General features: G+C 39.7%; 1 protein-coding gene across 4 annotated transcripts; it reads right to left on the reverse strand.

The window, feature by feature from the left end:
* Positions 1 to 452: 452 nt before the first annotated feature.
* Positions 453 to 31,174, reverse strand: GRAMD2B (GRAM domain containing 2B). Of its 4 annotated transcripts, none has more exons than XM_071424351.1 (14): positions 31,042 to 31,174; positions 17,676 to 17,798; positions 15,602 to 15,683; positions 15,223 to 15,289; positions 14,184 to 14,287; positions 10,676 to 10,771; positions 9,918 to 9,989; positions 9,721 to 9,801; positions 8,976 to 9,087; positions 7,207 to 7,329; positions 6,931 to 7,018; positions 6,350 to 6,451; positions 4,726 to 4,819; positions 453 to 1,709 (listed from the first exon to the last, which is right to left on the reverse strand). In XM_071424351.1, exons 2-14 carry the CDS (start codon positions 17,714 to 17,716, stop codon positions 1,668 to 1,670), a joined length of 1,104 nt encoding a protein of 367 aa, XP_071280452.1. In that variant the 5' UTR covers positions 17,717 to 17,798; positions 31,042 to 31,174; the 3' UTR covers positions 453 to 1,667. The 4 variants fall into 4 exon arrangements, with proteins under 4 accessions (XP_071280452.1, XP_071280450.1, XP_071280447.1 ...); XM_071424349.1 differs by having other exon boundaries at positions 453 to 1,703; positions 30,928 to 31,151; XM_071424346.1 differs by having other exon boundaries at positions 30,928 to 31,149.
* Between the last annotated feature and the right edge of the window lie 40,915 nt (positions 31,175 to 72,089).

Below are 72,089 nucleotides of genomic sequence, written 5' to 3' on the forward strand. Positions count from 1 at the left end.
AGAACAGTCAAATCTCAATTTCTTACATACTGTACTCATGTGGAATCTTGAGCCAGGCAGGCATGTTAGAGCCTGCAGAGCCCTCAAAGCTGCCTTGGCATTCTGATACCCATCCAATATCCTCCAAGGAGGAAACTTGAGAAACATGGGGAATTTGAGAAAACTATTAACATGTCCCCAAAACTCTGGGGGCCGAATTTGCTCTTACTGTTGTCACTGAGCTCCAGAAAGAAGTCACACACAATGGAGTCAGAGGAAGGACTGAAGCAGGATGCAGTTCCTAACCCAATGGAGTAAGAGGAAGGACTGAAGCAGGATGCAGTTCCTAACCCCTTGTGTTGAGTGCTGGGTTTTGCACAAACTGTACCATGAGGTATGAGCCTCATGAACATCACACTTGACTAAAACTGATGGATGGACTTGGGTTCATCCAAATTACAGTACTGAGTCACTGGTTTTAAAAAAGTTTATTTAAACAAAGTAGGTACATTTCACAGAAATGGTTATAAAATGCATAGCATATTATAAAGAGTACTATTACTTCACAGATAGTAGTTATTCTACTAAATATTGCTTTTTAAAAACTAATGAGCCTGCTTGGTGAATCAGAAAGCTAAAAATCCCCATCTTAGGCACTCTGGGAAAAAAACAGTATGTGATACAATGAAGCAGGTGTCCACTTTTTCATTCACTCTACTGATTGTTTGTATTGCTGCACCATTAATTTGCCAGTTCTCTTTATGTGGAAATATCCAGTCCCTGGAGTCACATACCAAGACCAGACTTCCATTTAATGGACTACAAATTGCACTTGCTCAGCCAACCAAAACCGCATGAACTCCAAGGAAAGCTGACTGAGGATCTTCACATTGACTAACCTAAAGGACAGAGACCACATGAGTGGACAGAAAACAACCAGTTTTTCTAAGTTGTGCAGGTGTGTCACACCCATATTGCTATTCATAAGCAACTTGATTGCAAATTGGCAAGTCCATACAGATTTCAGGCTTGACTTCAATGGAACCTGAATGCCCAGCAGAAACAGACCTTACCCTCAGTGGTGATACCATGTCACAAAAAGTGGACTTGAGCTTTTTTACAGTGCTGGAGAACTGAGCAGACCTCAAACATTTGTGACAGCATACCCAAACACAGAGGCATCTGTTTTCGTCAGGGTGCAGAGAAGTAAGTAAAAATGAAGAGCACAGCACCAATCTATAATCACAGCTAAAATGGATACCTGCTCATTCACACAACACTTCAGTACATGAATCATGACTGACATTCTTCACGTCTATACTTGTATGACAATAGGCATAAAGTAAATGTTGAGGTAAAAGGATATGCACAAGGTTTGCAGTGGTGAAAGCAACTCTAAAATCAAGCAAGCTGTAAAATCCATTAATTCACACACAACAGAGAAAGAAAAATCCCCACATTTTTAAAACATAGATACATGTAGACCAAACCATATATGTTTGCAAAATATATAGATACATGCTGAAGAATCAACTGACTTTTTTGCATTATGACATGAGCTTTACAGTAGTTTAAGCTTGGCTTGGACTGAAAATAAAGAAGCTTGAACTCCGGCCAGCAGAGCTCCTTTGGAACAGTTTGTCAAGACAGAAGAATGAGGTCTGAAGCAGTCCAAGAACATTGATGTTTCATTCACCATCTTCAAGTAGTTTTTGTAAGTTGTTCTGTATCTTAGAAAAAGAGAGGGAAAGAGTTGTGAGGCAAGAAGTGTTACACTGCATTTTAAATTAAAAAAAAAAAAAAAATCAAGACACACTCTTCAATATACTCTGTCTGCATGTTAATTCTGTCACACCTTTTCATACCTCTGGTATCCCTGTTAAATGCTTCCCTTATTGTAAGTGTAATTAAAGTGCATCAAATGTAACACCTAGACAATCAACCAGCAAGTTTCATATAATGAATATCCTCTGAAATTTTCTCCTATAGATTGTCTCCACCATTAGTCATAAGATAGAAATAAAAACCAGAGCTAGAAGCAATGGGACAAGAAAATGAATTATTTTCACCTTGATCAAAATCCAGTAAAAGCCTCAAACTTCCAAGTCATAGCTCTATGGCTAAATGGATAATTCAAATAGTTTTTTAACAGCTTCAGCCATGATATGTGCACAGTACAGTCTTGTAACCATTAGCAGACATGTCCCATTTAACAGATTCAGTGAACTGATTGTGGACTATTTTCCTTTAGCTGCAATGAAAGTAATGTCAGCCAGCTGCATCCTCCAGAATAATTTGAACAGATCTATTTTTACACAGCCTAATTATCCACTTTTCATCTCCTTGTCCTTAAAAGCAGAGAGGAGGGAATAGAGTGGGTCACATCCCCAGACACACACATTCTCAGTATCTCAGTATCTTAGTAACTTGCTGGTACTGGTTACAGATATAGTCACAGCTACTTTCAGGCTTTAATTTGAGGAGCCACTGTACTTCCTGTTCAAAGATACCACTTTTCAGTCCTATGTCATGATTTCCATCACAGATGCACACCTTTCTCAAGAAGGACATTTTGAGGAAAGGGAAACACTAAGAAGACCTAATTTTATGAGAGTTGCTTAACATGTAAACAGGAATTTCCTTTTAGCTTGGTAAGTTAGTGTAAGGGAATGAGTAATATTAGGCCACATTTTCCCTCCCACAATTTAATGCTTTATCCTTTAATAGACATGCTGCATTTTAACAAGCTGCTAAATGCAATTAAAAGCCAAGTTAGCAGAATTGTGCTAAACAATGGCAGTTCCTTGACTCCAAGTATGAAGGAGAACTTGTAAAAATCACAAGGTCACACTCAAAAAGTCATTGCTACATATTCGTGCATTAACCAATTTTTAACTGCAGAGTAATTTTTAGTTTTTAATCTTGATAATGTCAGTGCTCCAGTTTACAGTGATGTAGTCACAGGGAAAGTAAGGGAAGACATGACAAGTTATACTAGAACATGTATGCTACCTTTGCTGCTGCAGCCACTTTTCACTAAGGCATATGAAACTGGTAAACAACTGCAGCAACTTTGCTTAGAGAACAAAAAGCTGTTAGATTTCCAACCACTGCTCATCTAGATTAGAACAGGATGTGGCAATATGCAGGTACAGGCAATTCTGATTTGGCTTGTATGCAGAGCACCTCATCACCCTGAATATCTGGCAGATAAAGGTAAATCTTTAAGGCTCCAATCCTGTAAACACTAAACAAAGAAAGCAAGACACTAAGCAAAAAATGCACACCACTTAAGACTCTAATTCAGGACAGAGGGTCACTTCTCTGGGAACAGCTGAATGACCTAACCATCCAGCTGTCCATTACTGTCTCCAAGCAGAGACTATATAAGGGAGTGGGACAATGCCCAGCCTTGCTGCAGAGGGCTGGCCGGCTTCCCACTGAAATGAGGTCTCCTATGAACCATCTTGCCAGCCTGTCCCAGACAGCCAGAAAGCAGTAACCTCTTAAATGACCTAATTTGGCTGAAGACTGTATCTGATAACCATCTGGTTACCAGAGCATTTTTCCTTTGTATTCACACTGTTATTATCCAGAAAATACAGAGGGGTTAAGCCAGCATTACTCTATATTTCCATAGCCAAGAGGGTGACGATGTGGGGGAAGAAACCCATTTTTGGCACTATTTCTAAAACCTATGCCATACATGTAAACAGTGATATTTTATATTCTTAGCTTTATGCTATTTGAAAAATTTGGTTTGGGGGAAAAAAGGCATTGAAAGACTTTGGCACAGACTCGGGTTTAGAAACAGAGGCAAAAATATCCCATGTGACTTAAGCACAAAGGAATTCAAGTAACTTTTGGTTTTGTTCCACTAGTGCTTTTATCATGTTCTGCCTGTGTATGTGTACCCAACACACAGCATTTCACCCACCTGTACTGGGCGAATTTGTCAAGGTTTGGGGGCAGGTGGGGCAAGGTCTGCAGGGGCAGCAGCAGTGTGCCAGGGCCAGGGGCTGCCCTGTGCTGGACACAACTATTCCAACAGCATCCAGCTGACCCACCCCATGGCACAGCCACAAGAGCAGTGGAGTCTCTGGGGAAGTGTTTTAGAAAGGTGAAAAACACCAAATAAGGAAATAAGGTCTGCACACGCACTTGTTTTGCATAGGCTTCCAATTTAAGTCACCAAATATGTTTAGTTTTCCAATTACAGATGATAAAAAGCAAGGGTCAGGTATAGGGAACTGCACAACAGGTGCAGCAGCATTTGTGTTACTGGAATAAAACAAGCAGATCTCAGCCACTCTGAGTGAAGTAGCTGACTGCATATGTAAGCAAGCGCCACTTTTCTTAATCAAAACTCCAAAAAAGCCCCAAACAGGAAAAATTAATCAAATACCAATAAAGGTTGATTTTAAAATCCTTAGCCCTGATGGACTAAAAAAAAAAAAGAAAAAAAAAGTTGAGATCACTACATAATGCAATAATCACCCTGAAGTGTCTGCCTCAGGGACACTTGGCCTGGTTATAAGCTTCAGTTTAAGGCAAAGCTTTTACACATGCCAATGTTTATACTAGGGTTATTTTATAGTCTGAAAATTAGTCCTTTGTCTAGGAAAACATGCCACCTTTTGGTATCAAATTTGGGGTAACTTGACGCTTTTCAAGATACAGGATCATAGAAACACAGCAAGAACCTGATTGGTCTATCATCATTTGCATTATATCATACAATGTTACCTTTTCCAATTTTCTAAGATTAGCAGTTAACTCATCACAAAGGGCATCGGCATTAATTTGCAGGTGAGATCCCAAATCTTGGTGCACTTGATGCCTGTCAAATAGAATGAAAAAGTTAAGTATGACAGACTCAAAAAATAAGGAAAACAGAACTGGACACATATGTAGATGGCAACAGTGCCAAAATTGTAAACTGTACTAGTTTACAGAAATCTCATTCTCCAGAAGTTTGGATAGAACACTTTTGAGCTATTTCCCCTGGAAAGTTCTGTAAGTTCCACATCCTTGGAGGAAATTGGAAAGCCCAAGCCCTTGACACTGCAGAAGCGCACATTAGATCTTCCTTCCTGTATCTTGTACTGTTTGGGATCAGAGCAACAGAATCAGGACTTTCTTGTGTTAGTGTTTCTGAAGAGGGATACAGTATCCTGCTAATAAAAATATGCCAAAAGTGAGAAAAAAGGCTTTTGACATTGCTTAATATGTGGGACATGTTTACCCCACTTCTTGGATTATAAAATGGTAAAATATAAATGCAAGGCTGCATAGATAGAGCATCATTTCCTTCTATCCCTTTTTTAATGAAGAACCTGGCTCTGTCTTCTGACACATGCATACAAGTCCTACTGCTTTCCACACATGACAGCTGAGACCAGTTGGATCATAAACAGCACAGTCATTGTTTGATATGACCACAAGTGCAATGTCAGAGTGACCTGTTTTGTCATGGATGGGTAATCAAAGAAAGCTGAATTTAAAAGCACACTTATGTAAGAGCTTGCTAAATTTGAACCACTTTACAAACAGTTCCACCATGCCTGAGTCAGCTCTGTCTTGAATTTTATTTTTCCCTTCTCTTTTTTACGTGGTGCTTTTCCAGCTGTCATCACTTCCACTCATGTTGCATGTGGCTGCAGGTTTTGCACTGAGTTTATAAATGACTCTCAAAGCCATATTTTTCAGAGCAGTTCAGGGAAAAAAATCTGTTATAAGAAGGGGAGAAGAGTTAATGCAAAATCTAATACTCAATAAACTGATTAGTATTCTCAGCAGTATCCAGTTTAACTTCCAAAGACAAGAGCAGGGAGCCCATACAACTTATAGAGGGAAACTATTCTGGAAAAAAATCACATACCTCTGCACTGCTGCTCCATTTGATGTTTGCATATTCCCATTTATGCAACATGGAGACAAAAAAAAAAAAACCCAAAAAACCAAAAAACAAACAAACAAACAAAAAAAAACCTAACTGCAGGGGCAGATGACAGCCATGACTTCAGCTACAGAAAGGAATTATTTATGTAACTATGGTCCCTTTCCATATTTTCTCTTCAAATACACAGATACCTGTCCCTTGGTGTGTTTGGGTTTTGCTTTGGTTTGTTTTTCTAGTGTGGGGTTTTTTATTTCAGAAAGACAGGATATCAGTTTCTAAATGGTATATAGACAACACAAAGCTTTATACAAGCAAAACAGATGTATTAGCTCAAAGAGCATGAAGTATGTTTCGAATATACTAATCAAATTACACTAAGACTGAAGACAGAAGTTACACCTTTTTCATGGAATCATTGCTCTGGAAAAAGACTTTAAATCCCCAATACTTTTCCAGAGTTTATCTTACTCCTTAATATGTGAATCAAAGGCTGTCATGGACATAAGGCGTTCCTCCAGGACACTGATTTTATATCTCATGTAGAAGGTAGAAAGTATTAAAACACAAACACTGTAAGAGAGAAAAATAAAGTGTATCAGTTAAGGAAACTTTAGCAGCACCTGACAAATTCGTTGTAAAAAGCTATTTAAATTATTACTTGCACATGTTCAATAATAAAGGTATTGTTCTTAGAAACATTTCAGGAATAGCATCAATGGCATTCAGACAGTTATGAAAATCTCAAACCTGAGTATGTGTTTGCTAAGTGACATGCAAAAGGAACCTCTGGAAGTACTTAAACACTTTTAAAATTTTCTGAATCAAAAGACCCTTTGCTTTTAAAAGTAAATGGCCAGTTAAGTATAAGCCTGATGCAGCAGGCTTATATAGATATATGTACGTATGTATGTATGTATATACACATTTCTGGGAAGTATAAAGGCCACAATTCCCAATAATTTCCTTTTCTCAAGTAAAGCTTAGATTATATCAATCATGTAAATGTAAGAAAATCCTAGTTTTTGACAATCTTGTTATTGCTAACTTACAGAATTGCATAAAATACAAGTATGTGGTTCAGAGATAACAGCTTCTGGGACTTCACTTTGTGGAGGAATCTGAAGGCTTCAGAATGGCCTGCAAGGGAAAGAACCAAGTCTTACTTTAAGCAGAGCAGACCACAGAATATAAACAGTGTTTTGAAGAATGCAACAGATAATGTAGAAGGAGAAACAAGAAAGAGCTCTTCCATGTTCTGTGAACTGATGCACTTTGTAAACTTATCTCAAGTTATTCCAGCTGCAGATCTGTCCTTGATTTCTTACCATTTCGAGGACTGTTTCGGGCTTTTCCATCAGGCCCACGTTTACTATGTGGATCTGAACGAACAGACTTGGCCTCAGGCTTGGAAACTTTCAAATGAGTCTCTGTTTCAACAACATGATAATCTGTCAAAAGAAAGAATTTTAACAGAGGTGAAATTGTTGATAGCTTATTTTGGTCAAGAAATAGAAAAAGAGGAAAATTTTAAAAGCTGAATTTCTGTACTTTTGGGTGAGAAGCAGAAGTTGGTTCAAGTATCGTTGAAACAGTTTATGTACTAGTTCCACATCAACATAAAAAGAAAAGCACAAATAAAAAGAAGCACTTGGACTGAAAAAAGATAATATATGTTGCATTTATATTCCAGATGTTTTAAAAGATAGCAACCCATTAAAATCTTGAAAGCTACTATTGAATTTCCAGGCAGAAGATTATAGTCACAAAAGTAATCTCTCAAAAGGCCTGAATTTGCTAGAATGATTCCAAATTACTTTAATAGCAACACCAAATGAGGATAGTGCATTGTTACTTTAAAAAGGACATTAAAACTTCCTCTCCAGACTGTCTTTAAAAATGCCAGTGGTATCTTGAAAGAAATGGAACAGAAAAATCTAATCACACTCAGTTTTATGCTCTACTGGTTTACCCTGGACTTGCTCTAATGATGGACAAAAAACAACCATGAGTGAGAGACGTGCTACCTTTCACCCCTATTTTCAACTCCTTTTCCTAGGATGGTTCTTTGCCTGCATATTAGTTTTCATTTGTGGAAAAAGAAATGGCTTGAAGTAGTTACTAGCCATCAGGAAGTAAGACAGCAAGTTAAGAAATTATTTAGAAGCACTCTGTGGCATCTGATGACGCCACAATTTAATGAACAGCACCACACAATTAAAGACAGATGCACTGTAAATGTAAAATACCAATGAAAGCAAATAACTCCAAATTATTTGGCTGAACAAAAGACACAGAGAAAAAAGGAGTTAATAAAAAATAACATGACAGAGAACTGCTATAAAAAATGGCAATGTCTTTCAGCAGTTTCTTATACAAATTAGTCAAGATGGAACCCAGAGTACTAACAGCATAACAACACATTAATATCTTAATAGATATTAATTGTGTAAGAGAATACTCTAGGTTTTCATAACAACATTCAGCATGAGCTACACAAAACAAGTATTGCTGTACTCATGAAGTTATGAAGTATGAGTTATGAAGAACAGCTGCTAGTTAGGTGAAGAACTTGATACAAGAGATTACAAAGAGTGTGGTAAAGAAAGAACAACTTTGGATGGTATTTTCAAATACCTTAATAGCAGCAAAGAATAAAATGAGTGTTTAAAAATCCCCACAAAAAAAAAGTCAAAAATAACCTTGATGACCAAAAGTGACCATAGTACAAAGTGTTATTTGTATAGATCAGAAGTTGCACTGTGACTTGAACTACTTTAAAATGGGTTTTGATTGTTTGTTTTTCCTTCGTGTTTTAAAGCATGTGGCTCCTACATTCTATCTCTGTTCACATGGCTAAGCAACTGGAACAAGCAGCAACAATTTAGATCTACTGATGACAAAGTCATTGCCTGAGTCTCGACTTCAGAGGGCCATAGTAACAGAAATGCAGATACTGGGGCCTTGAGGAAGATCTGAAAATGCACATAATTCTCCAGGACCAAACAAATCTAGATTCCACATCAGAAGGGGATACAGAAGCAAAACTGAGAGCTAGTCCATTCTCCTTCTCTTGGGGCTCCATGATCCCACTCACCTTGGAAGCACTCCAGCTCTGGTGTCTGTGAGCCTGTGCTGCTGGACTCTTCCATCTCTTGTCTTCGCTGCTGCACTATTCCATCCAGATCAGAATAATCTTCATTGAAATCCTGATGGGGAGAAAAAAAATCACAAAAAGGCTTAGCCCTGTTCTAAATCAAAACAATCTAATTTCCTCTAGAATCTGGACCAAAGATCCAAGCTTTAGAACTGTTTAACCAGGAACAATCTCTGACATCAACATGTTGAGATCAAACTAAAAAATAAGGTCCATAAGAACACCAGAATTCAAGCTTCATCTCCTGCCTTGTCTATAAGAAAGACTGTTAAGTTAGACAAGCTGTGAAGTCTAGGGCAAGTCCATAGACTTAGACTCTGGTTATCACATGCAGCTTCAGAGTTCTTGCAGATGAGTAACTGTTTTACAGAGGAAGGTTTGCTACTAGAAACACTGCAAAAACTGCCCACGGCAGACTTTATGTCAGTACAGTGAAATCTGACTGCTAGACAGAGATATGGAGAACACACAGACCTTGAATAAATCCAAAGCCTATGCACGTATATAAACTGCACGTCACAGATAATTATGCTAATTATTCCAACTGTTTTCCAGCTTAAAGACTCATGGAAATTTTAGAAACAGATGTCATGATTCTCTTCAGTTTCCCTTCTTCAGGCATTATAAATAGTACTTGCAATGAAAGATGCCATGCAACAAAAGAACAAACTTCTAAGCCATTTACCAGGGGCAGAGTTCTAGGGCGATCAGCCCTGAAGCTGTTTTCTGCAGAAGAGGGATTTGGACTGTTGCCCATGCTTGTATCCTGAAAAAAAGTAGCACTGTCAACAAGGAACACAAGCAGAAAGTACCATTTCACAGCAAGATAGCAGTAATAATGAACACAAACTACATACCATCTTCATTGCCACTAGTACTTACGTCAAGATGTGTACAGATAGATTTTAATAGCTTGTAGGTGGTATCTCTGGAGAGTAGTGAGACAAACATGTACTGCAAAATAAAAGTTCCAAGAGTGTTTGCAGAAGACATACAGTTTTCCTCTTATCTAAATAAAACTTGACAGGTGATTTTGCTGGTGATCAAGTAACAAAGTATGGCAGCAAAAACCTGTAGTCCTTTCTAAGCCTTTGACTTGATGTTTATCACACAAACACAGAACAGGCACATGAAAGTTACCATGTTCTGCTGCAGGAACAAGAGCATAATCCAGATCTGTTCTTTCTTTTAAAACGCTTTTCATGCTATGTTTTACCTAACCCTTAAAAAAACTCCAAACAAACAAAACCTCAAACTTGCTTTTAGGTACTGTCTCCTGCACCCACAGAATATTTGTGCAATGAAAATTCACTGTTTCTGAAGCTGCTCATAGGATAATCATATTTTCTACTGATTGATGCAAGTACAATTCCTGAATATCACTGTAAGCAACAGGTTTTTGTGTGTCTAAAGTATGACTGGTTAGGTAAGAGATACAAATAAATGGAAGAACACTGACAGAGCTGCTAACAAAGAAGGTAACCCTCTGTGCATGCACCTCCTGACTCAGCTTTTCCAGTTCCTCTGGTGCTATGAGTTCTTGGAAAACAGGGAGTGAATGATTACAGAGACCATGTGGCAAACAGAGATTCTATTCTTTATTTTCTCACTGAAATACCTTGTCCTCTACCAGTACTTACCCTATCTGTCACTGTCGCTATGATCAGAGCATTTGGCACAAGAAGGGCAGTTTTGGTTTTCTTCAGAAGCGTCACTGACAGCACAGGTATACTAATCTGAAACAAGGTAAATGTAGCATTGGAATCCCAATACTCACATACAAATCTGCATCACACTCTCTCCTGAGGGGCCAGCCCAGCTACTGGGATAAGCCAGACCTTCATCACTCACCATTTAAAGATGTCTCCACTGCCCTTCTGATTACTATTATTTCATTTAAAATAAGAAATAGTAATAATCTGAAATCACACCTAACTACTTTTACTTCTCCTTTTATAATATGCTAATCCAGGCATTTGTTTGTGTCTTCCTTTCCTGATCCCTTCTGGCTCTCACAAGACTATGGGCTTAGCGCACTGCAGATCAGCAAAATGAACCAATCTTAAAGCTATGCTTCTTTGTCTAGAAACCAAAATTTCAGAACATATCAGACAAGAAAAGCTTGTTGAATAATGAGCACAAAAGTCTTCTCACCACTTACAGATCTGCAACAAGCAGGTGAGTAAACAGCTCGTCCTTCAGCAAGGTTGAAAGACCCAATACTGATACACCTGCTGACTTCAACTGATTCCTGTGTGTGCCAAGGAGGCAGTCTACATTTACACTGAAAAGTTCTCAATTTTCCTTCCTCCTTTATGTTTACATCCAACACCATTAGAGAAATGTCTGCTAAGTTTCAGAGTATTTTGCTTCAGATATTCTGCATGGGTTTTTTCTGTAAATCCCAATTTACAATGGTAAAAATCTGTTTGAAGACAGTGAGTTGAAAACCCTAGAGATTTAGTGAGTTAGGCAAATATAATAATCCTGGATATGTATATAATATAATAACACCCATGATTAAGAAATAGATCCTGTTAAAAATATTTTTGGCACAGGCTCTCAGATCTACCTGAGAAATTTGGAAACAAGGTTAGAAGTGTTCATAATTTGTTCAGTCTGCAATCACAACACTGAATTAAAATATGCCATTGGAGGAGAATGAATTTACTCTGTGCAGTTTCTTGTTAACTTTTGTTCAGACCAGTAACACAAAATCATGAAATGAAAAATTGTACCGGGTAAAAAAAAAAAAACTTTGTAAATAACAGTTTGGTTGCAAGACTGCCAAATACTGCTTGAACACAAATCCTACTACAAGAAAGCAGCTTACAATTTTTCTAGTTGGTTCAGTTCACAATTCACCTTAAAGAACTTTAAATCAGAGATGTAAACGGCATTCTACTGTGTGTAGTTTAGATGGACAACATCACTGTAATCAAAACTTATGTGTGCATTCAGCACTTGCTTACTGCACTGCTCCCACAGCATTAGATTGGAAGGGTGGAATCACTGTTTGATCACAAATACTTTTATCTGGAACAGTAATTGTTTCAGAATAAAAGATTTACCTGCAGGCAACATAGAAAGTAATTTAAAAGGGTAAAACAATGTCTAAATCCAAGAAAGACTCAAGGCCAACATATACAGCCAAATGAGTGCTACCTGGAAAAAAAGTTTTTCAATGCCTATTCAATCCTGCAGAAGCAATCTTTTACTTTTGAATATACACACTGTTTTTACTGCATACTCAAAACTCCTGAATTGCATAGCTGTTCCCTGCATGAAAGCTTTCAAAAAAAAAAAACCAAACCTGCAGCTAGAACTCCTATCAAAAATTAACTGGAATGTGTAGATCTGCTGTTTCTCACAATAAAACACTTTATCCCTAAGCTTATATGGTTTTAGAAGTTTTAAAAAACAGAAGCTTTGTGTCCTGAAAACTTTGTCAGTGTATCTGACTGCTAAGAATGCTCCTCTTCCTGTCCAGCTTGATTTCCTCCTTCCTTTCCCATGACATAATTTTTTACTGTATCCCTGATTCTCAAGCTTTTTTCTTGATGGTATTCCTAAAAGCAGAATGAAGCTGTAAATAAATGATAAGGACTATCTCCTTCACTCTTAATTTTCCCTGCAATGTTTTCTGAAAATAAGACCCAGAACTGCGTAATTTGCAATATTGCTATAATTACATTTCCAGTGTTTATTCTACCCTATCTTGTAAAATGTTTTCACTCTTCAGCATATATGTAAGCATGTATATATTCCTGAATTTAAAACCTTGTTGACAAATAATTTCCTAGTACTACATCATCATCATCATTCTGCATATTTTACCAGTTTTTCTGCTCAGTAAAGTTTTACCATATTCTTGTATACCTTTAGCTTAGTTGGCACTCCAAAGCTGTTCCACAGTTTGAAGTAGCTGTAATTGTTCACAGTGAACCAAAGACTGCTAGTACAGCAGCTTAAATGTTAAGAAATTGCAAAGATAGCTGTTACTAATATTGAATGACAGTAGTCAACCATTTGTTTTTTATTTTGTGTCATACAGCTTTCACCAAGATACACACCCATCCACATTAACATACTGTCTATGACTAGTAGAATCCATTAACTAGAAATCAACAATAGTCCTGGGACAAGTGGTGGAAGACAATAACCCATAAGGTCACTATGGACAATGCGCTGTCAATAATATTAAACAATCTCTAAACCTTTTATACTTTATAAAAAGCCCTTTTACAACAGATGGTACACCATCAAAACAGTTGACCCCAGAGAAATGAGATAATCTCAACCCCTAATCAACCCCTAGATCACTGGATCTAACCAGAAGCTTTGTTCAAGGATACACCTGAAAGGAAGAAGCCAAAGAAATCCTTGAAGCATTTTGATCTGTTTCCCCAGACGCAGTCAAAACCAAAGCAGTTTATGTAAAAAAAGCGCAGTCCAAAAGCTCCAAATCAACAGACCCAAGTCTTTGATTTTTCTGTATGCACATCATTCACCTCAGGGGTACTAAGCTTTAGGTGGATCACCAAGAAAGACTAATTTATGATCTTCCCAACAGTTCACATCGCAGTTCTGATCTGCACACTGGGCTCACAAACAAAAACCTTGCCAACTTGTTTTTCTTTTATCCTGTTCTTTGTTTATGCAAAATAGGACTGCTAGAAGAATCCTTCAGAGAGCTCTCAAGTCAGAAGCCAGTTTTAATTCTTGCTTTCTAAATCCCTTAATATGCTTGATCCTTCTCTCCAGTGCCCCAGCTACAGCCTTGAAGGCCTTAATATTTTTCAGCCTTCCTTCCTCCAGCTCCTCCTCCTCTTTTATGTACTTAACCCAAGGGAAACATTTTTGCAAATTGTGTTGCATGGTTTTGCCAATGCCCTCACTGCTGCTTGTCAGATCCTTTCCTCTCATCTGTTTCTTTCAGACATGAAGTCCTTAAACAAAAGATTCAATCTCTAATAATAATAGTGTTCAGTTCTAGACTGTATTTCAAACATCACTTATAAATAGTGATTGCATTCAATAAAACTTGGAAATATTACTATTCTAGCCTTGCACAGTAATTTGAACTTCTGGTGATGAACAAGTTTTTAAGAATAGCATTACTGTTCTATATACAAACATTTTACTAACCTTAGTGTCTTTACCAAAGACCTTGGAATGGAAGCAAATCCAGTTTTCAGAAAGGAATAACTTTCCTTGGTACAGAATTTCTTTCTGCAGAGCACATGTAAAGCCTGAAACAAATAGAATTCTATAATCTTGAATGTAAATCACAACCCAAGCCAAGCCAATCTGGCTTCTGGGTTTTTTTTTGTTCTTTTTACAAAGCTATGATATGTTTAGGTTTATGCCTTTTGATTAACATTATCAAACCTTAAAATTTTCAGTAAGTTTAACTAATACTGACAAGCTCAGATGATGTCACAGGCCTAAGTTTAGACTCAAAGTATTTGAAGGACAACAACTGAAATGAATAAAATGAACAGCAACATGCAAGTGGCCTCCAAAGGTCAAAAATCTTTTCTGAGAGAATGTGACCCATCTTCCTATGAACTTTTTACTAACTTCTAGGTAACTGTATTACTTAAATGTGAAGAATTTTAATGAAAGATTTTGTCTTTAAACTTCCAGCTCTACAGCTGTTGTCTAAAATGGATGTCCAACAGAGATACAACACATGTAAAGTAATACTGCTTTTACTTCACAGACATTGAGCAAACCAGTTCTTGCTCATGAACCACCTTCCCTGCATTCCTTTCAAGAAACATTTGCTATACATGTCTGTGTACAATTCTCTTCTTTTAAGTACTACATCATTAAAACATCATCAACAGCAAAAACTCCAGCTAATCACTTAATCAATGCTGTCTCAAGTAATGTCTTTATTAAGAAGGATTCAGTACCAAAACATACTGCATTAGATTAGGCTACTCTCCAGGAATGGCAAAGTGGGCTACAATTTCCAAATAGACCAAACACGTAGAGAATTAAGTTTTCCAAGACTATAATAAAATGCCCATTGCACGTGGATCAAGGCCCTGTAGCTCTAAGTAAGTGGAGTTAAAAGTTTTTTAAATTTAGGTAGCTTCTCTTGTACATCACCACATTGGTTGGGTAACAACATTATCTAGGATCCACAGACAACAACAACACAGGGATTAATACTTACTTTGTTTCAGCGGCTCATCAATGGGAACATCTAGAAACAGCTTATGAAAGTGTGCATTTGCCTTCAGCTAAAAAACAAAAAGCCCGACAACAAAACCACACACACTTTATTAGACAGTCTGACAACCAAGTGACCTGCTTCACTTCCTGTCCTCCACACACCTTCCCATTCTGCCTACTTGTTTTACAAGAAATCCTTTTTTTTTTAATGTGGTTATTAATACTATATTGTGCTTTACCCAGACTCAAATACACTGATGACAAAGGAATCTGTGTCCTTATACAACCATGAACTATAGTGTTGCTAAACAAAAGCCCTGTCATAGTAGTTGTGTTTACTTTTACTCTATATAGGCAAACAAATAGAGTCTCTGTCTTACCTGATTTGAGGCACGTTTTTTCCTTTCAATCTTGGAGTCACTCTTGCTTGTCAGGACTGGACTATCTGTGCTGCTCTTGGTCCTGAAGATTTAAAGCATTTGATGTAAGCCTGGCCCCAGTTCATTGGTCTTGGTAAGTTACCAACAGGATGTGCTTTTCCACGGAACATAATAATCCTTTAGATAACTTATCTAAATCATCAAGGATTATGCAGAGATAAAGAGGAGTCTATCTTTTCTTAAACTGCTGACTGTGACAGTCTGATGAAGGGCTCCTTTTAATTTAGAAGGGGTATTCTAAATAACCGACTATCTGGTAAGGAAATACAAAAAGTTCAAAACATTTTTCCAGCTTAATGAATTATCACATTGCTTAGCTTCACCTTCATTTCTGGGCAACATATGAAATACTAATACTAAGCAAACACACTCCTTACTAATTCAAGATAAAATGATAAAAAGCTTAGTAGTTGAGGCGGAAGGCAGTGTACAGAAAGCTATGGCCTTGTAACACAAGCTACGAGCTCATTTGAAAAGTGCAACAAAGAATAGGTGCACAAGTCAGAGGATGGCTATGAACTGTATAGTGTAGCGTAATGTAATGAAATCATTAAGATAACCAGCAACCCTACAGGAAATGAAATGGAATTCTGAGTGCCAGCTGTATAGGTAGCTGTACTTGTACAGCTCCAGCCATTTATACTGGGAATCCAGACAAAACCTCAAACAACTTTAAAAAAACAAGTACAGATCAAATTCTCTGTGGATGGCTGGGAAAAACAGTTTTGCTATTTTATACAGGAGGAATTAATGGCATGGATTCTTCAGAAAAACAAACAGAGAAGGGGACAACTGTTTCATAAATCAGAAAGAGGAGAGCACTCTCTGAGAGCACTCTCTCTGAGATCTATGTGGCACAGAATAAATGCATATTAACATACTATAAAAATCAGGTAGCTCTTTTTCAGAGGCCCTCAGGATGCAAACTGAACAGTAGAAGAAAAAACAATCACATGACTCATACTGAATGAACTGAAAAATATGTTGTGCTAAAGATATAGTAGGGAAATAAAGGTGCTACAAAAGTTTCCATTATTGCACCATATGAGTGAGAGGAAGAAAAACCCTAAGTGCTACGGAGACACAGTAGGAAAGAGATTTTATAGCAATCTGACTTAGCAGAGAAACCAGCTGCATATTTCAGGCAGTCCCTAAAAACTCAAAAATATGTGAGTACATGTATTTGTGTGCTTATATGAAGTACAGGTCAAACTGAAACAAATTGTGAACCTGACAAAAATCTTATATTTAGCCTTCACCAAAAGTACTCAATTATAGCATATGAGAGGTAAGACTGCAATGTTTGGAGGGAAAAAAAAGTGATAACATATTCCTTCAAATATCTTTTCCTCAAAGATGCTTAATGAAATTAAATTATGTTTTTTTAAAAATATTTGCCTTGTGACCAAAACAAGAGTGTCAGGCTCACCACTGACTTTTGCACTGACTGTTCAGTTGACAAAGTGAAAGGGATGCAAAGGTTCAAGCCATCCACGTGGGATTTTAGCTTTTAGAAAAACTTAAAATGCATTTCTGTTCTCAAACAAAAGAAGAATGAATATCTTTGTAGAGACATTAGAAAAATCTGATGCAATATATGGCAGAGAGTCCAAAATTAAAACTTATGTCATAGTTTTACCATGGACAATCAATATTCAGCATGAAAGTGTTCTGGAAACAGGCCAGGACTAAAACTGCAGCTCTGTTTGACTGCCTGTCAAATTGATTACAAAAGGAATGTAACCAGCAGTGGCACCAAACAGTGCAATATATTTTTTCCTAGAACAGGGGAACTAAGCCAGCTCAGAGTCTAAATTCTATTGTGACTGCTTGCAATGGGTAATACAGCAACTAAGGAAGGTGCCTGGATTCCGATTCACGTGCATAGGGTATCCTAGGGCAAATTAACCCTAGGATAGCTGATAAATATTGCTACCCAGTCTAGCTTTTGAAGTGGGTTGCAGCCATTTTAATTATCTTACTAGAAGAAAACTAACAGTATTTCTGGCATTACCTATCAAGATCAACTTTTTTCCGGTCATCAAAATACTCCATTTCACTGGTAGGGGTCTGAAGTGACACAGTGGGTGATTTTCCAGCCTTTCTTTTTTCATCAGTTCCATTTTCTCCATCTGAACTGCAGGGGGGAAAATAAATAAAAAAATAAACAAACAAAGAACCAAAGAAATAAAAGTGTGTATTACAGGACTCACAGTAATGTTGAATGCCACTGCAACATGTTGACAATACAGCATATATTAAAGAACAAAATTGTTCTTTATAATTGTAACTTATATTTATTCTGATATCCTGAAAAAATTTTTATCTACTGACTCAACAGTACTATACATCTGAGCTCCAGTACTGGAATTTCAGCAAAGAAAAATGGAAAATTGAAAGATTGCCATGGATATTCCAGCACTCATAAAATGTGTAGCTCTAGCTTCCGTTCTGAAGAGAACGTCTCGTTTAGGAAAAATGCATTCCATATCCAGTACTCAGACTCAAATGACTAATGGAAATTAATTTGATTGGCAAACCACGAGAAAAACATCTTGCATGGCAGCACGTGGTGCTTAGCAGACTATTTGTGGCTCAATATTGCAAGAGGAAGATAGGTCCTATTTTGCCTCTCACTTCCCATCTTCTGTGTGAGTCCACATGCAGTATCTTTGCAATAAAGGTTTCTTTCCAAGTACAAAAAGCATTGGTTTTATTTTAAAAAGCAACACTGCCACCACAGTGCGCTGTTTTTTCACAGCACGTGCCGCTGCTTCAGAAATGTGTGTTGTGGACCCAGAGTTTGAAGGCTAAGCAATGTACCATTAGAGCCTCCCCCTGGCTTCCCTTTTCATAACTTTCCAACAAAATGACAACCCAGAAAACTTAGAGAAAAAGAGCTGTTATTAATAACAGGTGTGAAGAATGATGCTATTCTAAAATGACATGACAAATACATACAGACACTTGCCTGCAGAAACCTGAAGCTTCACAAAAACCATAGAATGCTCTTAGGATTAAAGAGGAAAGCCAAACGATGTCACCCACTAATTTAATGCCTGGCCTGAATGATTCCATTTACAGAAACTTTCCATTATAATATTTAATTTCTGCTATTTTACAGCAAGACTACAGCCATCATGTGGCACTGTCTTTACTATGAACAGTTTTTTTCTTACTAGGGCAAAAGTTTTGTTAACAGAATTTCTCAAACTAATTTAATCTTCTTTTAGGAAGGGCACAAAAAGATCTTTTGCTTTTATTACATTCTGATGAGTAAGATCAGAAGATACACCTCATTTTAATTGAGGTCTAATGAGGTGTGATCCTACCTCACAGATAAACCAGAACTTATGTCACAGGACAAATGCTGCATTCTCAAGGCATCTTATATTCACATAGAACAGTTATTTCCATATCTAAGCCTTCCTCAGCACCCTTAGCACTCCCCAGCACAGGGGCACTGAATTCCTACTCCCAAAGTCTCACGTTATTACTGTGACTTTCAATTCTTTCAATTATACACAAAGCTGATAAGGAAAAAACCCTATTATATTCCCATAACTTCACTCTTGGATCAGCTCTCCCTTGACCATACATCATTAGCTTTTATTTTCAGTTGACATAAATGACAACTAAATAGGCAATTCATGAGATTCAAGTGGAACCCAATCTGCCTGAAAAAACTGAATAAGCAGTTTTATGCTGTTTGAGATTTTAAATGGACAGACAAAAAGACTACCTACTCTAAGTTCTCCCTGCAAGCATAGGGGAGTTTGTATTCCAAATGTCTGCAAATCCTGAAAATGTCTTATTCACAGTCTTGCTGTATTTCTATTACCCAAATCCCTGGGCTCCAAGAGTGGCCAGAGAGTACCAGAAATGAGTGGGATAAGGAACAGGGTGAGGCAAAACTGCCAGGTTCAAAAAAAGCAGCTTAGCATGGAAACTCCCAAGTGAATAGAACTACGTAACACAGCATTGTTTTTAAGATTAGTTGCTTGAGCCTGAAGCCTGACTGGTATCCATCACGGCCTTGGTCAGCCTGCTATTCTCATATGGCAGTGCTACCAACTGATCAAGGAGGCCAGTCTCAGGCCTCTATAGTACAAATATCTTTTAAAAAAATCTATAACACAGGTTCTACCACTCACATCTGTCAACATGGTTAGATGCTTTGCTGCTGCTTTTTTACTTACAATTCACACTCCCTTTTCCTCATCCATTCTTTCTATCTTCTTTACTAACTTCTACTACTCCTGAATCTCTAGTGTCTGAACCCATTCCACCCAGCTGCTTTCAGGTGGCAGAGAGCTCAGGCATCCCAATATGCTAATCCTGCTGACAGCTGTGTGTGAGAATGCTGAGCTAACTTGTGCCAGCCTGCTCACCTCTCCAGGATACCTCCAGAGAACAGGAGCACAGCTGTGAGGAGACTCACCCATGTAACACATGACACTGACAGTAGCAATAGGGTGTTTTCCTACTAGAAACTGATACAGTTTCATCATGTCTATCCTTCACCCTATGTCCTTATGCCTCCTTCACATAATGAAAAGCTACAGATGGATTTGTCCTTTTATTTCTGATAATTACAGCTTCACACAGCAGGTGCTTTGAAGAACCATCCCTTCCCTTCCCTTCCCTTCATCACAAGGAAATTAAATCACTTTTCCAATTTTCATGAGTGAGTCAGTACTCATAAATGCTTTGTAAAAAGAGCACAAAAGTCAGGAACAACAACAACAAATTAGATTAAGAACACTTAGAATCACTGTAGTGATTCTTACTACAACTGTTGGGAGTAGATGCACATAAAAAAAGAGCCTGGATTTGCAAACGTCAGGGCAAAGCAGAATAACTTTGTGACATTGCGACCATTGAAATGGGAAAAACCCCCACAAACCCAAACCTCATATATTTGGTACTACCATCAAGCCTATTAAAATAATAGCTAAAAGAAAATAAGTTGTCTCTAGTTTCCAAATAAAGAACAGTTGTCATAGGGACTATTTTCAAAGCCAAGTCCTGCACTCACAGTGCAATCATACATTGCATCTAAGCTACTTAACACAAACATTAGTTATGTTTAAGGGAAAGTGCTATGAAATACATAAACCAAGGCAGTGGGCTTAGTCCCATTCTAATGTAGTTCAGAAACACATTATTCATTATTCATTAATAAATTTTAAAAGCTAGAGGAACTTCATCTCTTCTGATCTGAATGGTTTATGGGAAAACAAAAGTTTGTGGCAGGCATATGTCAAGTTCCTTGTGTTGCATAAAATTCTTCGAACTTCAAACTTTCTTGTTTGGCATTAACCTTCACCAGGACCTGAAAAATTCAGACTCACTGTGTAAGTTACCACATTGCTGTACCACATTAGTGGGAATTTTTCAAGAGAAAAAAGATTAAATACATTAATCTCAAATAGCAACTTTTCCTCTATTCCCTTCAAGTATAGTTTGAGTAAGAAGCATAGAACAAAAACAATGAGAGAGAGAGAAGTGGTAATAGGCCAGAGTTTGGAAAGTGAACCTCAAGGAACAACTGCTGTCTTTGACAACCCCAGTACAGAACCAGACACAAGCACTTCTCAGGCATAAACAAGAGAGACCAAAATTCCAGAACTATATGGTGGCTACTGTCTTCAATTCCCTGCAACCACACAAATCCTTCTAGAAAGCTTCCTCAGGACACCCACGCTACTTGGTCTGCCTGATAACTGCTCTAGAAGTTCAGAAACCACAATAAGTTGTGACAAACCAGTCTGCCAGTCCACAAATTGCAGATCAGTTATGTAGGAATAAAAAACACCTGTTGAATAATCTAAGATGTTAGATCTTCATTCGTTTACAAAACTGGAGTCAAAGCATATTTCCCAAGGGTTTAATGTGATTCAGCATTGGTGCAACATTCCTTCTGGGGATGGAGCATATATATTAGATCACCTGTTACCTTAGAAGCCTTGTTGGTCCAGTTTCACTTGTGTTATACAAAAAGGATTAATTTTGCAACAGCAGTTAGATTGCTGCATTACTGCAAATGATCAACCCAAGAAGTTGGGGAACAATTTCACCCCCAAAGTTCACAACTGTGCTTGGTACAACCCAAGACAAAATATCCATCATAAATAAAATGACATTCTGTATCTTTTGGTTCTGTTTGATTAATTGGGTAGCTGTTGGCAGACTGACAGGATTTGACAAAGAAATCAAAGTTGTGTGAATAGTCCTAATGCTAAGAGATAGTTATTTAAGCTATTCTTACTCTCTTACATGAGTCAATTCAGGTAAAGGACTGTGTCACTTTTACAGAAATGTAAAGTCAAAGGGAGAGACTCCAAACATTTAAGGGTCCCAAATAAAGAGGACAGACTTTGGCAGGTTTTTAAAAGCAGAGAATATGGAGCGGGATGAAGAGATTTATCTAGGCATTATCCAAAAGACATACCAGCAACATGCTTCAAGCAGAGATGACTACAAGAGGGTAAGATGGAATGCACCAATGCTTGGAAGGACATTGTTTAGCATACTGCAGGTCACAGGTCTCCTCCTAAGCACATTGTTTCCTTGACATATCATGTGCTAGCAAAGCAATCATCTCCAACTACCTTTTACTAGGACTTAAGTCTTGAAGTTTTCTTTCAGAAGAGATGTCCCATCATTCTACTAGATATTTTTTCTATGCTACACCAGTCTGAACAAACCTTTTTGGCATGTGTAATCAGATTCTGGAGTGCTTTATCTGATGAGCTTGCATTCATACTGTACACAGTCCAATTACTTCCTACCTGGACTGAAGCAAATACCTTTCCACTGTAAACTTTCCTGCTGTCCTCTCCATCCTGGAAAAACTAGCAATAGTGCTCAAATTGAGGATTTAGGTGTTGTCTGTACAGTCTGGTCACTCAGATGCAAAATGCTTCCTGCAGCTCTACAGCCGTGCTCGTGTTATGTGGCACACAACACTGTTTATGTAGGATAACACATCCCTCAGAAACAATTTTTCAGAATGTTGTGATTTAATCTGCTTTGAAGACCACATAATATTCTTACCATGCAAATGGACAACCAAACATTGACTATCACTAAGACTCTCAAACTATCAAAACAGGCAGAAAACAAGCTACAGCTACTCTAAACACAAAGGGGAAGAAAGCTGCTTAACAACTGCTAAATAGATACTAGATTGATATAATGTATTTATTTGGTATTTGTATAATTCTATATACTTAGTACATAGCTTGTACTTAAGGTTGAAATCGGAAGGTAAGAAAGCAGCTGATTGTGAAGTGCACAATTTAGTACATCTTTTGTATAGTTAATCTACACCCAGCAGATGTATTTATACCAAATCAGAGAGCAGCAAAGCATTAATGATGATGCGGAGATGCGAAACCCTGCATGACAGAGAAGGTCAGTTTGCCAATATGAATAGGTATGAACCAGACTGAGATTTAACTTCCTCTGGTTGTTCAGGGATCAGGCTAAGTCTCTTCTCATGAGATCAGAGTCCAACACGGCATAATGGAGGCAGAGTTACACAGCTGCACATTAACTGTGTGAAACATGCATATGGATGGGCACAGTTGCACATACACCACGTGCTTCTCTAGGCATTTCTAGGATGAAACACAGCTGCAGGCACAGCTGGAACCTTGATGTCAGATGGCACCAAAAGAGAAATGAAACCAATTGTTTAGGACTTCCTCAAAATCTGAAACTAATTTTATGTATCAAGCTAATTAATTGCAGAAATGCTTACTATGTTCTATAACTCATCTATCTCTTAGAAAACAATTACTCACCTGTGAATAGTTTCATATGTTTGTGGTGTAATGCTTTATTAAAAACACAAATGAAATTTTGGAGTTAGTACTGAACAGAAAGCCCTCCAACACTGTTAAGCACAGAAAAAGCCAGGTTTTTCTCCTCAACTGAATAGACATTTCACATAATAACTAGATCAAGTTTCACACTGCCTTACCACTTGGACATCAGCAAGATCACTGTGACACCGCAGACGTCATTAGCAAGTATGTAAATTCTCTGCTCTAAATGCCATCTATTATTAACTGTCTGTATTCCCTGTCTAATCAAAACCAGACTGCTATCAAGTTCCATAGAAAAAAAAAAACAAAAAACACAACCACAGAAGAATTCCCTGTGCTCTGAAACCAGAGACACTATAACAAGATATTTTACTAAGTTAACACTAGAACAGGAACACAAGCCATTTAGCTCTCTTGTCTTCTCAAGAGTTTCCATTTCATATATCCACTTCAAAAAGCAAAACCCCTTTCATATGTATCTTCACTCAACTCCACAAGATTCCCATCAAGCAGCTTCCATGGGAGTTTCAGTAGGATGACCAACAACTATTTATCTGAACATAGGCATAGTCAAATCTAGCACACAACAGAAATCTTGGACAAACACATTTCTGAGGGAGAAAAAAAAGAAAATGAAGCAAAATACACTAATTTATCCCTACTTTGGATAGGAGCATGTGTTTTTCTCATTCTTCAACCTGCTTGCATCCTTTAGGAGAAAATGTTCTCATATCTCCTTAGTTCTAGCCTACCTAATCTTCTAACCCAAAGCAAGACAAAAATAGAATCACAATTCATACTGAAAAGGCAGCGTACAGTCCTAACTCATGTTTTTATCTTTAGTTTTCAGAAGTGGCAGGAGAAAGGGAAAGGAAAAAATTCCTGATTTATGACTCGTTCAGGGTGCAAAAAAGATAAAAAAGGCACTTACGTGCCAGGTCTACCAATTGTTCAACACCAAATTCAATGAGAAAGAAATTGTATATAGGTGCAGTATTTATCTATGTTCAATGCTACCATATAAACATCTATCAATCAGAGCTTTTCCTTAACTCAGCCAGAAACAATATGTACCTATCTGAAAAAACAAAAGCATCTTTACAAATAAGGCCTGATCACCATAGAATAACCATAAAGGTTTGGCCTCATTGCCTGAAGCTGCACCTCTGGTTCTGGAAGAACTCCAGAGAAACATAGCTCAGCACACTGCAAGACTTGGATGACAGTTTTCCAGCATTAATTGTGCTTTTCAAAAAAACTCTAAGTAGTTACATCAGACTCAAATACTTAAAAACAGAACAAAACAAAAACCCCAAAACTGCTAAAGAAACCCAAAAACCAAAATGAAAAAAAAAAAATCAGACACCTGCAATTATATTAACAACTGTTATTAAGAATGCAGTTAGAAAGCAGTTTGGGAATAATCTTATCAACACTTTGATTCCATTCTCTGCCGTTAAAAAGTGAAACTGCCATGAAACCCTTGACCAGCAGCTTCTCTTCTATGGTAGGTTTAGAAATAATGACGCACTATGCTGTACAAAAAGTGTTTTAATCAATGTACATGAGAAAAAAATAAATTATTCTTCTGACAGGTTATATAAAAAGAGAAGGAGGATTGAATTTTCTAATAAAGCAGTGTCTTTGAAAACTGGCATTGATAAAAGATAATCCAAAATCATTGATAAGATTTTGCTGTTTAAAGTGTGTTAGATTCTGCTCCTAAATATCTTATTTACATTTTCTGTGAGGTTCCCCAGCAAGAAGAGTGCACAACAAAGCCAAATGAAAAACAATGAAATGAAAATGAACTTCTCATTGCTTCTATCTACTGTGCTTTACCAGGCTTTCCTAGTTTAAAACACATCTAATCAAGGAGACAAAAGTTTCAAGAAACACCCAAGTACATTTTTGGTGCTTTTCACCAAGGACAGAAGTGAACCATTCACCAAGGATCTGGCAATGCTGAATTTCCCATTATTATCTTTTCAACCTATGACTAACTCTTACAGACCCGCTCATGTGTTCATGGAAAAGACTAGAACAATGTGGATAATTGAATACAAAAGCTACTATTTCACACTAGGAAATACTAGCTCCCAACAACGGATCTAACCAACGCCAGTCACAACAGTGTTTTGACTGTGACACCAAATATAAGGAACCATTTTCCTTCCAGAGTCTTGGAAAAAGGTAGTCTTATTAGGATCAGATGTGACACATGGTAGCCAGACATCTGCTAATGACAATTGGTTTTCTATTTTCACAAATTTTTTTCTATTTTTCTATGTCACCATGACACTGAGTGGGAATGCTCTCAAAGCTTACTTCTTCAGTCTGAGCCTTTCCACTGGCAACAAGCTGTCCTCCACGGCAAAACACACCCACTCTTATGCTGGCCATAGCACGTTTACATATATTTTAAAATTTCTCAAAACCAAATAGGAATAGATATAATCCTGTTATTTAATGGACTTTTTTAAGATAAACTTCCTTCCTGTTGAGAGAAAGGCTGAGCAAATCTAAACAGCTCTTCTTGAACTAGTATAGCATAGATGGCAGCTACAAAAGAACATCAACAGTCTTTTGTGCTCTGTCTTTCACAAACAGACTGAAACTACAGTAAGAGGGCTAAACTGAGGCATGTGCAGGTCATGCCAGGGTATGGCTGGTTTTATGGGGCATGTACAGAACTACTGTTTCATAGTCAGATAACTAGGTTTGCCTTTTCTATCCACTGAGGGTGAAGGCTTCAGTCTGCCTCTATGTTCTCTGTTCCGCTGAAATTGTCTGCTGCCAATCTGCACCCTACATATTATTTCCTGTCACTCTTTCTGGAGCTTATTAACCTCCCTAACCTTAGTGTGCTATTTTTCAAGGACAGAGGCAAAGACAGTCAGTGCCAAGTAGAAGTTGAGTTAAAGTAACACAGGTCTGAAAAGATTCATTGGAAAGGATATACGTGGACTTGGCAACAGCTATGTACAGAGCATTCAGATCATTAGTCTCAGCAGCGGCCTCATTAGATAAGCACATAATTTCTAACCACATGACTGCAATAGTTATGGAGATGGAAGTAAGATGGAAGTAAGTAAGACAATACTGTGATGGGATGTTTATGCATCACCTGTCAAATACCAACAACGAATCCTGCTGCCCAAAGCTGTAGTTATTATGTTGCCTAACAAGCATTTCTCACAGATTGCATATAACTAGTAAATACATTAGCCACATGAGGCATCTGGGTGGAAAGAAAAATCTCTTCAGATCCATACCATGCATTTACACACAGAAAAATTATTTTTAAAAATCTGCTTTTATAACTTAAGCATGCATATAAAGTGAGCACCATAGTAATGGCAGGGAGAAGGGAAAAGAGGGAAGTGATCAAAAAACATCATAATGAACAAATGAAGGTTCAAACCTAGACTGGAAAACTCTTGTCACACACATAAATTTAAATGTTTCATTTACAAGCCTCTCCTTCTTTGGAGATCATGTGTCACAACTTTTTCTATAAAAGTAAGGAAGACCTACTAGGGAAGAATTAAAAAAAATATGATACTTAGTATGCATTCATATTTTCATCCCCTGAAAATACATACTTACACTTTTCCTCTTTGCAGAAAAAAAAAAAAAAAACAAAAAAAACCCCCACTTTTGCTGGAAAGGAGTTAAAGTTTTATTTCAACTTTGATCTAGGTTAAGTCGGTAATAAATAATTTCCCCTTTTTTCTCTGCACTTTGTGTTTTTCTCAAGTAAGAGACTTTAAGAAAAAGAAGTGAATTTTGATTAAGCACAAGCCACTCAATTAATTCTGTTTTAATTTATCAATTGATAAATAGTTATTAAGAAACATCTGTTACAGCAGAATAATATGGTAGACAAACAAACCATAAAAATCACATTCTCCCTGCCCAGAAGTACCCAAATTGCTTGCAAGCATTTTCCACTGCTTGCAGTAGCATATCTTCCCCAGTACCTGCAACGCATTTTTGCTAAAAAGAAAAAAATAAAAATTGAAAACCTTCCACATATTTCAGATTTTCAAGTCCCAGTCCCTTCATTTCTTTAAGTTACACTCAGTAATTGGACATTACCTCATTCTGTAAATCATAAGGGGATAGAATGTGCCACTTAATGTTAGCGAAATGGTACCATATGGTAACCCACCACATTACACTTATACAGACAGATTGAATAATATGAGAACAAATATTACCAGTGGCACCAGAACGTGCTACATGGACTTTGTCAGAAGCAAGCATGGGTAAAAGCAGAGGGATGCTAACAAAGCATGAGAACTACTTGCTATTACTCCTCTGCCATTTCACCTTAATGTGCCACACTCTTATTTTCAGTGCTCAATTTTCAAACAGCTGTTCCACCTACGGTCCCTGAAATAAGGCTGACAGCTTCTACGGGAGGTCCAGTGCCACCACAAAACAAACATACCCCACTTCCCAGTCAAAAAAAAAAAAAAAAAAAAAAAAAAAAAAAGAAAATCTCTAAATACAGTGATACAGTATTTATCAAGGGTTAACTCCTTTTTGGTCCAAGGCCACATCAGGAGGTAATGGTTAGGGAGCTCCACTTGGAAAGTTTTTTTCCATCCACAAATTTTTTATTTGCTTGGAAGGAGCTCCACATAATGACAAACTTTTGGCACATCACTGTTTTGGGTCTGCATAATAACAGTGCCCATCTTCCTCATAGTATTATCTCTGGGGTTACAACTCACAGAGCTCTACTGGAAACTTTGCAAATATGTAAGTATCCCTAAATATGCCAGAGTAGGCCATTTTCTGATTCAGTATGAAAGTACTTAACACTCTTCTGAATCACTGTTGGATAAATATGAACTTTGAAGTTTCTAATCTTGAAACACTTAAGAAAAACTAATCCAAGAAAACACTGAAAAAACCACAAAAAACCAAAACAACCCAAAATACTTTTACAGCTTCAGTCCTTCAGATGCATCTACCCCCCAGAGAGCCTTTATGGCACCAGCAGCATAGTAAGCTATGAAGTTCATCTCTAAATTGAACAACACTGTAAGCATACCTCCAGGAAGTACAGGTACATAAATCTCTTCACACATATGAATCTCTCTTCCCGCTGAGCTTTGGAAAACAGTAAAGATTCCCTAAACCTCTATAATCCCGCTAGTATTTTTTTCAAATAGAGGTCATCATGAGCTCTGTTAGCTGCATATTGTTCCTTGAAGTACATGAGGGGAATGAAACTCTACCAAATCCACATACACTTATGTACAACATCTTCTAATACCAAATCTTCAACAATTCAACTTCTAGCAATCTCATTTCTAGCTGAATTAAAGCCATGCTTCTGTTCTTGATCTGAACAATCTCCCCTGTAACTTCACGTCAGTCAAACGAAAGATACATGGCTTGTGAGGTTAACTCACAATCAAATGAACACAAGAGTTTCTCAGACAAGTTTCTCAATAAAATGAGGCTGGAAAAGAAATTCCAACTTTGTTTCCAAAGAGCAAACGCTTCAACAATTTTCTAGTTTAAGACAATCTTGTCAAGTTTTTATTTTTTTTTTTTTTCTCTCCCAGTCTTTTCACCCTCCTGCTGTCAGGCTACTATTGCTGAACACTGTATCTTAAAGTGTAACAGACCACCTAGCTCTTCTCTGCATGACACCTACTGAACAGCAAAAATTGATAGCTAAAAAAAGCCAGAGAGTCATAGTGAGTAAGACTTCTCTGTTTATCACACTTGCTAAGACTGACCTTGCTTCTAAAACTGTTAACTGATGAAGGACTGAAAGACTAAACACCTGGGGGCAAAACAGATGGTCAGTTACCTGTGCATGTTCAATACCTCTGAGATCAAGCTCTCCATATACTACCTTGGACTCCTAGTTCTGTTTTCAAGAGAAAAATCAGATACAGATCTTGCATACCTGAAAAATTTCATTAGGTTCACTGGCATAATTCTGTGCAGGGACCAGGATCCAAGGCTTGAAGTCAGAATACTGTAGCGAAGGTCTGGGACTTATGTTTCATTTGTGGTGTGAAGTCACTGATGTGATTACACCATACAGGATAAAGGACACTTAGAAGACACTTTGATTCCCAGTGCTCTCTGACAAGCAAGTTATTTCTGGCAACAGATTTCACTGCAATACATACTTGAGGAATACACCTGCTTAGACAGCATGCATACAACAGCTGGGGAAAAAACCCAAAAACCAACACAGACTTTCACAGAATTTGTTTCAAGAGAAAGAGCTAGCTGGTGGTAACTTGTTTGCCTTTCTCCTGGAAGCTGTTTAAGATTAAATATGTGTGAAGAAAAGTTCTTCAGGAAGAGGAATCATCCCAGTTTAGGAGAAAGTTAACTCTTATTTATTTCTTTTGAGGAGAAAGCTCCACATGTTTTAGTTTCTTGTTTCACAGATGCTTAACTTCTGTCCTTGGGACTGCCAAGACCCATGTGAATTGGGAGCCTGGTATGGAAACAGACAGCTGCTTGATTTCAGCAACATTTTCACGTGATGGTCATTGCCATGGCTCACAAGCACCTAAACAACTTCAGACCTCTACAGGAAGCAAGAGACCAATGCAGGAGTGAACCTTTAACTCTGGACATTCTCAGTCATCATCAGAGGCTGGGAAGGTCAGCAGCCTCAGGGGAGTTCTCCCACCCCTCTGAGCACTCTGACTTCCCTACTTTCCATCAGTTAGTCCAAGCAGACTGCCTTAACCAGCCAGCAGGGCCTCCTCTTCCTCATGAAGAATATTTCCGACCTCTTCACTTGCTCAATTTTTACGGTACTTCTCAGGTTAGAAAGCAGAAACGTGAGTATGGGTATGGCCCCGCGGGGAACCATGCCAGGACCAGCAAGTGACCACCATCCTTCTCCTGAGAAGGGATATCCTCTGCTTTCTAGGACATCAGAATGAACACCCATTTTAATGTCTCTTGCCTGTATCAGACTATGTCAACTTTCGATAAAGTTCTGGGTTTTCCTAGCACCCAGAAGAAAGGATCACAGCTTCCCACAGGAGCCCGTGCACTTTAACATAAGCGATAAAGCACAATTACTATATTTAAGTACCACAGCGCAGAAAGATTTTCAGGCTGTTGGGTGAAACTACTACAAGCAGTATTTATACTCTTTGCTCCTAAAACTGCAACTTCGGAGTTCAACGCTGAACTCGAGCGCGGATCTTGCCCGAGCAGAGGTGGGTGTTCGCGCTCACTTAAGCCTGGAGGCGGAGGCCGCTTGGTGACTCTTTCCCGGGAACTTCCAGGCCGACGCCCCTGCAGCGCGGCCCCAGCGCTCGGGGCTGCCCCGCCGCCCCGCCCGCAGCTCCCCGCGGCCCCGGCGCTGCCCGGCGGGCGGCCCGGGCACAGCCCCGCGCGGAGCCCCCCTCCCAGCGGGGCACTACTCACAGCCGCGGAGCGCCCCTGTTCTCCCGCCGCCCGGCGGCCCGCGCTGCCCTCGGCTCCTCCGCATCGCACCGCGGCTCGGTCATGAGCACCATCGGCACGGGCAGCGGGACTCACCCCGCGGCCGCAAGGCACTCCGAATCGGCGGGCCGGGCCCGCTCCGCCCCCGCCGCCCCGCCCCGGGGCGGACCCGCCGCCGCTTGGGCCCGCAAGAGCCGGAGCCGCCATAAACCGGTTGGGCCCGCCCGGCCGGGCCGGCGCCACCCGCGCCGCGGAGCTTGTGAAGGATGCGGAGCCTCGCTCCCCGTGAGGCCGATCCCTTACGAGCTTTAAATTATTCAGTCGGGACGCTGTCGCGTGAGAGACCGGCTCCCGCCGGCTCCAACAAAAGCCATCCTTAATGTTTTATAGGGGGCTACAGGAGATCTGCGGTTTGACACAGACGCAGGCCCGGGGGAAGGTGGTGGTGGCGGCCAGGGCCCTGCTTTCTGTCAGCGCCTTCCCCGGCGAGTCGTGGAAGCAGGCAGTAGTCCAAATACTGATACTGGCCTCAGGACTGCTCTACTAAGGTGAACTGCTGAAATGATTAGCTGGTATTTCCATCTGTGGCTTTACATCTTGAGCAGACAAGTAGGCAGTTACGCTTCCTTACTCAACAGCAGCACCCCATGCTGCTTTGCACAGAAAAATCACAAACCCGCAGAATAGGTGATGTTGGAAGGGACCTGTGGGTCCAGCATTCTGGCTCAGGCAGGACTATCCGAGAGTGTGTGGCACAGGATTGTGTCCAGATAGTTCTTGAATATGTCCAGCAAGGGAAACTCCACAACTTCTTTGGGCAACCTGTTCCAGTGTGTGGTCACCTGCAGAGTAAAAAATTCTTCCTCATGTTCAGGTGGAATTTCCTTTGCATCGGTTTCTGGCCATTGCCTTTCCTATTGCTGGGCACCAGTGAAAAGAGCCTGGCTTTGTCCCCTTGGCATTGATGAGGTCCTCACTCAGTCGTACCTTCTTCAGGCTAAGGTGCCTAGCTCCCTCAGCCTTTACTCAGAGGAGAGGACTGGAGCTAAGCTCCAGAACCTTGATCAATTTAGTCCTTCCTGCTGGACATCTTCAGGAGTTTCTAGTCTTGTATTCAGGAGCCCTGTACTGGACAGACTACTCCAGGTGATACCTCACCAGGGCCAAATAGAGGAGGAGGAGGATCACATCCTCCAACCTGCTGGCACTGCTCCTCTTAATGCAGCCCAGGATGCCATCAGCCTGCTTGGCTGCAAGGAATCACTGCTGGCTCTAAAGAGCTTGTTGTCCACCAGGACTCCCAGGTCCTTCTCCTCAGAGCTGCTTTCCAGCAGGTCAGCCTCCAACCTGTGCTGCTGCACTGGATTATTTTTCCCCAGGTGCAGGATCCTGCACCTGCCTTTGCTGAATTTCAGAAGGTTCCTCTGTGCCCATCTCTCCAGGCTGCTGAGGTCCTTCTGAAGGGCTGCACAGCCCTCTGGGCTATCGGCCACTCTTCCCAGCTTTGTGTTGTCAGTGAAATTGCTGAGGAGGTCTCTGCCCCTTCATCCAAGTCACTGATGGATAAATTAAACAAGACTGGGCCCAGTATCGAACCTTGGGAGATGACAGGCCTCCAACCAGAGCCTGTGCCACTGATTGTGACTCTGGGATCTGCTGTTCAGCCAGTTCTCAATCCACCTCCCCATCTTCCTCTTCCTAGGTTTGCCTGCTAGAGGCAGTGTCAAAAGCCTTGAAGATCCACTGCTCTCCCCTTGTCCATCCATGTCCATCCATGTAGTTGTTTCATCGTGGAAGGCAATCAGGTTGGTCAAGCATGATTTGCCTTTAATGAATCTGTGCTGACTACTCCTGATCACCTTCTTGTCCTCCCTGTGATAGAAGTGGCCTCCAGAATGAGGTGCTCCATCACCTTTCCAGGGACTGAGGTGAGGCTGACTGGCTGATAGTGCCCTGCATCCTCCTTCTTGCCCTCTTTGAAGACCGGGGTGACATCTGCTTTCTTCAGTCCTCAGACACTAGTCCTGATCACCATGAGCAGGATAAGGTCATGGTGGAAAGATAAGGAAGCATAGCTATAATGTCCATCAGCTGTCTCAGCACTCCTGTGTGCATCCTGCGGGGGCCCATGTGTCAAGTTTCCTTGGGCCTGTGCTGGCAGAGCTGTGGGACAAGTTGAGTGCCCTCAGGAAGGTTAGATTTAAGGCAGCACTTGCCACACACAAGTTATCTTGCATGACAGGCACTAACTATGAAAAATGTCCTTACTACTTGGTTAAGTAAGTTAGGTTTCAGTTTGGTGAAATTATGTTTTAATAAAGCTTAAATGGACTCTGTGGTTGTAAGTAGGCAATCAAAGGAGAGAAAATCCTGGGATGAGAGTTCAAAATAACATGTCTAGGCAAAGGTCTATTTTCATCTTTTAATAAAATTATGAATAGAATAACTTCCTAAGAGCTGACTATTCACATGAGCTAAAGGGAGAATATGTACAGTAGAGAGGTTTCTTTTAGTGAATATCTGTGTAGGAGATAGATACTAATGTAAATTTCAGGTTGAAAAGTGTATGAAGCAAATTAATCACCTTTGGATATTTAGTCTTTAGGGCACACAAGAAAAAAGTTTTAGGTATTGTTGCAATACTTTCAGGAAATCAGTGATAAAAAGGTTAATGGTGAAATGCCTCAAGACTGCCATAGCTGCTTGGGCACACAGATCCTGCAAAAAATGTGAGATTGCTGTATGATTTTTGCTAGACCGTGTGGGTTTAATTGGCTCCAGTACAGGAAAATTTAAAGACTATGTGCTAAGATGTATAGAATGGAAGACATTTAAAATGACTGTATTTCTGGGAGACACCATTAATGTTCACATAGTATTTAACATAAATGTCAAAGCACATGTGGAAAAGAAATGAGATTTAATTTACAAGGGAGATTATTCAGCCTGTTAGGCCCTGTACCTGTGAAACATTGATTGCTACTATTATTCCTTGTGGAACCCCTGAGTGTACTTGGCACTGCTTTGCAGAGCCTCTCCCACCTCCTAACACCAGACACAACCTGTGGCAATATAACAGCATTTTGTTTATCCAACCATAACAGAATAGGAACCATTGCAGCTGCCTGGACTATGAGTAGAGCTGGCACTGAAAGGGCTGGGGAAGGCATCATGTGTCTCTTCAGGCCCTTTTCTTGGGTGCAGAAACCTGTGTGAGGTTTTAGGTACCCTGGGGATTGTGTAAATGTGCACTAACAAGGCATACACAGGATGATTGGAATCAGTAGGAAAAGTGACTGCCTACCCCTGATCTTGTTTTTGGAGGCTTTTCATTCCACTAAAAATATAATTGCTAATTTAGTCCTAATTTTGAGGCAGACTTGTGGTTGAATAATTCCTGTGTAACTATATGCAGTTCAGCAGAAGTGCTCTTTTTAGTAGGTAGGAATGTGACTTCTAGATATTTGAATAAATAAAATTTGTTTTCTTTTGAGTGCTTAGATTTTCAGTCTGTCAGCTGTAACCACCTCTTTTGGAGATAAACACTGCCACTGACTGTTCTGTTCATTCATTGCCAGAGGTTCCTGTCTTCACCTCAGTGGTGCAAGAACTAGAAAGGAGTTGCTTGGTCCTGGAGCTCAGTCTCTCTTGTAGTTTCATCTGACTCCATTCTCAAGGTGTGCACAGCTCTCTGATTTAAATAAATCTGTCTAGTCATTTAGTGCAGAAGAAACTTACATTAAAATAAATTGATGCCTAAAACCTTGACACTAAAAAAAGGAATCCTTGCTTAGTTATTTCTTCCATATAATGATATCTTAATTCTTGTCAGAGACTTGGTTCTGGCAGATTGGTGATAAATGTTAGTCCAGCTTGCTCTTTGCTCTGATAATGACAGTGGAAGTAATAAGCAATGAACCAGGACTATAGCTTGTGGGGTGTTTTTAGGATTTGAAAAAGAAACTCTCTGACCAAGCTCTGTCAAACTGTATATGGTGCAGCAACTTCAGACTGAGAGGGGACTCTCCTGAGTGATAAAAGCTCTGAATACCAGGATTCTCAGGAATATTCAGGGAGGAGTGCCTTATATTAAACAAGCAAATGTGGGACTGCTCATGTGAGTGGAATATACTTGAAAAGCATATGTTTTTATTATGATCAAGTCTTACATAAAAAGAAAAAGCACAAAGGACCTTTTACTGTAATGTGATAATTGCTCATATATACAGATACAGTAAAGCAAGTATTTGAAGATCAAGCTGTCAACAACAGACTCCTTGTGAGAAAATCTGGGCTGTGTTTTTCTCTAACTGCTGAAGGGCAGATTGGGGAGAGAAAGAGAAAGTAGTGTACTATAAAGTTACTGATTACTTTTTAATGCCTGCAGTACTGCTGATTCTGTATAGACTAAAATTCACATGTTCCTACTCTGAGGAGTATATTAAACCTTAGAGGGTATTCAGGGTTTTCAGTAATTAGAACCTTCAACATTATGTGTAACATGACAAAGGATAAAAAATTAGGGATGGAACAATAGGAAAAACTTTCATTGCAAAATAAAAAGATTTACGATATATATGAAATCACAGAAAAGCAGAATGGGGAGAGACTCACTGAGTCATTGAGTTAATTTCCTGTCCTGAGTTAAGGCCTGATATTCCTGTGTCACTCCTGGCAAGACTCCTGTCTTAGTTTTTCTTAAAAGTCCTAAGTGTGCCCAGGCCACCAATTCCAGTGTTTGCTATCATCTGGGGGATGTCCTCAGTCCACAACATGGTCTTGAATCCTCGTTGCTGAAATCTAAAGCCATTACTTCTTAACTTATTGAATATGAAGAACATTGAAAACCTGTCTATTGTTTCTCATCATTTCTCATAATTTTCATTTTATCTGTAGTCTCAGATAAAACATATAAATTGTGGCTTTGGACTTCTTTCTTTTTTTTTTTTTCTTTCTTCTATGAACTGTCTCTTGTAGGTTTAGGTATTTTCTATTTTCTGAAGCATGATTCCTCATACAAAACACCAGCAGTTTTATGAAGGTTGTATAAAGAGTAGTTTAAAAGATTACTTCATCTTTCCTATACACAGTACCACTGGTCATATTTTGTGGTAAAGTCTTTGTTGTGTTTCACGACAGGTGAGGCTGGCTCAGGTTTAGTATTCAAGCAGTATGACCTAATGAAGCTTTTATAAATGTCAGCTGAGATGCTGTTCTCTAGTACATCAGCAGCAAATTGTAAGACTTGATTGAGTATGACTATCTACATATCCTTTGTGCATTTTGCTCTTTGTTTTTTTCTTTCCAATCTGTTTTCTCAATTTATCAGAATAGTTATGAATCATATCTTGAAGGACATGAAGCAAGAAACAGTAAAAATGCCTAATGAGACACACCAGAGAGGTCAGTATAAAAAGCAGTGGAACTGCTATCCATGCCTAGAGATCTAGAGATTCATGTCTAGGCCATTGCTTTTGAATGATGAAAAAGACAATCTAGCTGGAAATAGCATTAGAGGCTGTCTTAATCAACAAGGTTTATTTCAGTGCATTCATTGTGGCTGTTCATAAAGTATTTTTCAGTTTATCTGGCAAGTCTCAGCATGCCTGAATATGAGGGAACTTCCTTGGAAAGAAACAAAGCAGAAAATTAGTAAAGTGGTTACAAGCATTCTGTGTGCTTTGAGCACATTTCTCTTCAGTAGAATGTTCTTCTGTATGTCTTTGCAGGTGTAAAAATGTATTAAGAGCTACAGCCACAATAGTGCCTGAATACAAGTACTTTTGCCTAATAGGTTATTGTATATGTCTTCAGTTTTCTTTGTGATATTCTGCATTAGTAGGATTCTGTGAAGGCTATGCAAATGTTTTGAAAGCCTTTAAGTGTTGAAAGACCTGTTAAGTCCTTATAGTTGAAATGTGATAGTAAAGCGGTCTTATGTTAGATACTATAGAAATAGGAGCTCTGGTAGTATGAGACACAAACTAATAGACATTTGAAAAGATGTTTAAACAGGGAAAAAAATTCTAATTTCTAGAATACACACAAGTCATCCACAAATCAGAGTGAAGCCAACTTGTGAGATGTACACTACAAAAAAACCACAACAACTGTACTAAAAAGGTGGTGCAGCATTGGAAGAAGTTGTCCAGAGTGGCTACAGACTGTCTTTGGAGGGTACAAGACCCAGCTAGACAAAGCCATACCTGATCTGAGCTGGTGTTGATGATACTCCTGACTCTATCAGGAATATTCAAAAACAGTGTTCAAGTTACTCAGCATACCTGAAGTATGCTCAAAATAGGTGGAGCCAAGGTCCAAAATAGTTTGTGGAAGATAACTAGGGCCAGAACACAGTGAATAGTGCAATTTTATAATGAGTGAAAAGCAGTTTTGGCCAGTTGAGTCTTGTTCCTTGCCCGGATTAAGGATTTAATAATTTATTTGCTTTTAGAAGTTCGAGATTACTTTATAGATACCCATGTCAGGTAATATTTTTCTTCTGAGCTATTTACTGAAAATCTTACCTGACTATCTCTTCCTGTTTTTTGTTTAAAGTAGCCTGGATTACTGTATTGGTTGAACCCCCCTTTAGACAGGGCAGTGCATGGGGCAAATGAAGTAAGCTGGGCTGAAAGCTAGTTGGAGAGTTTATCACAAATGGAGGAGCATACCAGGGCTGTTCCTTGTGGCTCCATGCTGAAACAGTTGGGTAACGAGACCATGCTACACTCGTGTTGTAAGACCTAGCAGGACAAAGGAGAGAGACTGCCACCAAAACTTCTGAGGTATTAGTTATATGGTATCAGCCCACCTCTCAGTGAGCATGTAACACATTGCACAGGTACTTGTCAGCACATTTACTACCATTTTAGGACCAATTACCTTTAAAATGACCTGTGTAGAGTCACAGAAGACACCCTTCATGCTGTGAGCCTAATCACGGTGTTTTACTGTGCCATGGTGATCAAAAGAACAGTATGGGATGAAGGGTTAATGGAAAAACCCTCCAGTACAACCGTTGAAATAAAGGAATCTTCAGCTCACTCCAAATTGTTCATGGCAACTTTCTTACATACTGGAAAAAGCAACCTTGTGATGTGTTAACAGTTTGAATTTGCCAGCTATGAGAAAGCACTCAGCCAGTTGGCATTTTGCTGAAAAATACATGTCACTGTCTCCTCTTAGCTCATGATAAAAAAAAAAAAAAGCAGTTATGGCATATTTTCATGTAGTATATTGGCCTGGATGCCTCATGAATGTCAGTGCTAACATATTAGAATACTGTGATGCCTAGATCTTGTAATTAAAAATGATTGTATGAAATCTCATGGCAGCAAAATCCGCGCTTTCTCCATTTATAATTTAAAAAAGATATTTCCATTTTTAATAAAAGAGCTATATATTCTCATTTAATATATCGTCCATAGGTGCTAAAAAAGATAAATGTAAGTATTGCTTGTTCTACTCTGATGGGTCACATTAGCTTGGTTTGTCATCCTTTGATTAAAAATGTCCAAGGAAATCCTGGACAATATCCAAGTGTGACATCTCTGTATAGAGATGACTTGGAGAAAAATTTCAATCCAGCTACAGCTGTATGTTATTATTCATTAGACACACACAGATGATGTGTATCTAATAAATAAGGCGCATGCATGTATATAATTACTCAATCTGTGTATCATAAATGAATACATGTGGGTCCTATTTGGAATCACATATGCCCAAGTGCATGCAAACATTCATGATATGTGTAAATATGGTGATCATTTTGTTGAGAAAAACCTTTAGTCATCTGGCAGTCTCTGAAGTGCAGCAGTATGGTACATTAAGTATGTAAAAAAATGAAAACAGACTTGTTTGAGGATAAATTGAATCTTCTACAAGAAAATAGAGTGCCCAGACTTTCCAGAAGATTAGGAAAGGTTTGTCCTTACCTTTAGAAGAGGAAGGTTAAAGTGAGGAACTCAAGATAATGTGAAAAAATTAATCATACTCTCAGTTTTTTCACAGTCTTTACATCAGATGGGGCTGTGAATAATAAGCTAGTTGACTGTGCTTGTACAGTTACTGTTCTGTCTTATTTAGAACTAGGAGTTATATTACTCTGGGGAAAAAGAAACCAAAACAAGTGTAAATATGTCTTCATATTCAGGCCAGTAAGGGTGAATGCCAGAACCCAGATGCAAGCCACTGAGCAGTAAGGTAGTTGCCAGTGTTTCATAACTGAGCTATAAAAACAACACACCTTTTAGAAGGTGGAGTGTGCCTATCTTTTTAACATGACTTCTTAAATTAGTCTGAGATAAGCCTCAGTCTTACAGCAGTACACTGGAAGATTCTGAGGGATATAATTTCAATGCAGAATTTCCTTTAAAAAAGCTTTCTGTCAAAAAATCTTCATAGAGGAAATCTAGATGTAGGGTTCCTTTTTGTGTCCAAACAAAAACCTGTCTGTAACAAAACCATCTTTAAAGTTTATGCTACTGGTTGTTACTGCTTAACAGAATTTTTCTGTTATTTTGTTGTAAGCAAAAGATAGGTAAATATTAATGCCAGATCACAGATGCAAAATGTGAGTGCTGTATTTACTGTATTTGTATATTGCAGTGCACCAAATGAGCTTCTGTGTCAGGACTGGAGTCGAGAACCTTTTTGATTTCCATTTTGATGAGACAGTTAGAAAACAAACCTCTCCATGTTCTGTAATTTTAAAAACATTGTTCTGTAATTTAAAAAAAAATGTTTTTAACTCTCACCTAATATCAGTGTTACTGACCAATGCTGAATTTTTTTTAAAGCATTTAATATATAACCTGCAATGTGATTGTTGCTAAGATTGATGTAAACATACATAGCATTATGACATTCACAGAACTGGTGGTCTAAATTGCTGAACTAATTTTCTTGTGTTCAATATGTTTGGTTTTTTTTTCCTAGACTCACTCAGGGGATTATTCAAACCAAAAGCCTTAAGATTTTCCTAAATTTTAGGAGAACTGGATACAGAGTATTGACTCATATTACAGGGATGGGCTCCAAATGGGAGCTTGGGGATCCCTGTTTTTTTAGCCCATATTTTGTTCTGATGTCAGAACAACTCTATACATTCATACTGATAAAATGCTGCAAAGATACGTGGCCAGTACTTTTATCAATACAAATTTTTTATCGATAATGTGTGGCTGACACCTCAGCTTTAGCACAATTTCCTTCTGAAATCAGTTTTGCTCTATGTCAGGAACAACATGCTGCCATGGCAATAAACTGTGAGCTCCCCTTTATGAAATGTTAATAACTCCCTGGTTTCTGCCAAATTCATGCTCATCCACATGCCAATTACAGTGAGGTTAAACCAGATGTATATAAAAACTTAGGCATATAGGCAGTTTTTCTCCTCAGGCATGAATAATTAGAATGAACAAGAAGGATCATTAAATTTTCTCTGTGGGTGAATCTTCATATATAGAAAATATGCTACAAATAAATAAGACTGTATGAAAGGAGTACCTAAAAATGCAGAGCCTGCATTTACTTTTTCCAAAATAATTTTCCATGATTTTTCATGTGGCTCATTTTCAATATCATGACTGTGACTTGAAAACACATGAAAAGCAAGTTTGGTGAGAGCTCAGTCCATCTAGCTCATTACGTGCTATTGTGCATCCTCCTTATACGATTGCCTAGTATTTGCAGCCTGCTACTCCATTTTTACTATTGATAGAAGTATGGTTTCAAGGTTTTATAATCATATTATCCTTACTGAACCAGCAACTGAGTAAAATGGTTTTCTAGAAGGCCTGCTCCTACCACTCAATACCTGGCAGGCAGGTTGATTATTGAGAAATCTAGGGTAAAGGACCTGTTCTTCGTAAGGCCTGGTCACATTGCCCCCAGAGCATATATGGCAGCTTTTTGGGTACTGGTTATTTAATGGTAAATAAAAAAGCAGGTAGATCTGAATGCCCAGTGTTCTGGACAGGACACAGAAAGGAGGACAAAATTTATATTGTTCAAATTAGGAAGTGGGTAAAAATCACCAACTTGTGTTGTCACCCTCTGAATACCTCTGTATGTTACTTATGTCCCATGCAAAATGAGATCAAGAGGCATATGAAAAGTCATGTGAATTTTTTTTCTTAAAAACAAGCTCAAAGTTCTAGATAAAAGTCTTAGAAATCTCTAATTAAACTTTAAATTTCTGATTCTTTATTATCTGTTCAAACTGTTGGACATTATCTCTCTGACATTTGAGTTGGAAGAAAGGATGATATGCAGATATAATATTAAAAAGCCCTAATAATATTCCAAAAGAGAAAAATTAGGCCAACAGGCTCTTTTATAGTAGTGACCCAATTAGTGATAAGATCTGTCACCCCATATAAAGAATTTGTGCACAGCCACAAAGAAAAGTAATTCAGCCACACAAAGACTATGTAGAGGTTCCAAATCACTCTTCAGGGTTGTTTGGCACCATACAGGACCAGCCCTTGGCAAAGAATTTTCAAGCAGATTAAGAACCAATAAATGTCTCATGATATTTTGAATAGCTTTTTAAGCTATTTTATTCATGATGGGTTGACATAAGTACTGTGTGTATTCACTTGTCTTGCTCCTGCAGTAGATGAGGAAGAAGTAGATGAAGTAGATGAGGAAGCCCTCTGACATTGCCTTCCCTCATTTTTTTGTGCTGTCTAAAATGTGCATGATTTATCTAGAACTCTGCATTGCAATGAATTCCACCACAGAGGGAATTTGCAATTCAACAAGTCCACACTTCCAAAGTAAGAAAACAGATTTTCCCCAATTTTTTTTTTTTTTTTTGCAATGTTCTATCAGGAAACCCTTTACCAGAATTCATTTAGTAAGTTTTCTACTTCCTTGAGTATTTCTTGTGAATAAGGTGACACGCATCTGGAAAATTAGTTTAATAAACATGATGAAGTCTCTTTAGGCCAAAACACACCTGAAAATATTTTGCTAAACTCCCTGATCTAACAAGGTTTACATTTGTTTTTTACAGAGTTCAAATATTATAGATATTTGGGTGACCCTATAGAAGTCACTTTAAAACTTGAATTTTATTAGTATATAGTGTTATACACATTCAAAGCCCTATTTCAGTGTCAATAGATAAGGAAACAGAAAAAATACCCTTCTGTCCTCCATCACAAGTTTTTTCTTTACAGTAGTGCTCCCCTTCCCAGTGCCATCAGTAGCATACATGAAATTACCATCTCTGTGTGCATCCTTTTTGTATTAGGTTTCCTTATCTAGGTATTTTCGTTAGTGTACTTGTCCCAGTGCCCTCCTCTGTTGCTGCCCTGTTCCCCCATCATTGAGCACATGCAAAATATTCAAATATATTGGGATTTACCTTATAAATACTGATCCAACACTCTCCGTAGGACTGGCTGGGGTGTCATTACTTGATTTTTGGAAGCTGTTCTGACTTTCAGAAAGAAAAACTGAGTCCTCCAAGGAGCTTCCTTTTTTCAGCATTTTAATGGCGCTAACTGCAGACTTAGGTAAGTTCAATTCTGGAGCAATCCGTGAAACACACAGCCTTTCTCTGCTGTAGGAAGTGCTGTCTCGGTGTGACTCCAGCTCAAACTAGGTTTAAAAATCAGTTAATGAGTAACGTAGTGTTGTGATATCATAAGGGAGTTTTCTTTTTTATCTGCAGCACTTCAGACGTTTACCTGAGAACAAAAATTATCAAATCTAGGTGAAATGTGTCTTTGAAATTTCATTATAAATAGCAATAACTTGTTTGCCTGAATTGAGGAGTGTAAAACATGAACTCTATTTCAAATTATGTTTTGTTTTCAGGTTTGTACCTAAAACTGAAACATGTTCTGTCATAAATTCTACTTTGTGATCTATCTACCTATCTCTAAGTGTCCAAGTTTGAATAACGAATTTGTATATTTTTAAGAAATGACTACATCTACCTGTTGTGAAGATGCCAAAATTATTATATTGCACTTCTCCAGTGACCAGTTGGCCCACATGTGTGCAAGTGGCTGCTATAAAAGTCAAATCCTTGCAGTTCAATTTAAATACAGGTAGTAGTTTAATTCTCAGTGCACAGGGACCCAACTGGACAAAATCAGTTTGTCTAACCAGTTTTCCATAAATTGGCAAACATTAACTACAAATGTACATGGTTTTCTGTTTGTTGAAGATTACTATAATGATTAGGTTAGGGAGTGAAATAATCAGAAATCTTTATATTGCAAATCCTCTTATAGTACTGATTTAACATCCAAAGCATTTAGAAATCCTATTAAACTTCATCTTGGACCAGCATGTAATGAAGATTTGTCTATGAGACTGACCAAAAATGTTTAATGTAATACACTCTTTCTGTTCTCAGCATCTATGAACAGCTTGTGAAACAGTACAAATCCATTTGGACTATCCACAGGTTTTATTGGTAAATGCAAAGACATCTAAACAAACGGATGCATTTTTCTCTTTTTAAGTTTCTTTGTCTGGTTTCTTTGCATAACTAAATACCTAGACTTTTTTAAATATAAAATTTGCTTGTGATCAGTGTTAAGCAAATTGTAATGAAATCTATAAATGTGTGAAACAGTAACTATTGAAATACAGGATTAGCATAATAGCTAAGAAAGGTAAAGATGAAACAGCTGCTTCCTTGAAAGCAAAAATTCCAAATAAATGTGAGAAGACTTTTAATAAAAAAGACAGAAAATAAATAAAGTATATGCTTTTCATCATCTTTAAGTATTCCCCATGAAACCTGTGCTTAAGGAGCTGTATTTAAGCTACTTGGATTCTGACTTAATGCCTCCTTGAGTCATTATGCTGTACATGTTTGGTTTCCTGCTATCTAGGCCTTTTTGTTAGTCTGTACTTGATCCTGTGTGATCATAGGCTACAAACATGGAGCTTCCTAACCAGGCAAAGTCTCTGTACTCTATTACTCTTCCATAAAACAAGTGATATAACCTTCAACAAATACAAAAGCTTTTTCCTTCTCTAATCACAAGAAGAATTTGCTTTGGCTCTGTTGTGTTCATATCTATTCACTTAGGATAGGAAGTCTTTATCTTTTTCAAAGAAAGAAATATTCTTAGAACTATTTAGAAAACTTAAGTGACATAATGAGCTTGTAAATCATTAATATGATGTATTTATCTTTGAAAGCAATCTATTTGTACAGTAGAATGTAATGAAACCCCTTCATTAAGAGTCAGAATAGCAACTGTTCTTTCTCTATGTTAAAGAGCAAGTACAGTGAGAGGGCAATTGAATTTTTCCCTAAATGAGTAATTGCAGGAACATTCTTAGCAAGAAAAAACTATGACACAATTCCTTTCCTCCAATTTTATACATCTTTGCTGTTGTACAAAACAGTCAAGTTTTGCAGTTTCGTAGAGGGGACCGTGCCTGCTTCTAAACTACTGTTTTCCATCCTATACCACAGTAGTAAGTGGTAAGTGTGTGTTTTCCAGCCTACAATTATATGGCTACTTGCATATGCCTGTGCTGAAGGGCTTCTAGTTTTGCCATGCTAGTGCAATGCTAACCAGGTCAGGGACTAGGCTGGGGAGTCAAATGCTCCTGCCTACACAGCTGGTGTTACTGAGATAGTTTAGGTCAGCTCAGGCCTGAATACACAGCATCACAGAATCATGTAAATCAAGTCAATCCATAGACCTAACACTGCCAGTTCCACCTCTGGAGCTTTGTTGTAGTGACAATCAGTGTTATGTATGGCCATGTGAAGAAAAACAGGTTTGTGTGACAGTGCCCCGAGACTCTCATGGCTCTTGCTTATTAAGAGGTCTTATCTGCCTTGAATGTTGCAGCAATAACTCCCTGGATTGTGAAAAGGAGCAGGCCTATGAGATGCATTTCTAGTGGGAACAGGAAGGTACAGTGGTGGTACTGCTGTCTCCTATACTCAAGAGATGATTTTTCCTCATTATCAGACCCACACAACCTGAGTTTACTATTGATTTCCAGTGCATTGCACAACTGTGATCTCGAGCTATTTTGGAGATCATTTTAGGGCTGAAAATATTAGATGGTTAGTTGTAGTTAGGAGGCCAGAAGGGCTGACCTGATGGTGTCTGTATAAGTGATAAGACATGGATTAATGCATTTTTTATTTCATGTGAATCTATGCTGTATTATAATCTTTGGAATTGCCCTATTTTGATGCAAGGATATGAAAACCGTGTAGTTTATAACCACTAGGCAAATTTAAAAGCAGTTGATCGCTCCATCCGTCTTTCTGATATTCATAAATATTTTCAGGGGAGGTCTAGATACCTACAGAAGTGTCACCGATAGAGATGTGGGGCAGATACAGAACTTACTTTTTATAGCTGCTCACTTCACATCCCTTAGCAGTAGTTAACAGACACCAGTATCTTTTCTCTTTCTGATGCGATGGATCAGGTGTGGGAAGAAGTTGATACTCCTGATGGTGTGGCTATCTGCTGTACGTGGACTTCTCCCCAGAGAATTGTTCTTCATGTTCTGAAGAAACTGGTAGCTCAGTAGCTTGTAAGCTTGAGTAAATTTTTTTACTCTATCTCCTGCTGTCTCATACAATGAAAACAACTTTTCCCCTTTATTTCTTGAGTTCCTCTCCCTTTAACCTACTTTTCTTGAACTCCATATTCATATTTGACCAAGTGTATCCTTATTTTTCTCAATTATCGAACTATGCCCTTTAATTCTGACCTTTGTCACTGACACTCTGTTATCGCTTATCTGCTAGACTATATCTTGTGGAGTCTAGGACTGTTGCAATTATTTCTGATAGGCAGGCAGGGAGGGGAAAAAATGTGGCTGGTGTCCTTGAACTTCATACAATTTTATTTTCAGTCTGCAGCAGTTGTCACTAAAAGGTTAGAAATTATCTGGAAAAATGTACACTTTTTTTTTTACCTTATGACTACTGTGGGGGTTTTTTGTTTGGCTTTTTTTTTTCCCCATCAAAATAAAGTTAATTACTTCAGGAAAAGAAATGGTGGATTATTCTTGCTTTCTCAGTCCTTGGAGTATTTCTTCTGAAGATAGAGATATTCAGAAATATATTAACAATGCCAATTGTGTTACACACATTTTAAGTCCTTTTGTCTGTACTAAATGGTCTCCTGTTATGCGATAGGAAGAAAAAAGTGGTGAAATCTGGGCATTCAGAGCAAGAGATTTCATTTATGCTAGGGATGACTTTGTGCCTTGTGATAGATGACTGCTAAGAAACTGCCTAAATATCGCAAGTTGAAGTGATCTTACAGGGAGATGCTGTTAGACAGAATTTGTAAAGAGATGTCAAGAAGTATATTTTGAAAAAAACGTTCAATTTTATTACCATCCAGGAATGAACCAAATGAGCAATAAACCAGCTGCTGAACTTGTGGCTGAAGGTCATATTAGTGACTCGAGATGGTAGTGAATGTTATTATGTACATTCTTATAAGAGCTTACATCTTGGCTGGAATGTGGCCACAAAAGCTTATAGATTTTTTAGTAAGGAGTAGGGGAATCAATGAGTGGTCATTTTATCAGTTTGTTCTGAGTTTCAGAATTTACTGGCCTGTAAATTGGACTGCATAATTAGTCTGTTATGATCCCTAGAATAATGGGGAGGTGAGTTCTTGCTTTATGGGTTTAGCTCTCATAATTTTTGTTTTCTGTGGTATATACAGAAGCAGCTGCTCTGATTCAGAGCCAACATTGTCTTTCATGATTAGGATTGTCTCATTTTTTTTCCTTGCTTGTACCAAGTCTATTCAAAAAATAATATTTTTCCCTCTTAACTGGACATATGAAAAGTGCACCTTTCCACAAATAATTCCAGAAAGAAATATGGGTCACATGTTGGTCACTCTAAAATCAGTTTGGACATTTTTAGCTAAATTTTATATCTAGTTTCCAATATTCCATTCATTTTTCTGATCTTAGATTTCTTGGTTTCCCTCTTGAACTGGGGTTTAATCTGTTCTAATCTGTATTTTATTTGCAATAGTGAGAAACAGTTAGTATGTAGGGAGTTTTCAGTTCTGCCTGTTCCTGCTTGAACTTACACAAATGCTGTGTTGAGTATGTGGGATGCTACAGCAGATATGTAGAATTGCTGTACCTCCTCCTGTGCTACTCTGAATGCTGCATGGGACCAGAACTCATGTGTAAAATCACAGACAAGTTTGTGGAGCAAGGGGACAGAAAACTGGTCAGGTGGAGTGAGAGCAATAGAAGAATGTGTAGCATAGAAGAATTATGCCTAGAAGTACACAGGAATTAAAACAATGGTGCAGTGTCCATATTTGTGGAAGCCAGTGACTGTTTTGCTTTTCAGTAATCTTGTTGTTAGAACATGCTCTTTAAACTATTCTTTTCTGCTCCCTCTCTTGATGGTGACCTTAGTAGATGCTGTTTCAGTTACTCCAATGTATGAACATCCAATTCCCTTCCTCATCCTGGAACTCCCATATGCTCAACTTTTGGAGGTCCATATTTGTGTTTGGAAGCTTCTACTTCCACGCAGCAAAAGCTTTTTAAAGAAACACACCCAATGAATTTGGAAGAAAGCCATTGGGGTGGGGAAGACAGTCTGATGTGGGGTTATGAAAGGCAACTTTACCTTAGATGATGAGACTTTGCAAAATTTTCTTTTAACAAAAGGAAACACTGAAACCTCAAAATTCAAGCCTTAATTCTTGAGCACCTGAGGCTGATAAGGAAAAGTAAGACAAAAAGTGTCTGAGACAAAAACCCCAAGTTTGTTGCCCTGTGTGAGAGACTTGGGTTTGTGATTAAGAAGAAAAAAACCCACTTCATCTGATTGACTGAAATACCATTACTATTAATAAATACTGGCTCTTTGTAGGATATGCTTTAAAAAGTTGAATAAATTCAGCTTTGTAAATGGCTGTGTTCTCTAAATGATATATAGACTTTTGCTGTATTATCAGTCCACTAAAATATTTGAATTGATCTATTCTCTTCAGTACTGTAATACTAATGTTAATATCTTTATTTGCACAGCGGAATCTGATGAATTTGTTCAGGTCATGTATTCAAATTTTCTGTGTTAATGATGGAGATTACTAAGAGACCTAGAGTAAAATGTTGCTAGGAGTGAGTAGTAACTATTTTACTAAGCTGGTGGCTGCTGACATGAAAAAAAGAAATTAATTCAGCAAATAGCATTGTGAAATGTTGGAAATTTCTGCTTATCCATACTATTGTCATCTTTGTGGTGAGCTAGCTGCCTCCTGGCTAGACCTCTGCTTTACTAAACACGTCATTTGGTAAATGAGGTATTGGTATGTCCCATATAAAATATCATTGCTGACTGTACAGTGACACTTCCTCTCAAGAGATGCATGGGCAAAGACATTACTGAATAAAATAGGAAATTCCAGCAATGTTCAGCTAGAGTAGCAGCACCAAGAAGATGCATAAGACCATAATAACATTAAAGAGATACCACCTAATAATACAGCTGTTAGCAAAGCAACAACAACATGGTTATAGGAAGCCAACAAGGACAGCTTTATTAATATATCCATGTAGCAAATAATTAAAACAGGAATGGCATTTGAGGTATTATACAAAACCCCACTTAGGTGAATGGAAACTTCATCAGAATTTGGATCCAATCACTGTCAGACAACCCTGTGCTGCAACACTGAACTTAATTTGCAGGTAGGAAACGTGGAAAACCCTCACTGGATAGAAACTTGCCTACAGTAATCATAAAGATGATCTGAACAACTCATGGATTTGGTTGCTTTGATTTTCTCAGGAAGTAATTAGACTAGGCCAGGAGGAAAGTAAACAGATCCATGAAATATAAGCACTTCAAACCTGTTTTTCTCTTCTCTGTAAGAAAAGTGGTGATTTACTGCCTTCATGTAGTCCCAAGCAGAATTTGCCCCCACTTGTTTATATTGTCCCTTTCTACCTCTTACCATATATTTTTATTTAACACAAACAGTAGAGGGAAAAGTTAGAGATACAAGATTAATCTTATGTGATTGTGGAGTAGAGCGCTTCCTGAAAGTAGAAAGCTTCCTGAAATAAAAAGACATATTCTGTTTTAAAAGATACTTTTTCCTTTTGAATGCCTTTTCAGAGGTTAATTTCTATCCCTGTATACAAAGACATGGCTTTATCTGCTGTCTTTCTCTGTGTTAAAATCTGAAGACTTTTTTGCCCAGGAATTATAATTTGAAGGAGCATTTGAAGGTGCATTTCTTTTCCCTTGGCGGTTTGGTATTTGTCATGATTTAAATTTATATAGGCCTGACATCCTTCCTGCATGAAGAGGACAGAAGACCACAGAATTGACATTGTTCAGAAACAAAATTCATACTTGCAGCCTGCATATTGCTTTATTTGATTTTGCTTTTGTTTTTGCCTTGATTTGCTTAATTTATTTCATTCCAAATGATTTGCTGTATATGCTTGTCCTGTGTAGAGGATTTTTTGAGGCATTTGCAAGCTGAGTGACTTCATCTATCCCTTTTATCACCACAAGCACAGTTACAATAGCACACTTTAGGTCCTGTGAGAGAATGACTATCCTGACCTCTGGGTGTGTATCTCTTCTAGTGTGAGAGAAGGCAGTGAATGAACTGAACTGAGGGTGACGATGAAGGCTGTTGCTATAAAATACAGATGTGGTGAGCTGAAACCTGTCATTCCTGGAGGTATTTAAAAGACTCATAGGTGTGGCATTTGAGGACATGGTTTAGTGGTGGACTTGGCAGTGCTGGCCTCAGTGTCTTAGAGGTCTTTTCCAGTCTAAATGATTCCATGTTTCTATCTCACTGGTAGCTGTAGGGCCCATGTGGTGGTGCTGTGTAGGGCTGTAGAGAAGAAAGGAGTCTGCAGCACCCTTCTGCAAATGGGTGAGGTCCATGGTTGGACATATGTATTTTTTCTTTCCTCTTTAAAATATATTTTTTATTCTCTGAGGCTAATAGGCATACAGCCTGCAGCCTAATGGGAAGATTTATTTTAATGTACACATCAATTAAAATTGATTGTTGTACCAGTACTTGCCATTTAAGAGAGTTTGCACCACATCATCTACTTATAAAGAAATTGCAATTAAGCAGGGATAGGTTATAACAATAGAGCCTCATTAGTCTAAAATACCTCTGTGCATGTTCTAATGAGGAGCTTAACACATTGTACAAACAGCACCTAATGAAGTTAATGCCACCCTTGAGAGTTGAGTAACAGTAGACCTGTTTTTACAATTACATTAAGTGAAACTTGAAGATGTGAGGGTATTTGGGAAAGGTTAAAAGAACTCGACTGATTTCAATCTAGTCTCTGTTACCAATTAATGCTGAGTGTTTAAAAAGCCTGTTCAAGCAGCCCATGTCATTCAAATAAGTGGGGTAGGGAGAGCCTTCAAAACTTCAACTCTTCAATTTGACCAGCAATACAGGACTGTGTCCTTGAAAACCATTCCACTTTAGATGAATTACATAAAGCTATGCTTTGGATCAGTTTGCAGTAGATAGCATCACTTAATGGAGCTGAACCATGGTAATTTTAGTCTATGTGTGCCTGCATGCATTCCTCAGATGATGGTAATTGGGTTTAGGTTTTTAGCAACCTTTTTTACAAATCTGTTTTAATATTCTTACAGCAAATTTTCCTAACCTTTGAATGAAGGTGAACAAATTTAAAACAGACTAGTGCAGCAAAGTTGACAACTTTGTATCAGTATTAGTACACCTAGAAATTTTTATCAGTAATTAGTATATCCAGATACATGTTTGAAAATATAAGGAAGCACTTTTAAAATTTTTACTAGATCTAGCATTATATAGCAACCCATTTTTACTTTTCAGTGCTAACATAGTTTATTATTAAAAATTAGAGGAATTGAAATTTTCATCAGCTCATTACTCTCTGTACTCACTGTATTCTACAGTGAACAATAAAATATGTGGTAAACTACCAGATAAGCTAATAGCATAAGAAGTTGTTGATTTGTACTGAAAAATCTTTTATGTTGAAATCTATGTTTTGTAGGTCAGTTTGCTATGCCAAGCTATCAATTTGTTATTGGTAGTATAGCAGTGAACAAAAGCTGTTTATGCTTAAACAGAAGACACGGCCCAGTGTTCCAGTAAAACTGGAAACAATGCTTCAAGTCTTTTAAGATCTTGAACTTCACTGATGTTGTTTTTAATTACTAGCAATTAGAAATTATAATAAATATTGTCTATTAATTTACTGAATAATCTACTCTGGTAGTATGTTATTTGTGCTAATGAAAGACAGAAAATATCAGAAATACTTTATTCTCTTAGTTCTTAGTTTTCTGGTTTACCTTTAACCTTGTTGTCAGCTTTATATCTGAAAGACTAAATTAAACACCTGCAGTCATACTTTGAATCAATTTTGGTTTATAATCAGAATTATAAACCAAATGTTGTGTAGTTTAGGAAGTTTGTATTTTGTGCTCACCATTCTAAGGTGAGCACATACTTTGAATCAATTTTGGTTTATAATCAGAATTATAAACCAAATGTTGTGTAGTTTAGGAAGTTTGTATTTTGTGCTCACCATTCTAAGGCTATGTAAATCCTATGTGATAGAATCATAGAATCATGACAGTTGAAAAGACCTCCAAGATCATCAGGTCCAACCTGTGCCTGAATATCACCATGACAAATAAACCATGGCACTGAGTGCCACGCACAGTCTCTTCTTGAACAGCGCCAGGGACAGTGACTCCACTGCCTTCCTGGTCAGTCCATTCCAATGCTTAAAACCTTTCAGTGAAAAACTTCTTCCTCATGTCCATCCTGAACCTCCCCTGGCACAGCTTGAGGCTGCATTCTCTTGTCTTGTCTCTAAAACAATGTCTTTAAAATGCTTTAAAAGTCACTGTTTTATACTAGGTTCTAGAGGCATGATGGTGATTTTGCATATATAAGCAGTTTTCACTACCATATTTGCTTCCTGCATATTCTTGCTCAGGCAAGCACTGGATTTGTTATTTATCTTAGATGTCAAAGCTAACTTTTGGGTTCAGCCTTGTTTCTGAGCTTTTCATAAGAAACCAGGAAAAGTTAATTGTATTGTGATCCTTGAAAGCTTCTCTATGAACTTTTAGGCCTCCAGCAATAAGCAGCCTATTTTCTAAATTCTACTGAATCTGCTAGTGATTACACCTTCACTGTCTCCCTTTATCACTCTTATTCTTCTTTTACAGTATGCTGTATATTAATGGCTTAGTGCTTTACATACTTTGTCTCTGCCCCCTTCAGTAAAACTTCCTTTTGGCTCAACACATTATTCTTGCCTCCTAATCCTACATGTCTAACCTCTCTATGTGTGTATGTGTGTATGTGTGTGTGTGTGTGTAACTTTCTTTTTCCAAGAGAAAATTACCATCCTTTGTGAGCTAGCTGCCATTTTTACACCAAAATTTCTTGTAGGTATTACATAATTCACCCCTGCCCCCTTCCTAGCATGCACTCAAGGTTTATGGAACTGTTAGGCTGTTATAGACTTTTATTCTGAAATGTAGACAAAGTGGAACAAGCCATTTGGAAAAACTAAACTTTGTCTTCTTTCTGTGCAGTGAACTTATGATATTTGTCAGTGAGTAAACTGGAAAAGGTTCAGGAAACAAAAGGTCATGTTCTGTTTCCTACAATCTAGGTTTTGCTTTTTATTTAATCTGCAATGTAAATCTTTTTCAAACCTAACTATTTCTTTGAATTAATAAAATGAGACGTCTTTTCCAGGCTGTAATTTAATATGGTTGAAGAATACACATTATCACTAGAGCTGCCTAAGAATTGTAAAGTTGTTAAATTGTTTTTAAGCCTAAAAACAGTTAAAAATGAGAGAATATATCTCTAAGCCCACTAGGCCAAAGTTTAGTTTTCTGATCTAATGTTGCCTAAGCAAAGAGATTTGATGGGGACCAGTACCATTCACATGAATGATGAGGACAAAGCTGATAAAAAAAATTCTTCCGAAACTTTATGGTTTTTTTTTTTTTTTTTTTTTCCAAAAATTGTAGCTCTCAATAGGTATTTTTTGTATTTTTCAGCCAAAGGTACAAAATATGTGGTCAAACAGCACCATCTAGCGGCTTCTACCACCCTGGCGGCCTGTGCCAGGGGCATTTGCTTTTTTTCTTCCCGCGGAGCCGCAGTCATGGACCCACACCCGCATCTCTCTGGCTGGTGCTGCAGCTGCCAGTTCCCATTTTCCTGATGCCAATGATAGTCAATTTGGAATGCATTATGCAGAAATTTAGTGCATGCCTTTTCTACAGCTTGGGGTGAGTTGAGAATCTTTAAGAATTCATTGATTAATTTAATTGTTCTAAAAACTATTCTGATAATATATCAGTTAAAAACATCCTTTTCAAATGTTCCTCATTTGAGAGTGCTCTTGATTATCTCTGCAGTGCATTTATGAGTATTAACAGGACTCTTCACCAATGGCCTTCTTTCAAAGAAAACTTTTTCCACTGTGAGTCCTTCACCCTTCTGACTCTCATAAAGTGCCTTAAATCTAGATTATTCTAGCAAGAATTTAAGTTAAAGCTACTTTAAGTGGTTGAGCCAAGAATGATGAAACAAACAAGAAAGTTGATATCCAACAGCAGGCAGGTGTCAAAACAGGTGCTTAATAATTTACTTTTTGCATGTCACTTGTTAGTTTTAGTGCAAAATCAAGAAAGTTATGTAAACAGAAGGAAGTTTCATAATTTTTTTGCTTCTAGAAAAAGCATGTTTACGTGGCTTTTTGTTCAATGTTGTCTACATTATGTGTCAATATTGTGTTTTCTACATTTGAGATTATTGGATAACAGATAATATATGTCCACCAGGTATGAGTATTTGTGAGATCCTGATACATAACGTGTATCTTTTTTTGTGATTGGGATGTTTGTTGTTTGTTATTTATGAGGGAGGATATAAAAGTTAAGATGAAGAGTTCATAGAATCAGAATCACAGAAAAGTTGGAAGGAGCCTTAAAGACCATTTATTTCCAACCTTACATCACAGGTAGGGGCTTCTTCCACAAGATCAGGTTGCTCAGGGCCCCATTTCAACCTGGTCTTGAACACTTCTGGGGATGGAGCATTCGCATCCTCTCTAGACACTCTCTTCCAGTGCCTCACCACCCTCACAGTGAAGAATTTCTTACTTAAGAACTGACATAATTAGTAGTGTGAAGCTCTTAACCTGTTTCCCATTAAATGTCTGTCTCAGATTTCTTCATATGCACAGATGCATTAGTTTTGATATTGCTTCCTTCCTTTGTAGCTCCCCTTAGTACTAAAGACAAAGGAGTATGGTAATGGAAGAAGGTGTTGACAGACTGAACCTCTGGATGTAAACCTGAATAAAAATCTTACAGCAATATTCAGCTGGAAACATAGAGCTTGCATAACTAAGTGAAACTTCACTTGAAGCTGGAGAAAGAGAAATGTCACAGTGTTGTGGTTTCACCCCAGCCAGCCGCATGCTCATCCCCCACCAGTGGAGAGAGAATCAGAAAGGCAAAGGTGAGAAAACTTTTGAGTTGAGATAAAAATGGTTTAATAGGGAAAACCAAATCCATGTACACAAACAAAGCAAAAAAAAAAGTTATTTCACTGCTTCCCATGGCAGACAGGTGTTCAGCCATCTCTGGGAGAGCAGGGCCCCATCATGTGTAACACTTGTTTGGGAGGACATATGTTCCCCCTTTTTGTTTCTTCCCTCCAGCCTTAGGTACTGAGCACGAAGGCCTGGAAATCCCTTTGGTCCCTTTAGATAGGGATCACCTGTCCCAGCTGTGTCTCCTTTGAACCTCCCATGCACCCTCAACTTCCTTATCAGTGGAAGTACAAACAGTAGAAAAGGCCTTGGCTTTTTGTGTAAGCCCTGCTCAGCAGTAAGAAAAATATTTCTGTATTATTAAGCCTGTTTTCAGACCAAATTCAAAACACAGCCTCACATCAGCCACTGTGAAGGAAAGGAAATTAACTCAGCTGAAACCAGCACACACAGTCATAGAAGTCAGCACAGACTGACACAGAAGTACATACAGTGCTGGTTGGTATTAGCAAGAAGTGCTACTCATTGGGTACTTGAAATTATTAAAATTCTGAAAATTCATTGCAAGAATTAATTCATTTATTCTTCATTAGAATTCTTTATGGGAGGGAAAAATGTTTGTGTGATTTTCTTGTTTGGCTTTTTCATTTTCAAAAGAACTCCTCACCCCTTGGCTAAAAAGAACCCCAAACTCACTTTTAGATTCTTCAGGACCAAAAGTATCTGAAAAAAATTAATAAATTACACTTTCTTGAAGGAGATGGATAGAAGAAGTAGAAGAGATAGAAATATCATTTTTTCCATGAAATGTGCTGAAGTGTTCTACTTTACATTCTTTTCACCTACATCTGTTTCTGAACTCATGACTTTTGAAGGCTTCTGCAGTGCTTGACTTTATTTTCTAATCTGAAGACTGAATTTTTCTGCCCAATTTCTCTACACAGTGAGTAGTTGTGCCTCTTCCCTTCAGACAGTCACAAAGTCCACAGTCAGGGTTCTAGATGGCTAGAATAGCTGATTGCCTGTATTGATATAATATTTAAACTAGACATTTTGTGTTTTTGCTTATATGAACAAACTTTGCAGTCTTGAGAAACAGTATAGCAGAAATTAAAACAAAGATTGAGTGTGCTTAAGCTCTGTTTCTTCATCTGCTAAATTTCATTATTTAGTTACATAAATACAGGACTAAGTATCTTTTTCGTGGACATTATATGTCCTGTCACAGCTCCTTTGACCTTCACACAGCTAGAAGAAAAAAAACTTTACTTCAAATTTTTCAAATCTGACTATTAGTGTATTCTTTTCCTCTGTTAAATTGCATCTTGTAGGTTTCCTTCTTCAAGCAGCTTTTCAGCTTGTGAGAGGTTGTAGTACTTTTGCCACTGAAGAAGAGAATATCTAGTATCCTCGATTTTTTCGTGTGGAAAGTAGTTCTTCAGATATTTCAGTGTTAAAAGTAAAGTCTCATCCACTTTATCTTTCATTGTTGTTATGGTAACAACTGGATGAGCTAGTGTGTGCTATGAAGGACTTGGAGGTGTTTTGATTTCCTATTATGTTTGATTTTGTTGTATGAAGCCCTTGTGTGCAGGAAGGCAGAAGGGTGTCAGTACACTTCTTTCATCAAGAGTACCATTGGCAAGATGGAACTATTAATTTTGGTAATGCTACCAATGTTACTTATTGAATGTACTTCATTGTAGTAAATACAAAACTCTTTCCTCATCTGCCAGTCAATCAAAATGCAGGCAATTGTATGCTGTTGGCAAATTGGCGTTTCAGCTCATCCCAAACCATGGAAATTAAATCCAAAGTGTGCAGATGGTAATGTGTAATCTCCAAGGCCTGTTATAAAGCTAGATAAAACTGCTAGCTGAATGTGCCTGTGTTCACTTATCCTCAGAGGAGCTTCAGCTGGTATGTGAAATTCATGATGCCTTGCTGTTATTCCAGGGTTGAGAACACCTAGTCTTTAAAAGGTTAAAGAGTATGCTGGTGAAATGTGCAAGGAGTGTAGTGAAGAAAGCAAAGCTGGCCTGGCCTGTGCTGCTTATATTGAATGTACACAGCAAAGGCTGCACTGAGTCCTGTGTTGCTTTTTGGGCTATGCAGTATCAAAAATGCATGCCTACCCTGTGAGGCTTCAGCTTTTATTTTTGATGTCTCATTCAGTCTCTGTATAGTTGTTTTGGTTCTTTGCTCTTGCTGTACTTAACAGAGCAATAGTCTCTTCAATTTCACATATAGAGTTCGAAATGCCATTCTAAACAGAACTAATGACTGGCTAAACCTGTAAAATGTTTCTGTATCTGAAAATACAGCTAATACTGACAAAGAAAAGTTAAAGAATTTAAAAGAAGAAGGTTTTTCAACAGTCTACAAAAAATGTATGTATTGTGTAATTGAAATACATTTCTTTTCCCAATCAAATAGTTCTATACCTTGGATGATCAGGAATGGGATTTCATTTTATTAGAAATTAGGGTGCAAACAGCGGAGGCTTGCTAGCAAAGTACTGTTCTCATTCTTGAATTTTCATATTTCTAGGATACTATTTCAACAAAATAAAAGAAGACAGAAGGAAAACACATATAGCTACACACCTGTAGCATTGTGTGTTTTAAGATATTTATACAAGTTTTATTGTAAAGTTGGTTATTTTTTATAAGTTGAAATTATGGTTTGATCCTCGCTTCCCCCCATGTGCCTCCCTCACAATGGTTTGTCCCTGAGTTGTTTGTCCTTTGTTTTCCCGACAGTGGCCTGTCCGTCAAGGTGACTGATCCCCTAGTCCTTCCCTTTATGTCCTTATAAGTTTATCTCCTCCCTCCTGGTGCTGCCCAGCTTCCCTGTCCATCATTGTAACCACTCCCCTTTATTTCGGGAACCTTCTATGTCAGTTATCCCTTACTTAAGATATGATTTACCTCCTGAGCCTTTTCCCTCCCTTATGCAATACTTATTGCTTCAGTTGTGCCCCTCGCTCCTCCCCTGGGCTTCATTTATTGGTTCCCTCATGTCTCCTCCCATCACGCCCATCCCCTTTATCAGTGCCTCCCGAAACGGTCCTTCTCTGACACCATCACTGGTCTCACCTGGGACAATAAAGTGCCTTGGCATCTACACGAGTGTCTGCTCTCTCCCTCCTTCGCCTCAGAACTTCATAGCCATGCTCTCGCCTGTGCCACCCATGCTGCAGACAGCACCACTACCCGGGGTTCTTGTGAAGAACCAGGGAGTTGCAGAACTCATGGTCTCCTCCGGCCACACTCTGGGAGCGGCTAGCCAGCATATGTCCAGCTCCTGTGGCTGCGGGGCAGGCTACAGTTGGTGCACCACTGTGTGGGAGCTTCAGCCGATCCTCCCACCATTGGCACCGAGTACAACACAGCTTTGAAGAAGTCGCAGCTTGGGTGGGAGCCACCCAACAGCATTGAACTGGTCCGGCGGGCATTGGCCCTTGTGGAGTTATTGGTATCAATACCCCTGTGTAAGCATGCCAATTTTTGTCCGGTGGTGCTCCCGGGGGAGAGAGGGCACACCCCTTTCTTGCAGTGAAAGGAATGCCTTCCTGGACTGGGGACTACCGCTGCTGCTTTTGTTCCCAGAGTCTGTGGTCTGGTGAGTTTTCCCAGGTGGCGTTGGGGTGGACCCGGCTGGGGCAGCTACCTTAACCCGGCTGTTAATTCCAGGGAAGGGAACACGCCGTGCACAGCGTGAGCAGTCCACCGCCATGGCTTTTGGGACCTTTTTCCAAGCTTTAACTTCTCCATTTCCAGCAGCGAGTGGGTGAAAGTGAGCTGGGTCGGCCGCATGGGTACTTGGCTGTTGACCCAGCAGAGAGAGGTGTATTTCCAAGTTATGGGTGGAGAATGAATGGTTTTCTAAGGGTTTAGTTAAAGGGTTCGTTTGATGGATATTTCCTAAGTTCCCACAATTGACAGTTAAAGAAGTCAAAGATGAGAATTTTTGGAGAGCAGTAGGTTGCTTGTTAACAGAAAGCAGCACAAAAAGGGATCCTACTGTGAGAGAAGGTTATATGAGGCTGTTTCTTTTAATTATTGAAGTTGTGAAGGATAATGCCGCGAATCGCCAGCGGGAAAGTAAAAAATGTCCTAAGACAAGCTCCCCAGTTCTCCCTCAACCCCCATCCCTGCCTTCTTTCCCTACTCCCGCTTCCCCTACACCAGGTGGGCAGGGGGAAGCAACCCATCCAGAGCAGACGCAGGGCTGCTACTGTCTCCCTGGCTTCCCCTGGTCCCCTCAGTACCTTTGCCCTGACAGTGGTGGCCACACTGTTGGGGAACCTGTTCCTAAACCTCTTTCCAATCCCTTTTTCCCAGTTGCTGAGCCCAAAAATGTTCAAGGTTGCTTTACTGCCCAAAATCCGTTCCTCACACAATCTCAATACATCCCACAAGATGGCTGCCACCTTGTGGCAACCGCTCTCGTGCTACAAAATGGCTGCCACTGTGTGGCTGGGGTTTCTTCTCCCTCTTCACCATCTCAAAATGGCCGCTGCCATGTGGTGACCATTCCTGTGCCACAAAATGGCTACCACCTCGTGGCAGAAGCTTCTTATTCCCACAATCCCTTCCTTCCTGCCCTACCTCCTGACCCCACCTCTTCCCCCTCCTCTTCCTCTGGGGCGTTTGCATTGTCTCCTCCCAAGTACAATTATGCAACGCCTCCTCCCATGTTACCTGACCCCTCCCCTCCTCCCACAGCATTACCATCAGCCCCGCCCTTGCTCCATACGGCCTCTGCCCAGGGTTCCACCCCTCACCCTCGGGGTGCCGCCCCCTCGGTTCCTGTTTCCCATGCCCCGCCTTCCGGTTCCCATGGTGATGCAGCAGCCAGAGCGGGGAGGGGCCTGGAAAGCAGGATGCTTTAAGTAATGCAGAGCCTCTGTTCTTAGCTCCAGGTACTTATAATAGAAATGGGATGCACCCGCGGTATGAGCCTCTTTCTTACGATAGCATCCAGGATCTCTGCAAGTCCAAACAAAAATTTGGCCCAAAAAGTGAATTTTTCCGGAGCATTTTAAAGACAACCTTTTCGAGAACATTAGTCCCTGATGATATTAAATCTCTTTGGTTGTCTGCTTCCTCCATCAGAATATCAATTGTAGGAAAGGACTTGGAGGAGGTTAACAGGGGACCTCGTCCCAGAGATCCAGAAAAGTGAGGAATGTGCTGCGGATATTGAGGGCCACCTGATCACAATGGACCACCTTATGGGTGAGGGGGAGTGGAGCTTTGCACAGAAGCAAGTGGCATTAATCCCCAGGGAAGTCCTAGATATGGTTAGAGCTATGGCTGAACGAGCATTCTTTGGGATGCCTTCCAAAGAACCTACGGTGCCTTATATTGCTATTAAACAAACTCTTTCTGAACCTTTCGTAGATTTTGTTGGCAGGGTCAGAGCTGCAGTTGAGAAAAAAGTAGACAGTCCTCAGCTACAAGAGCAGCTAATTCTTAACATTGTAACCACGAATGCTAATGAGGCCTGCAGGAGGGTCATCCTCGCTCTTCCCACGCCACCTCTGCCCACACTCGCTCAAGTTATCGAGGAGTGCACGCAGAAAGCCATGCTTGTCATAGAAGACATCATTAGAGCCAATCCGTTGTCTGAAAGAGCAAAGAAGCTGCAGCCTTCTCAGCCCCAGCAAGACCCACCTTTGCTCCAAGAGCTCCAAGCACACTGATTTCATCGCAGGGCTGTTGCTTCCACTGTGGCCGGCATGATCACCTGATTCACCGCTGCCCTTTTCTTGGGAGGGCTCCCCCAATTGTATGGGGAGATAGAAGGGGAGGACAAGGGGAGGAAGTTTCCAGTCACCAGAGTAAAAAAAACTGAATGTGCAGCACGTCCATGCCCCGTGCGATGATAGAAATAGGGTAGTCTGCGGGGGGTCAGCTAATCACAACAACATTTGCCAATTAACCACATTGGACTGTCGTGAACCATACAGACTCAGACTAACTCACTCTATCTCTTATTCCAATCAGGACTGGTGCAAGATTGGCACAGAGCCTGGACTTCTCCCACACATTCAACAGGCGGAGACCTACAGGCACATTCCATCCATCGATTGCAAGTATCTCGTTGTCGGGGACACTAAGTACACTCCCTTGGGGGTTGAAGTTGTTCCAGCAGTCCTCACACTCAACCCAGAGCACTTCACCCTCATGACACGCTGTGTCCACCCCCGCCGCTCCCTGCCGGAAGGCCAGATCATTGTGCAAGCTATCCCTATACCACGTTTTATGTGTGATGACCTGGACCTTTCTGTTTTTTGCACTGAGGTGCTAGGAGAGGAAAAGCCCCTTGTATGGTGTGGCCTTAAGAGCGGGGGCCAGTCTATTCAACTTCAGGGGATGATGGACACGGGAGCAGACGTGACGGTCATTCCTCCACACAAATGGCCGCCACAATGGAGCTGCAAAATGTGAGTAGCTCAGTACTGAGAGTTGGGGGTTTCCAATCAGCACACAGATGAAAGAGCGTAGTGCAAATTACGGGGCTGAATGGGCAATTAGCATCTGTACACCCATTTGTTTTGAATTCCAAGTTTACCCTGTGGGGGAGAGATGCCGTGTCATAGTGGGGGGCGAAATTGGACTTGCCTGGTCCTCAACATTTTTAGGCACGGCCACTGGGTGTGGGAATCTACAAAATTAGAGGGTTTTGGCAAAGCTGCAAGATGCAGGCTTCAGAGACAGCACATCTGTGATTAGAGTTAAGCAGCAGCTATGAGATAGGTCAGCAGAAAAAGTATTTAAACTGTAGAAAAGCAAGGGCAAATAGAACAATGGTTTGTGTATAAACGCTTGTCTAGAATAACTCTGAACCCCAAAAATTGAAAATCCTTAGTTCTTTAACAATAGATTTTTGCCTTACATTTACAGCTAATGATTAGTGAGAAAGTAATCCTCCAAATGGAGGAATGTTACTCCCCATTATTTTACATACAGAAACTTAAGTTTTTGGTGTAATTATTCAAACAGTTAAGATATGCTTTCTGAAGCTGACCAATATCCATGACAATTCCCAAAGAAATATTAGTTCATTTGCAAAGATAAATCTTAGCAAAGCATTCCATCACACCTTGAAAGTAGCCCATGTAGCATTAGAATGCTAGTGATTGCACCTACTGCCAAAGCAGTCATTAAAAAGAAACAAAAGAAAACAAGATCTGCTTGTCATTATGATGAGAACTATAAAGGTGATTTCATGCCTTAGAAAACTGTGAAAAAAGTTTCAGCAAATTTTTTTTTACCCCAACTAGCTTCAGCAATAGCATTGAAACAATTAGATCAAGTTAGATGTTAGCTAAGTAAACAAACTAATACCACATCCACTGCAATCACTGATATGCTGACTGATGTTAATAGTGTTAAATATGCTGCCCTTCAAAATAGAGCAGCAATTGATTTTCTTTTACTAGCACAAAGACATAGTTGTAAAGAATTTAAAGGATTGTGTTGTATGAACCTGTCAGATCATTCTGAATCCATCCACAAAAGCATACAAAAACTAAAATATTTACAGCTCAAATTAAAGAAGATAGTAGTTCCTAGTTAGATGATTTGTTCCAAAAATAGAGCTTTGCATCTTAGCTGAAAGAACTTTGCAAGATAAGTCTCTATGTATTAAGTGTTTTAGTAGTGATATTAATAATACCCTGCATACTTCAGTGCGTGCGACAAATGATGAACAAAACTATCAAAGAAGATTTTATCATACAAGAGAGAGAAGTAAGAAATAGATTCACAAAGAGTGTTTGAAATCTCAGAGATAGTAGATGAAGGTATAAACATAAAAGAAGATTTTAAATTAAGACCTTAGAATCAACAAAACTTTCAAACAATAACTTGTAACTATTGTCAAGCGCAATTTATGCCCTTTCAACTGACTAGACTTTCACAACATTAAATTGCTGTGTTGTAATATAGCAATGCTTAGTGCAAGCAAAAACATGCTTTAAGCAAGTTATAAGCAGAAATATTACAGTAAAGCTACAAAACGCAAGTAATAAACAACACAATTATGAAAGTTTCTTTTTAAGTGAACAGAGAAAAGGAATTGTGGGAATCCACAAAATTAGAGGGTTTTGGGAAAGCTGCAAGATGCAGGCCTCAGAGACAGCAGAACTGTGATTAGAGCTAAGCAGCAGCCATGAGATAGGTCAGCAGAAAAAGTATTTAAACTGTAGAAAAGCAAGGGCAAATAGAACAATGGTTTGTGTATAAACGCTTGTCTAGAATAACTCTCTAAGCTACAGAAAGTTTATCTAGAAAAATATTAGGAAAGTTAAAGCTTAATAATGAAGCTCTATGCGTTGTGTTTTAAGGCTTACAAGTAGGTATTATATTCAAAATAAGCAAGCATTGTTTTAACCAAAGGTACGTGTGCTTATAGTGGTTAGATACAACTACTGTCAATATGCTTTTGCTTTGTGTGATTAGTCAAGAAGCTTATAAAGTAAGTTGCAACATTAAGTTCTGTGTTTGCTGCCTAGAATGTGAGATGCTAGCATCTTCCCATTGTCATAATCATGTAATGAGACTGATGCTGAAAAATAAAACAGCTGGAGGCACTTTCCACAGCAGCCCCGTCTCGTTCGTAGTTTGTAAATAGCCCCCCAACCAGTGATACTGGGGAGCGCCCTACCCTGAAACTGAGCTGGCTTACAGATAAACCAGTCCGGGTAGAGCAGTGGCCGCTGAACAAACAGAAATTAAAGGCGCTCACTCAGATTGTAGAAGAGGAACTGGCCAAAGGCCGCATAGTAGAAACCAACAGTCCTTGGAACTCTCCTGTTTTTGTTATCAGGAAGCATGGAGGTGACAGGTGGCATCTTCTCCACGATCTGAGGAGAATCAATGTCATTGAAGACATGGGTTCCCTCCAACCAGGGATGCCTTCCCCATCTATGCCCCCACAAAATTAGAAATTGGCAGTTATTGACATCAAAGACTGTTTCTTTCATATTCCCCCTCACCCAGATGATGCACCACGGTTTGCTTTCTCTGTACCCTCCATCAACAGAGGAGCTCCCATGAAGCGATACCACTGGTGCGTTCTTCCTCAGGGAATGAAAAACAGCCCTACTATCTGCCAGTGGTATGTTGCTAGGGTTCTGTCCCCTGTGCGCGCAAGGGATAAAAAATGCATAATATATCATTACATATGGATGTATGATAGGATGATAGGATGATATCCTTATTTGTGCCCCTGATGACGACATGCTTGTACATGCCTTAGAGGACACTCTTACAGCCTTGTTGGTGGCAGTATTTGAGTTGAAAACAGAGAAAGTCCAATGCCTGCCGCCTTGGAAGTATCTGGGCCTTGAAATCACCCACCACACCATTACACCCCAAAAGATTCTAATTCATACTAACCCTAAAACCCTAAGAGACTTGCATCAGCTCTGTGGATCCTTAAAATGGATCAGGCCCTGGCTGGGGCTCACCACGAGAGATCTATCCCCTCTCTTCAACTTGTTAAAAAGGGGGGAGACCCTAGATTCCCTGAGGGCCCTGACTCTGGAGGCCAGGGCAGCAGTTGAGAAGGTCCAGTCCACCATTGCAAGCCGGCATGCCCACCAGTGTCGTGAGGATCTGCCCTTCAGCTTCATAATTCTGGGTAGGCTACCGCATCTGTATGGCCTGATTTTTCAATGGGACATGCACTAAAAGGACCCCCTCTTAATTATAGAGTGGGTGTTCCTTGGTCACCAGTTGTCCAAGAGCATCACCAAGCCACAAGAGCTGATGGCCCAGCTGGTCACGAGGGCTAGGGCTCGCCTGCATGTGTTGGTGGGGTGTGATTTTGCATGCATTCACCTTCCTATCCAAACATCCACGGGGAGGATATCATTGGACACTGTGGAAAATTTATACCGGGTAAATGAGTTTGCAGTTCTCCCTAGACAGCTACACTGGCCAAATTTCAATTGGCAATCTTGGCCACAAATTGTTTAGTGTTGAATTCAATTTGATTCCAAAAGAGGTTCAAAGTCTCTGTCCACTCAAAGCTCTGACAATTTTTACAGACGCATCTGGAGGATCCCACAAGTTGGTCATTACTTGGAAGGACCCTCAGACTCAGCAGTGGGAAGCTGATGTGCAGATTGTGGAGGGTTCTCCACAAGTTGCTGAGTTAGATGCAGTTGTCAAAGCCTTTGAGAAGTTTTCACAGCCTTTTAATCTAGTAACCGATTCAGCCTATGTAGCAGGCGTAGTGTCCCAGGTAGAACATGCAGTGCTCAAAGAAGTCTCCAATCCTGCCATTTATTGCTTGCTCTCGTGTTTAATACACCTGGTTTCCCACCGGGAACAACCCTTCTTTGTAATGCATGTAAGATCACACACTGACCTCCCTGGGTTTATTGCTGAGGGAAACCACAGGGCAGACGCCCTAGCCACACCCCTGCAGCTGGATGGCCTACCTAGCATCTACCAGCAGGCCAAGCTAAGCCATCAGCAATTTCATAAGAATGCCCCAGGGCTGGTCAACCAATTTCACCTGTGGCAAGACCAAGCCAATGCGATTGCCCAAATTGTCAGAACACTGCTCTACTGTCATTGGGTTCCGGGGTGAACCCTAGAGGACTCCACAGCTGCGAAGTCTGGCAAACTGATGTTACCCAGGTGTCTGAATTTGGGCAGTTCAAATATGTCCACGTATCTGTGGACACCTTCTCAGGGGCAGTCTTTGCCTCAGCCCACACTGGGGAAAAAGCGGCAGAAGCACAAAAACACTTAATTCATGCCTTTGTGGTTTTGGGGATCCCATCTACCATCAAAACAGATAGTGGCCCAGCTCCAAGGTGTTCGGTGAGTTTTTGCAGGAATGGGGGGTACAGCATCGGATAGGAATTCCACACCCCTACTGGTCAGGCTGTAATAGAACGCACTCACCAGACCTTAAAGCAAGTCCTCGCCTGCCAACGAGGAGATGTCCAAGCTCTGTCCCCACATCCCAGGCTCTGCAAAGCGCTCTTTATTATCAATTTCTTGAATTGTTCTTTTGACAGACCAGAGCCGCCAGTCCTGAGACACTTCCACCAACAACAACACACCGGGTTTAAGGAAAAGCCACCTGTCCTTATTAGGGACCCAGACTCTGGAGAAATCCAGGGTCCAGTCCAGCTCATCACTTGGGGATGTGGATATGCCTGCATGTCCGCACCCTTAGGCATCAGATGGGTCCCTAAGAAGTCAGCCAAACCCTATGCACCAACAGAATCTGCCCATGTGCCTCAAGCTGTAACCCCCCACGGACAGGAGGACCCCAATGACCACGCATTTGTGCAAAATCGAAAATGCCGCAGGTGGAGAAGAGACTCTTAACACAGTCTCTCCTACTCATTTATCTCTGTTTGCCTCTTCTTCAAAGAAATCCAGTTGTTATGTTTGTCTTAGTATTCATTACATGTTCTGTTTTCATTTAATTTCAGGCATCCACAATGCTCCTTGCATTTATCATCAGCATGCTTCAGCTTCAGACCACAGTATTAGACCAGTCCTTGGTGGGCACATGGATCATCCCACAGCCCCAAAAAAATGTCTGGGTAACCCTGGCCCATGCCCTGAATCAAAGCCATCTCTGCCTTTCCACCGCAGCAGTGGATGATCCAATGTCTACCTGTCTGGTGGGGATTTCCTTAAAGGTAACAGAATATCTGAGTTCCCTCCGCAGCGCGCAGGACTGATTTAACAAAGATAATCCACCAAACACTTTGGCAGAGATTTTCAGGTACTGGGGAAAGTTGACTTATGCCCGTACTCTGGTGACCAGCCCCTTGGTCCTGTGGCACAGATGGGTCTACAATCTGCCCCATGCTGAGTTCGAGCCTCAGGAACTCAAGTTGCTAGGATCCGCAAAAGCTGATTATTGCGTACACTTCGATTTTACACCTAATTCACGAAGTGACCAATATGAGAACATTAAGCAATTTAAGGTAGAATTCTGAGCAAACATGTGGTGTGGGAGCCTTATAAAAATCAAATCCCCGTCCACCGATGACGTCTATGTCCAGAAATTAGATAAAGGGATATTCCTCATTTGAGGAGACAGAGTTTACCCTGGAATACCCTCTCACCATCTTGGAGGTTTGTGCACCCTGGGGCACCTATCCCTGACTTCACTCAACATGACCCGAATTCCGATTGGAAGGGCCAAATTAAGCTCAAAAATTGTCAAAAGGGGTGCAACGCAATTCAATGAACATTGAGATAGTGAAATTTACCATTGGGCCAAGTCCAAGCGTGTCGCTGTGTCCGTTTTTCTACGTGGGTAGCGGCCGCGAAAGCTCTTAGTGAGCTGGGAAATCTTGAGTGCTGGGTGACTCGCCAGGCAAATTTGACATCTAGGGCCTTAAGTGACCTCCTAGAAGATGAGGAAATACGCAAATGGGCCACCCTGCAAAACAGGGCAGCTATTGATTTTCTGCTGCTGGCACATGGGCATGGGTGCCAGGAGTTTGAGGGGCTGTGCTGTTTTAATCTATCATCCAAGAGCCAGTCGATCCACGCATCCATCCAGGAGATCAAAAGCATGGTGGGCAACATACAGCAGGAGGGTGAAGACTGGTTTAAAAGTCTTTTCAAGAACTGGGGTCTCTCCGGGTGGATGCTGTCCCTCATTAAGGACATAAGTTATTTTATTTTCATCCTATTCCTGCTGTCCTTGTGCTTCGGTGTCCTGAAGCGGGTCATCACTGCCTCTACCTCAAAACCTTCCTCAGAATCCAAGATCGCCTTTTCCACTGCCATTACAAAAAATGATGGATGGCGGGAGAACCAAAAGGTAGAGAGCATCAAAGTGTGAAGGACTGGACTTTGTTCCTTTTTACAGCACCCTCTCCTTTGAACTGGAATTTGTTCTTTTTTACAGCGCCCCTCTCCTTTTTAAAACAAAAAAGGGGGAGATGTAACATTATGTGTTTTAAGATATTTATATAAATTTTGTTGCAAAGTTGGTTATTTTTTATAAGTTGAAATTATGGTTTGACCCTCGGTTGCCCCCATGTGCCTCCCTCACAATGGTTTGTCCCTGAGTTGTTTGTCCTCTGTTTTCCCACCAGTGGCCTGTCCGTCAAGGTGACTGATCCCCTAGTCCTTCCCTTTATGTCCTTATAAGTTTATCTCCTCCCTCCTGGTGCTGCCCAGCTTCCCTGTCCATCATTGTAACCACTCCCCTTTATTTCGGGAACCTTCTATGTCAGTTATCCCTTACTTAAGATATGATTTACCTCCTGAGCCTTTTCCCTCCCTTATGCAATACTTATTGCTTCAGTTGTGCCCCTCGCTCCTCCCCGGGCTTCATTTATTGGTTCCCTCACGTCTCCTCCCATCACGCCCATCCCCTTTATCAGTGCCTCCCCAAACGGTCCTTCTCTGACACTGTCACTGGTCCCACCTGGGACAATAAAGTGCCTTGGCATCTACACGAGTGTCTGCTCTCTCCCTCCTTCGCCTCAGAACTTTGTGGCCACGCTCTCGCCTGTGCCACCCATGCTGCAGACAGCACCACTACCCGGGGTTCTTGTGAAGGACCAGGAAGTTGCAGAACTCATGGTCTCCTCCGGCCACACTCTGGGAGCGGCTAGCCAGCATACGTCCAGCTCCTGTGGCTGCAGGGCAAGCTACACACACCCTAAACCACAGGAACAATCTGAAAATTCCCAGGTTGCCCTAATCAGATGCCTAAGTGCTGTAACTTAGAGCATGTTGCTTTAAGTAAGGTCACAGGGTGGGTGTTGTGCTTGTAAACATGCAGAGGAAATGACTGTTGCAAAAAGATGCAGAGATCCTAAAAGTCTGTTAGGCCCTATGCCTTGGTGCACTGTTGGGAAAGTATGGGGGCAAGAGGTTGGGCCACCTTGTGCACCAGTTACAGGGCTGCACTTGTGCCACATCTGAACTTCAACTTCCAGACACTTCACCTTGTACCTCAAGTGATGCAGGATTAAAAGAAGGCTGACATCCATGAAGGGATACTGAGAAGAGACCAGCTCATTTGGTCAGAACATTGTGTTAATAACATCAAGGTTTGTGGATGCAATCCCTGTATATTTACTTACAAGCTGGACTTGATCCTTGCAGGGTCCCTATCAACTCAGAATACTCTGAGTCTGTATGTGTGATAAGAGACTCCATGCTAGTTCCTGGAGAACTCACAAATGTGTGTATGCACATGAATCTAGGAAGGGGGATCTGTGTGTATGTATGTCTCTGTTTGGAAAGGTAAAATCATCAGCTTCACTAGAACACTCCTCTTTAATAAAGGGGATGTATTCTGTTGGTACTTTGGTTATCAGTGCATGTTTGGAAATGCTCTTCTTCCTTGAAGGATGCTAGACCAGCTTTGCAAGGTGCTTTCTTGTCTCATTCTCGAGGGACAAAAGAAGCTGAGTCTTTCAGCTGAAGGGACTCATCCTGGGCAGGAGCAGATTATGTTTTTCCCGGAGATGGCTCCTGTTCAAACTCTCTTGTCACGGTTAGAGCAGAGTGATTCCTAGCCATAGACATTTCCCTGGGCAGCTGGGCTTGGTCCTGCCAGACAGCAAATGCCAAGGAACTGGTACTGGCTGGCTGCAGGTTCCAAGAGAAAGTTCTCAAATGTCACCATGATGCTCCATGGTGGTGACATTGCAGCCTGGAGCTTGTGTCCTGGCATGCTGCAGCAGCAAGAAGGGAAGATGACAAATAGCAGTTATCACTTTTAATTTCCTGAGCTGCAGGTGTTTGGACTCAGGACTCGAGCAGTAAATCCAACTGCTGCGAAATGCTGTAGGCTGTATCAGGGCAGTTGCGGAGTCCTGTTGTCTGTTAGAGATGTTGGCCAGGGATGAAGAGGGAAGACTGCAGCATTAGGTCTCAAGTGCTCCACTGTGAATGTCAGCCAGTTGGGCACCTTTTCCCCATGTAGAAGTGTCCTTGTCATTTTTGCTGAAGTGGTGGCTTTGAAGGTCCTGCTTGAGAGCCTCCTGAGCCAGAGTTGTGATGGACAGGTGCCCAGCCTCCTGGAGTTGTGGGGTGACTCTTGGCCTGGACTTTGGAATTTATGCTGTATGGGCAAGTCAGGCTAGGAGGAGCATCTGGGATTTGGGCATACAGTGGCCCTGGCAGTGCCAGAGCAGAGGCTGCTGCCGGAATGGACAACCATGGGAAGCAATGTGTGCCTGAAGAAGAGCCCCAGAGGCTTGCAGAGCTGCTGTGCAGGTGTAGGAAGGTGTGAAGACTCAGCTATGATGTGCAATGTCTCCAGTTCCTTCTCCTTTGAGCCTGACAAGAGTTCTGTGATTTCAGTAGCATTCCTTTAGTCCTGTGATGCTCCAAGATTTCAGCAGCCTCCCCATATCTGCTCTGTAGGAGCAACTGGAATTAAACCATTAAGTGCATTTTGCAAACAATACAAATGGGAGGAATGCAATGTCTGCCTCCAATTTCTTTGCATGGAATCGATCCTATGTTTTCATTTTATACTTAAAATTCAGAAAGCAAGTTGACAAAATCTGTTATGTCTTATAAACATTCTAAATGAAGCACTCCCTACAGGAGAACTCAATTTGTGAATGTTATCATTTTGGACCATTCACACATGCAGAAACACACCTGTACACTCTTTGTCACAATCTTGAACTGTTTTTTCTGACAGCTGCTACTTCATGAACAAGTCCTAATGCTGTATTGAAACTTATTACTTCATAATCATAATATAATTTTAATAACCATATTAAGCCTCAGTAGCTCTGAACTGATCTGCCAATGATATTGCATCTGTAATATATTATTTAATAATTCTGTGCAGTGTCTGTTTTGCTACAGAGTATTTTCAAATACTTTTCCCAAATTAGTACTCTAACACCAGACTCTTCATTCAATAAAGTGATTTTAAAACTTAATTTTTATGCTAGATTTTTTGAATGAAGCTAAAGATATCACAAGAAAGTGAAGATGAAAAGTTAGGTTCCAAAATGGGAGAGCTGCAGTTTGTTTCAAAAATATGAAGGAATCATTCCCTTGCATTGATGAAGCACCAGTTGAATTAATCTTGATCATGATATTCAAGTGCTTTCAAAACTGCAGGTGCCACAAAATCTGAGACAGAAAAAGGCCACACAGCATGTGTTGTATCTCTTTATCGAGTAGCACAATACTCAATTAGCAGGTACTGAGAAATGAAAGACATGAATAGTAGTAGCTTCACTGTCTTGCTTTCTGGTGAGGCAGTCTCCCCAGGGGTGGTTTGTATTCCTTCTTCAGTGTTTGCAGGCTGATTCCTTGACTGCTGCTTCAGTAGAGCTGCAAATCATAGGCAACTGAGGTGTGAAAGCTTTCTTTTTGTACCTTAGAAGTGTCTGAAATGAGAATTGCATAAACCATTCTATTTCTAAATAATTAATGAATAATAATAATAATAATAATAATAATAATAATAATAATAATAATAATAATATTGACCCTGCAAATATAAGTAGTAAGTGGTAGAGTTCTGTAGAGTCAACTTTATATGTAAACATAGGAACTTGAAGAATTTGGTGATCTTTTCAAAAATTAAACTTGGAGGATATACTTTTACTGATCAGATGGAGCTGCAGTGAGACTTAAGTTGATTTCATTTGCAACATGTATTCAAGAAAAGAAAAGATACTGAATGAAAGCTCTGAAAAGCCATGTAAGCTTCACAAAACAGCTACAACTTGGCAGATAGTGAGTTTGGTCCATTTCTGAGGGTAGATAGTGCCTGAAACTGTAGAGATGATTTGAGGATGTGGAATACTACAGTTCGTGAAACTGTAGTGTATAAACACATGGAGATCTATGCTGTTGCCCAGAAAAAAATTGTATTGGGCCTTACAATTAGCCAAAAAGACACACCTTTACTTAAAGGGTGGATAAAACTTATATCAGTACTTACATTTGCAAACCTTAGCAGAGTTTGCCTTGTATGGGAGAAGATCAGGGACTCCAATACAGCTGTCGTAAGGTTACTCTTAAATGTAATGAGAATTCCTCAGGCTTAAGGTAGTTTGCAATGTGCTGAGTTTTTAAGATTTTTGTTTATTTGTTTGGGGTTTTAGTTGGTTGTTTTTTGTTTTAATATCAGCTGTGCATTGTCCAGTGTCCTGACAGAACAGTAGTTTTAGTAATACTATGGGAATCCACTGACACAAAAGAAAAGTTTATTTGCTTCCAGAGAACAATTTTATAACATGTGAGGCCAGCAGGACTTAACTCTTATGATCAAGTAGGGAATTGGGACAGATGTTACATGAAAAAACCCTAGGCAAGATAACACCTGTTACTAGATAAATATGTAAATGTGCCTGACAACTTTCAGAGAACACTTGTAAGACACAGCCTGAGAACATCTGCCTGTGGTAAAGAAGAACTCAGCCAGGGCAGTAACAGAAATCAAAGTACAAAAGCTAAAATCTAGGTGCCTTCAGTTCTTTAAAAAAAAACCAAACACAAACCAAACCAAACTCCCCAAAAACAACCCAGCAGAAAATCCCAGTAACTGGGATG

Source organism: Agelaius tricolor, unplaced genomic scaffold (genome assembly GCF_023055355.1).
Source record: "Agelaius tricolor isolate 1412-34295 unplaced genomic scaffold, bAgeTri1.0.p SCAF_4, whole genome shotgun sequence".
Lineage (NCBI taxonomy): Eukaryota > Metazoa > Chordata > Aves > Passeriformes > Icteridae > Agelaius > Agelaius tricolor.

Bases quoted from the DNA above. Each gene is read 5' to 3' on its own strand.
- GRAMD2B (XM_071424346.1), bottom strand. From the start codon at position 31,019: ATGGTGCTCATGACCGAGCCGCGGTGCGATGCGGAGGAGCCGAGGGCA. The intron at 7,330-8,975 runs GTGAGTGGGATC...TTCTTTTGACAG, and splicing joins AGAGCTGGAGTGCTTCCAAG to ATTATCATGTTGTTGAAACA. The intron at 7,019-7,206 runs GTAAGAAATCAA...TTTCCCTTGCAG, and splicing joins CCGAAACAGTCCTCGAAATG to GCCATTCTGAAGCCTTCAGA.